The following is a 72,089-nucleotide window of genomic DNA, read 5'->3' as shown; positions in this document are numbered from 1 at the left end:
GGTTCCCCCCAAATAAGTAGCATGTTAAAGGGTTCCTGTGTGTGTGTGTGTGTGTGTGTGTGTACCAAACAGATAACAACATTGAAGACTGACTAACACATGAATTACACAGTGTCAAAGACAAATACTGTCTTTGAGTAGCTCATTTGCTATTTTATAAGGAAAAGCACACATATTTTATTAGAATATTATAATAAGAATTTTCTAATAGCTGGCTATGGTCAAGTTGTAAAAAAGTAAAGGTTCCAGAAATTAGCTATTTGAATTTTCAAAAATAGCATATAAGCATGAAAACACAGATATCTAAAACAGGGAAAAACCTCTAGTCCTTGTTTTCTCTTGAGAAAACTGTGGCCAGTAAAGTTACTTGTTCAAAAAAATAAAAACCAAATATATTCTGAAACCTGAAGAAAACGTCTTCTTCCGCCTCACTCTCCTTTGGGCGTCAGTATAGTCTCTGTTTCTGCTTTATGAGACTAAATTTAAATCAGTAAATAAAAACAACATAAGGCTGTTAAAGCACTTTATCAATTCAGTGTATTTAATGAGATGTTCTGGGGGTATTATATCACACTGTAGAGGCTGACAGAATCCTGCTCTCCATATTTAACAATCTCATTTATATTGTAACAACAGTTTTATTTTCCAGGTAGCTATGATGAGATTATCAAATTTCAACATTAATTATCGCATTCCCTAACTTTAAATTTAGTGTTATTTGTTTCCGTTTCTATAATAATTACTCTATTGAATCAGTGGTAGCTAGGAATAGTTTATATCCTACACCATAAATACCATGTAATTGTTTCTTTATCTCTGCTGTTCTCATCACCTACACAGTATCCATCTTTCTAATGGCTAAAAATTAAGTGTGGCATTGTGTTTTGTGTGTGTAAGAGGTTTTGCTTCAATTAGAAGGCAAAACTAGAAAATGCTCCCTTGGAAAAAAAACACTAACAAAGCATTATTTGCCTTTTCAGTGTGGAAAATAAATGTTGCGGTTTCCTCTTCTCCATCCTCACCTTTAGAATTGCGTCCTTGTGCAGCAGCAGCACCGAGGTTTATGCAAGGTCATCTCTCAAGTGCCTTGGCTGCATTTCTTTGTCCATCTTTCCTCGGTGTGTCTCAATTGTGCCACAGGTGTCCTCATCGTGGAAAGAAGCTCCCAGTTAATTACTCAGTAGGTAGATGAAAAGAGTGCACAAAAGTTTATGATTGCCATCAGTGTGTCCATTGTTGCCATTTTCATCATCCATGCCATCTGAAAGCTCAGTACCTCCTATTGGTAAATGTTGTTCTTTGACAGTTTCATAGATCTGCATATACCTTCTGACCACTCTACCTCCACCCTCGCTTACCTCACCGCTATCCTTATCCAGCTCTCTCCTCCCTAGCAATCTTTCTTTCAGATTCATGACTTTTGGTTTGTTTCATAACTCATTTAGTCTACCCAGACCCATATGAGTGACCCTAAAATTGAGCTAGCCCCATGAGTCTAGTAGAGACACTTGTCAGCAGTCAACTGGAAGCCATTGCCCTTCTCTGTCTTAATCTATCACTAAAAATACTTCGCCAGTGAGGACCGCAATCCACAGAGTCTTTCCTCCACAGACACCTGGCAGTTATTTGCTCATCCTGGTGATGGTTCTGTGCTGGTGTCCTGCTTGGTTTTTATTTTTTATTTTTTGTCAACTTGACACAAACTATAGTCATTTGGGAATAGGGGCTCTAAATTGAGAAAATACCTCTATCTTGTTGACCTACAGGTAAATCTTTCAAGCATATTCTTGATTAATGTTTGATATGGCCCATTGTTGGTAGTACCAATCAGACCAAATGGTTCTGGGGTCTCTAAGAAGGCAGGCTGAGCAAATTATGAGGAACAAGTCAGCAAGCACCTCTCCTCTGTGGTTTCTGCTTCAGTTTCTACCTCTAGATTCCTGACTTGTGTTCTCATGACTTTCTTTGTTGATGGACTGTGATGTGGAAATATAATCCAATGAATCCTTTTTTCCCTAAGTAGTTTTTGATTATGATGATTGATTACACCTATAGAAACTCTAAGATAGCAGCTACAGATGCTGTTACTTAGTGGTTGCTACTGCTTTATCATCTTGAGGTGATAGAGTGTTTATTGAGCTTCTTTTTATTTTTCTGCTTTTACAGTATTTCTGTGCCCTCTTCCTCAACACTCCCTGAGTCTTAAAGAGGATAAAAAACATCTTGTTTGGGACTAATACTCAGTTGTCACTGATTCTCAGCACCCTGTGCAACTGTAATTCTCTGCATTCACCATCAGGTATTTATTAAAGCTGGCATTTCCAAGTCAGAAGCAAAATAAAAAAAAAAAAAAAAGAAAAGAAAGAAAAGTTCACTGCAACAAGAAGCTGGAGAATCTTTTCTACCTACCATCACAGTAGAGAGTACACTGAAGAATTATAGTTTGACACTCTGCAGTTTCCTTTCCTGGCTTTAGAAGTATGCTAAAAGATCTTATCCTTTATGTGGAACACAGGCTCAGAATTCCATTTGCTACCATAAGTAGCTATTTGGTAGGTCTAGGTAAATGCTCAATTAATTAATGCATTTGTAAAATCAAAATATATCCTTTCAGTTACATTTTAATTATGAGGCAGAAAATGTCAAGCTTTAATTGGCTCAAGAGAACTATGAACAACAGAGCCTCATGCTAAAGGGCACAGAGGCCCTTTCAGGGACCAGATGGCTCACTGTTAAAATTAGGGCTATCATAAAAGGAAAAGGTTTAACCCCTGTAAAGACTCTCTAATATCTCAAAATCAATACAGTGAAGGTTCATAGATGCTTGTGTCTTACAAAGAATGTCACAGATGATTTTCTAGAGTGTTCTTTTTAATACATAGACATTACTATCTATGGTCTCTGCAGTTACTGTTTCTAACAACCTATAAGTAGCTAATGTTGGCAAGATAAACCCACAATGAGCATTATAAATCCTTTTTGAATGCTGTTGATGGAAATGTCCTTAAACTATCCAGATCCATATGATTCCAAAATACACCAAATTTTTGGAAGTAATGTTACATAAACAATATTTTAAGCTCAACAAACATTCTGAAGTTCTTGTATTTTAGATGTAAATGCTCAAGTCACATTTTTTTCCGTTATTCTCAGTTTTCTTTCCAGTTTGTTTGCTTTTTAAATTCATTATCATTAAAAACCAGTAGTCTTTTTGAAACCTACTGGAGTGAATCGTCTTTTCACTGGACTCTGACAGAAAAGGAGATGTAAAAAATGCGAAGTCTGTCCGATAAGACATCTGAGGAGGAAAATAGACTGTAAAATTTTTTTCTAAATGCCTTATCCTTGATGAAGAGCCTGAGTAAAACATTTTGAGTCCATACTGGGAACTCATATATTCAGCAGAAGACAGCTGCCCCCACAAGCATTTCACTGCAGCCTTCTTAAATTGGAAGACATGATGACGTCCTGTCACAAAAGCACGATTTTAGCTTTTGATTCAGAATTTAGCTTGCACGCTGCCACTATTAACCATCTGAAATATTTGCTTGATGTCAAATCAGGAAGGATCATTTATTTTTAATGATCTTTAGAAATATGGCCATTTATATTTAATGCTATACCTTACTTTGGAAGACTAGATTCAGTAAGTGCTACTTCCCTTAATCTAATTCCTTTTTCCACTGTATGTTGCTTTTATGTCATAAGCACTCACTAATTTCAAAAGAAAATGCTTATGCTGCAGTGATAGGCAATGAAATGAGAAGGAACATTATGGCTATCTGGGTTTTCTCAAACAGGAAGTCAGGCTTGTCTCTCCACATTCCTGACATTAGTCTAGCTCTATAGCTGCGTTTGTTAAGAGTGCAATTCATCTCACATCCTCATGGTGACTCTTGACATAAAATATTTGTTTTGGGAGTTATAGTATAAAAATTTCTGAAATATAGATGACATTAGGTTGTTCTTTCGAAATCAACAGACAGCATATCTCATCAATACTGAAATTCCAATCTTTCAAATAACTTAAAATAACAAGGCAAATTATAAATTAAATACACATACTTGATTAACAATGTGAACTTAACAAGACCACCAGGGGGAGCAAGTTATTGGTTAGTGGAAGTGACTTTCAAGTGTTTAATAGGAAACCTGGTTTTAAAGAACCAAATTAATTGTAGAGGGGCAATCTGCTCTCAGTGCGGGCTGTGTGGCGGTTTCTCAGGAAAGTCGGGATCAACCTACCTCTCGACCCAGCAATACCACTATTGGGAATATACCCAAGAGATGCCCAAACATACAACAAAAGTATATGCTCAACTATGTTCATAGCAGCATTGTTTGTAATAGCCAGAACTTGGAAACAACCTAGATGTCCTTCAATGGAAGAATGGATGAAGAAAGTATGGAATATATACATATTAGAGTACTACTCAGCAGTAAAAAACAATGACTTCTTGAATTTTGCATACAAATGGACGGAAATAGAAAACACTATCCTGAGTGAGGTAAGCCAGACCCAAAAAGAGGAACATGGGATGTACTCACTCATATTTGGTTTCTAGCCATAAATAAAGGACATTGAGACTATAATTCGTGATTCTAGAGAAGCTAAATAAGAAGGTGAACCCAAAGAAAAACATATAAGCATCCTCCTGAATATTAACCTTCATCAGGCGATGAAAGAAGACAGAGACAGAGACCAACATTGGAGCACTGGACTGAAGTCTTACGATCCAAAGGAGGAGCAGAAGGAGAGTGAGCACGTGTAAGGAACTCAGGACCGCGAGGGGTGCACCCACACACTGAGGCAAAGGGGATGTTCTATCGGGAACTCACCAAGGCCAGCTGTCCGGGGTCTGAAAAAGCATGGGACAAAACCGGTCTCGCTGAACATAATGGACAATGAGGACTACTGAGAACTGAAGAACAATGGCAATGGGTTCTTGATCCTGTTGCACGTAATGGCTTTGTGGGAGCCCAGATAGTTTGGATGCTCACCTTAATAGACCTGGATGGAGGTGGGTGGTCCTTGGACCTCCCACAGGGCAGAGAAAACTGCTTCCTCTTTGGGCTGAGGAGGGAGGAAGACTTGATTGGGGGAGGGGGAGGGAATGGGAGGTGGTGGCAGGGAAGAGGCAGAAATCTTTAATAATTAAATAAATTAATTAAAAAAAATAAAAAAAGAACCAAATTAATTCATGACTAGCAATGCAGCAATTGCACAAACTTTTAACTCAAATAATGCCTTAATAAAATTTAGTTGCTTCGCTTTAGAAGTGTGGTTGTGACATTCACACAAAATTATTTTGGGGGTGAGCTATTCCGTTGTCTTTATGACCTAGCTGTTGACAATACTTTGAAAATCTAAGTAACTCCACAAATGTAACAAAATAACATATGTCAGATATCTATCCCTATGACAAGAAAAAATATCTGACAATAAAGTAGTCCTTTCTGTTTGAACATGTGATGCATTTTAAATCGGGGAAAAATATTTCTGAAAAGCAGTTATATAAATAATATGGAAAGCTGAAAATCAGAAATCATAATTCTCAATATTTATTGTACTTCATTAAGTCAGATACATTGATTTAATTGTTTTTCTCCAATTTAATGTATACTTTTTCAGTGAACATTTTAGTTAAAATTTCTAGTATAAATCTAAATTTTGCTATATTATGGGAATATTGTACTTTTTCTTCTAGTTTCAATGTAAGATAATTAAAACCATTCATTCAAATCTGAGAGAGTGCAACACGAACAGTAATTTTATGCTGGTCTTTACCATAGGACTTTCTGATAGCTCAGGAATCCTTTGTCCTGATAAGGTATCACTGAAAATAACTTCACCACATAGATGTTTGTGTGTGTGTGTGTGTGTGTGTGTGTGCCTGCGTGTGTTGTATACATATATGCATCTCTGTGTATGTGTGTGATGTGGGAGAGTGAAGGTGATTGGGAATGGAGGAAAGAGGAAGAAAAAAATAAGAAAAGGGAAGGTAGAGAAGGAGTGGGAAGAGAAGAAAATTTTAAGGTGTTTGGTCACACAACTCTGAGTGAAATGTCTACAGTATACAGAATAGGTCCACAGGCCAGAGCCCTGAGGGACAGCTTGCAATTCAGGTCTGAGGCAGTCTGGAGCAGAGTCCCAGCTCTCCTTGGGTTGGTCAGTTCTTGTTCCTTTGGATAGAGTATACTCATAATGAAAAGTAGACCACTATAGTCAAAGTCCACTGATTTAAATCTCAATCTCAAAAAGAAGAGATTCACTGAAACAAGTAGAAGAGTGTGCCACCAAATGTCTGGGTCTTGTGACTTAGCCATATCTATGCAAGGAATTTAGCACCACGAATTGTCTTCACAGCTTTGAAGACATGAGAATTTTAAGCAGAAAATGCATCTTTACATTGAATCCACTGTCATGCTCCTTTCAGCTGTCATTCTCCTGTGACTAGGAAGCTTAGGCATATTCTAAAAAAGGTTGAAATTTTTCTTAAGAGGAACATTTTTCACTATGTAGAAACTTCATTTGGATTAGAATTAATTTAGTCAGCTGGAGAGCCAACCTTTAAATATTTTTACTTAAGAAATAACAGTTAATATCACTTGGGGAGGTTTTCCATAGGCTAACCCAGCTGTCTGTTCATTCTGCTACTGACATTACAAGAGGGAATCTGAACAACACATGGAGATGTGTTGTGAGAAATGCCTTGGGTGTAGATTTAATTTACTGATACCTTCTAAGTGATTTGTAATGCAGTGCATTCACAAAGCCTGCGAGCACGCTGGCCTGGTTATCATAGGTATTGAAGTGGAAAATAACCAGAGTGGACATGTTCTGCTTTGTATAAAGAGAAAGGAAAACTAGAGATGATGCAATCTCTTAAAAACCTATATAAAGTCCTAGAGAGCATATTTAATAATTTTCATAAGCAATAGTTTAAAGCTTTACATAATTCTTGGATGTTTGAAAGTCATAAAGAAAACAAAAATGTGTTGAAAATTGAAGTTTGGCATTACTTTCTCACAGTTACTAATTTTATTGCTAATCAGCTTTTACTTGCAATTTTTAGTGTATGACTTTTGTAACTAGTTTTATACTCATTATTCGACATTCAAGTTGTTTCTAATATTTTGTTATGTAAATAGCATGATGATTTATGAAATGTGCAGAATTTCTTTTTTGAGATTATCTTTCCAGACATATTGGTCAATGAATACAGTTTCTTAGGAAAGTATTAAATTTATGTGTAAAATTCATGAAAGAAATGACAAAACTCCAAGTCTTTCCCTGCAAAGATGATTTAGTGTTGTGCATCTGGTGGGTGGTATGAATAAAGACACAGTCTCTAGGTCAATAAGGAATAAGAAGTACACATATATATTTTTCTTTGGATATTTCTCTTAAACTTTTTAGAGTCCACTGATAATTCTTTGTGAAAACTATCTGTGACTTAAATTATATTTAATATTTTTAGAAATGAGGATTTTATGAAATACCCCAAAACTAAATGTTTTACTCTTGATTGCCATTTTGGGTTAAAATTCATAATATTTCATTTTTTCAAAGTACATTAACTCACAGTTTCACTTTTCTGGAAAAAGAATACAGTTGAGCCAAGCACCATGACAAGTTCATATTTAATAAACTGAGTGGCTTAGATTCAAACTGCTCAAAATTAAGGCAATAGTATGCTGGACATCGATATCCTAATTTCTTAATTCATATTGAGCAGCAGGTATTGCTTGTTAAGAAACTAAATAGTTTTTTTTCTTTCAGTTTATTTATATAGTGGGATAAATTAATGCATTTTTACATATTGAATCATCCCTGCATCTCTGGGATGAAGCTGACTTGATCATGGTAGATGATTTTTTGGTTTTCCAGTATTCTATTGAGTGATTTTGCATCTAGGTTCATGAGTGAGATTGGTCTGAAATTCTCTTTCTTTGTTGAGTCTTTGTTTGGTTTTGGTATCAGGGTAACTATAGCCTGATAAAAGTTTGGCAATGTTTCTTCTGTTTCTATTATGTAGAACACTTTGAGGAGTATAGGTATTAGCTCTTCTTTGATGTTCTGGTAGAATTCTGAACTGAAACCTTCTTGCACTGGGCTTCTTTTGGTTGAGAGGCTTTTGATGACAACTTTATTTCCTTGTGGGTTATAGGTCTATTTAAATTGTTCACTTGGTCTTGACTCAATTTTGGTATGTTGTACCTATCCAGAAAATTGTCCATTTGTCTTACATTTTCCAATTTTGTGGTGTACAGGTTTTTGAAGTATGGCCTATCAATTCTCTGGATTTCCTTAGTTTCTGTTGTTATGTTCCCCTTTTCATTTCTGAGTTGGTTAATTTGGAAGTTCCCTCTGCCTTTTGATTAGTTTGGGTATGGGTTTGTCTATCTAAGAACCATATTTTTGTTTCATTGATTTTTGGTATTGTTTTCTTGATTTCTATTTTATTGATTTCAACCCTCAATTTGATTATTTCCTGTCTTCTATTCCTCCTGGTTGAGTCTGCTTCATTTTTTTCTAGAACTTTCAGGTGTGCTGTTAAGTCACTAGTGTGAGATTTCTCCACTTTCTTTATGTAGGCATTTAGTGCTGCTTTCTTCTTAGTAATGCTTTCAGTGTCCCATAGATTGGATATATTGTGCTTTCATTTTTGTTGAATTCTAGGAGGTCTTCATTTTTTTTTTCTTTATTTCTTCCTTGACTCAGGATTGGTTCAATAGAACACTGTTTAATTTCTATGTGTTTGTGGGCTTTCTGAAATTAGTGTTGCTCTTGAATTCTAAGTTTAAAACATGGTGATCCAATAAGATACAGGGGTTACTTCATTTTTTTTTGTATCTGTTGAGGTTTGCTTTGTTATCAAGTATGTGGTCAGTTTTAGAGAAGGTTCCATGAGGTGCTGAGAAAAAGGTAATAATCTTTTGTGTTTGGGTGGAATGTTCTGTAGATATCTGTTAATTCCACTTTAGTCAAGATGTCTGTTCGTTATCTTATTTTTCTGTTAGGTTTCTGTCTGGTTGAGCTGTTCATTGGTAAGAGTGGACTGTTAAAGTTTCTTACTATAACTGTATGGGGTTTGATGAGCAATTTAAGCTTTAGCAATGTTTCTTTTACATATGTGGATGCTCATGTTTTAGGGGCATAGATGTTCAAGACTGATACTTCATATTTGATGCATTGTTCCTGTTATTAGTATAAAGTGTCCTTATCGATCTCTTTTGATTGATTTTATTTTGAGGTCTATTTTGTTTTATATTAGGATCGCTATACCTGCTTGTTTTCATTTGATTGGAAAATCTTTTCCCAACCCTTTACTCTGAGGTAATGTCTGTCTTTTGCGTTGAGGCATGTTTCTTATATACAGCAAAAGGGTGGATCCTGCTTTCGTATCTCTTAGCCTGTGTCTTCTGTAGGTGAATTGAGTCCATTGATAGTAAGAGATAGTAATGACCAGTGGTTGTTAATTCTTGTTATTTTTCAGTGGTAGTGTGTGTTTCCCTTCTTTGGATTTTGTTGGTGTGAGGTTATTTGTTGCCTGTGTTTTGTGGGTACAGTTAGCTTCTGTGGGTTGGGATTTTCCCTCAAGTACTTTCTGTAGAGCTGAACTTGTGGGTAGGTATTGTTTAAATATGATTTTCTTATAGAATATTTGTTTTCTCCATCAATGGTGATTGAAAGCTTTGCTGGGTCTAGTAGTCTGGGCTTGCAAATGTAGTCCCTTAGTGTCTGCAGCATATCTGCCTAGGATCTTCTGGCTTTCATGGTTTCCACTGAGAAGTTGATTGTAATTCTGATAAGTCTACCTTTATATGTTACTTGACCTTTGTCCTTTGCAGATCATAATGTTTTTATTATTCCGTATGTTATGCATTTTGATTATTATATTGTGAAGGAACATTTTTTGTTTTTGTTTTTGTTTTGTTTTGTTTTTATCCAGTCTACTTGGTGTTCTGTAAACTTCTTGTACCTCCACAGGATTAGTGTTTTTTCAGTTGGAAAAATTTTCTTCTATGATTTTGTTGAATATATAATCTTTGACTTTGAGCAGGAGTTCTTCTTCTACGCCTGTTATTCTTAGGTTTAGTCTTTTCATATTGTACCAGATTTCCTGGATATTTTGTGTTAAGAATTTGTTTAATTTAACTTTTATTTTGACCAAAAATAAATCTATTTCTTCTATAGTGTCTTCAACCTGTGAGATTCTATCTTCCATCTCTTGTATTCTGTTGATTATGCTTACTTCTTTAGTTCTTGCATGTTTACCCAGATTTTCTATATGTATAATTTCTTGTTTATGTTTTCTGTGTTGCCTTTATTTCAGACTTCAAGTCTTAAACTATTTGGTTCACCTGTTTGATTGGGTTTGTTTGAGGGGGACTTCTTCGATTTCTTTGAGAGATTTATTACTTTCTTCCATTTTTTTGTTTGTCTTTTCCTCCACTCATTTAATGGAGTTTTTATTTCCTCCTTAAAGGTCTCCATCATCTCCATAAAGTTACATTTAAAATCTTTTTTTTTTTGCTTCTTTTGAAATAGGATGATCAAGTCTTCCTTTTGTATGACCGCTGGGTTCTGGTGTTATCATGCTGCTTTTTAGGTTGTTGGATAAATTCTTGCATTGCTGTCTACCCATCTCTTCCTTCAATTGATTCCAGCAGTGTTATTACATCTTGACTCAATCCTTGCAGTGGCTGTCTGTGACTTGGGAACTGTTTTTGTTCTGCTCTGTTCTGTCACTGTCTGTATCTCAAGGGTTTTGGAGTATCTACCTGCAGGAAACTTACCTGCTGTTTAGCTATAGAAGCTCAGACAGGTGAGAGAGAGGCCCAGGGTTATATCCTAGTATGGAGGGTCTAGAGAGTGGGGCATTCTGCTAGGTGGCAGGACACTCACCTCTTGGTCCTCTCTGGATAGTATCAGGCTGTGTTTCAGAGTTCCACTGAGGTTACAAGGTGATAGGCAAGTTTGGAGGCAGGTGGATTTATAGCTTGTAGGGTCAGATGGATGGAATGGGGGCATTGGAGCAGCCTAACTGCAGGAAACTCTCCTGCTGGCTAGCTAGGGAAGCCGAAGAAGGTGGGGAAGGTGCCTGGGATATTGATCATCTCATTAGATGCTGAAAAAGCCTTCAACAAAATCTAACAGGCCTTCATGAATAAGGTCTTGGAGAGATCAGACATACAAGGAACATATCTAAATATAAAGAAAGCAATATACAGCAAGCTGAAGGCCAACATCAAATTGAATGGAGAGAAACTCAAAGTGAGCCCACTAAAATCAGGAACAAGACAAGGATGTACACTCTCTTCATATCAATTCAACAAAATTCTGGAAGTTTTGGCTAGAGCAGTAAGACAACAAAAGGAGATCAAAAGGATTCAATTTTGAAAGGAAGAAGTCAAACTTTTGTTATTTGCAATGATGTGATAGTATAATAAATGACTTCAAAAACTCTACCAGGGAACATCTACTCCTGATAAATACCTTCAATAATGTAGCAGGATACAATGTCAACCCCCAAAAATCAGTATCTCTCCTATACACAAATGATAAAGAAACTGAGAAGAAAATCAGACAAACATCACCCTTTATAATAGCCACAAATAACAAAATACCTTGGGCTAACAATAAACAAAGAAGTGAAAGCCTGTTCAACAAGAACTTTAAGTCTTTTTTTTTTTTTTTTTTTTCGAGACAGGGTCTCTCCGTAGCTTTTGGTTTCTGTCCTGGAACTAGCTCTTGTAGACCAGGATGGCCTCGAACTCATATAGATCCGCCTGCCTCTGCCTCCCAAGTACTGGGATTAAAGGTGTGCGCCACCACCGCCCAGCTAGAACTTTAAGTCTTTGAAGAAAGAAATTGAGGAAGATACCAGAAAATGGAATGATCTCCCATGCTGTTGTACTGTTGGATAAATAGGATCAACATAATAAAAATGTCATTCTTACCAAGAACAATTTATAGATTTTTGATGCAATCCCCATCAAAATCTCAACACAATTTTTCACAGAACTTGAAAGAACAGGACTCAAGTTCATGTGGAAAAACAAAAAAATACCCAGAATAGCCAAAACAATCCTGTACAATAAAGGAACTTCCGGAGGCATCACCGTCTTTGATATCAAGCTCTGTTATAGAGCTACAGTAATGAAAACAGCTTGATACTGGCATAAACACAGAAAGATTGACCGATGGAATCTAATCAAAGACCTGGATATTAATCCATACATCTATGAACACCTGATTTTTGTCAAAGAAGCTAAAAATATACAATGAAAAAAGAAAGCATCTTCAACAAATGATGCTGAAATAACTGGATGACAATATGTAAAAGAATGAAAATAGATCCATATATATTTCCATGCACAAAACTCAAGCCCAAATAAATTAAAGACCTCAATATAAATCAGACCACACTGAACCTGATAGAAGAGAAAGTGGAAAATAGCCTTCAACTCATGGACACAAGAAACCTCTTCCTAAATATAACTCCAGTAGCACAAACACTGAGAGCAACAATAAATAAATGGAATCTCTTGAAAAAGAGAAGCTTCTATGAAGCAAAGGACACAGTCAATAAGAATAAAGGCAATCTACTGAATGAGAAATGATCTTTACCAACCCCATATCAGACAGAGTACTGATCTCTAAAATATTTAAAGAACTCAAGAAATTATACATCAAAATTTCAGATAACCCAATAAAGAATTGGATACAGAACTAAACCCAGAATTCTCAACAGAAGAATCTCAAATGGGCAAAAGAGACTTAAGAAAATATTCAACATCTTTAGCCATGAGGGAAATGTAAATCAAAACAACTGTGAGATACCATCTTACACTACTCATAATGGCGAAGCTCAAAAACATCAATGATAGCTTATGCTGGAAAGGATGTGGAGTAAGGGGAACACTCCTCCACTGCTGGTGGGGATGCAAACTTGTAAAGCCTCTCTGAAAAAGGTATATGGTGGTTTCTTTGAAAATTGGAAATCAACTTATCTCAGGCCCCAGCAACACCACTCTTGGGTATATACCCAAAAGATACTCAATTATACTACCAGGACATTTGTTCAATTATGATCATAGCAGAATTATTTGTAATAGCCAGGACCTGAAAACAACCTATATGGCCTTCACATGAAGAATGGATAAAGAAAACATGGTGCATTTACACATTAGAGTACTATTCAGTGGTAATAAATCTATGACATCTTGAAATTTGGATGCAAATGAATGGAGCTAGAAAAACATCCTGTGTGAGGTACCTCAGACCCAGAGAGATGAACATGGTATATACTTAATCATAAGTAGATCCTAGCTGTAAAGCAAAGGATATTGAACCTATAGTTTATGATTCTAGAGAAGCTAAGCAACAAGTTGAACCCTAAAAAAATAAACATATATCCACGTAAAAAGAGGAAATAGACAAAATTGGGAGAATGGAGGTGGGGGTAGTAGGAAAGGTGGAAGGGGAAGACAAGGTGAGAAGTGAAAGGTGGAGGAGAACTTGAGGGGATGGAATAGCCAAGATGGAGAAAGGACAGACATAAGAGCAAGGAAAGAAACATTTTGATTGAGGGAGCCATTATGTGGTTAGCAAGAAACCTGGCACTAGAGAAATTCCCAGGAATCCACAAAGATGACACCAACTAAGATTCTAAGGAATATAGGAAAGGGTACCAGAATTGCCCTTATCTTGTAGTTAAACTGATGAATACCTTTTTTATTCTTTTTAAAAATTATTGACTACATTTTTCTCTGCTCCCCTCCCTGCCTCTCCTCTCGTCTTCAACCCTCTCCCAAGGTCCCCATGATCCCAATTTAGTCAGTAGATACTGTCTTTTTCTACTTCCCATGTAGATTAGATCTATGTGGGGAGGTTTTCTTTGCTTTATGTTTAAAAACAACTTATGAGTCAATAAATATAATTGTCTTTCTGGGTCTTAGTTACCTCACTCAAAATGATGGTTTCTACCTCCATCCATTTTCTTGCAAAATTCAAGATATTGTTATTTTTTTCTACTGTGTAGTAGTTCATTGTGTAAATGTATCACATTTTCCTTATCCATTCTTTGGTGAAAGGACATTTAGGTTGTTTTCGGGTTCTGGCTATGACAAACAATGCTGCTATGAACATAGTTGAGCACATGCCCTTGTGGCACGACTGATGAATATCTTAAATATCATCATAGAACCTTCATCCAGCAATTGATGTAAACAGAGGCAGAGACCTGCATTGGAGTAGTAGACTGAACTCCCAAAGTCCAGTTGAAGACTGGGAGGAGTGAGAATATGAACAAAGATGTCAAGACCATGATGGGTATACTCACTGAAACAGTGTACCTGAGCTAATTTGAGCTCACCAGCTCCAGCCAGACAGTAAATAAAACAGCATAGGTCCAACCAACCTAGTCCCTCTTAATTTGGCTGGCAGTCATATGGCTGGAGTAGGTTGTGGGACCACTGGCAGAGGCACTAGGATTTGTCCCTACTGCTTGTACTGATTTTTTTGGAACCTATTCTCTTTGGATTGATACCTTGCTCAACCTAGATATAGTTGGGAGGGCCTTGGACCCTTCCCAAAGCAATGTGCATTACCCTCTGTGGAGTGATGGGGGATGGGGTAGGAAGAGAAAGATGGAGGGAGTGGGAGGAGGAGAGGGAGTGAGAACTGGGATTGGTATGTAAAATGGAAAAAGATAGCTTGTTTTCTTTTGAAAAAAAAAAAGAACTAATGGTTGCATTTGATAGCTTGGATACATTCTTCCATCCCTAAATATATGTTTACAATAATGGAATATGGCTGGCTTAGAAGTTTATCATACAAAATCAATGGAGATATTTATCAGAACATGTAAGTATTTTGCTCTAACTGTTAATAGATTTGAGGGAAAATTTGATGAAAAACAGTTCACAGAAAGCTTGTCAGAGTAGAGTGAAAATAAGTGAAATACTTTGCATTATTTTGTAGGTCCAAATTAGGAACAGCTTGGTCTCTGATAGTAAACTCTTTTCCAAGGTTCTTAAGAATTTATTAGGCCTTATTTTCCCTTTAAGTCATTTTCTTCTGTTTTTCCCAAAACTTATCACCACGAAATTGGCTCTCAATTTTTCTAGTTTTCCCCAATTTATGCCTTACCCAGTCTGGAAATTAAAAGATAAACAAGACAAATATAACAAACTAAAGGAAGTTATGAAGCTATAGGGAACAACAATGACAACAAAGCTTCGTCTGTCATTATTCATAGAAACTGTATTGCTATTGAATAGGGCTGCCTTTTATCTGTTATCTAGCTTTTAAATAAATAGGAAGTTTATAGAGGAACATAAATGTCCCTTTTAAAGATGGAACTGATGCAGAAAGGCATGATGCACTGGTTCTTAAAGTTTGCTTCAGGTAGGTATTAGAAGCACACTAGGGCTCTTCTAGAGTGGGGCACATGATTCTAATCACCCTGTGGTAGCTTGAGGGAAAGATTCTTTGGAGATCATGTTATAACATGGTATCACTCCAGGCCTGACACATCTATATTCAACAAGCTGCCTAGGTGATTACACAGTATGACTGCATTGATATAGAATATGGAGAAAGGACAAATTGTTACAGGTAGTAGATTAATGAATGTATGGCTTAAGGTGATGGCAGAAAGATTAATAGAGATGAAAATGCATTAATTCAATTTTTATAGTGGTGATAGCACTCATGGGTAAAATATCTAAAATATATTAGCACATTTGAAAGTAGTTGTTGTAAGATAGGCACAACATGCTTTAAAAACAAAAGGAAAAATATACTTACTAATTAAGTTCCCAAGTCATACATCTGAGTCCAGGAATGTCATTGTAGGTTGCATTTGTCCAAATAAGAAATACTGATATGACATTTAATGTTGATGTAAAAATTAACAGGTTAACCTACAAGCCCATAACAGTCATCATTTCAACATCCTCCCTTCTTCATGAATCCTGGAGAAGTTGAACACAGTGTTCAGCTCTGCAATTTCATATTTCAATAGTAGAGAATATCATTTTGTACCCAGGTTTCCTTTATTATTTTCTATATTTTCTTGTTTTTTATTGAACTATATATTTTTCTCTAAGTCCCTCCCTTCCTCTCCCTTTCCCTTCTACCCTCTCTCATGGTTTCCATGCTCCCAATTTACCCAGGAGATTTTGTCTTTCTCTACTTCATATGTAGATTAGATCCATGTATGTCTCTCTTAGTGTCCTCTTTGTTGTCTAGGTTCTCTGGGGTTGCCTTTTTTTTTTTTTTTTTTTTTTTTTTTTTGTTGCTTTATGTCTAAAAGCCACTTATGAAAAAGTACATGCATTTTTCTTTCTGGGTCTGGGTTACCTCACTCAATATGATGCTTTCTAGATCCATCTATTTGCCTGCAAGTTTCAAGATGCCTTTTTTTCTGTGTGTAGTACTCTATTGTGTAAAAATACCACATTTCATTTATGCATTCTTTCATCAAGGGGCATTTAGGTTGCTTCCAGGTTCTGGCTATGACAAACAATGCTATGAACATAGTTATGGTATGATTGAGCATCCTTTGGATATATACGCCAAAGTGGTATTGCTGGGTCTTGAGGTAGGTTGTTTTCTAATTTTCTGAGAAATCATCGCACTGATTTCCAAAGCTGCTAAACCAGTTTACTACCACCAGCAATGAAGGAGTGTTCCCTTTCCCCAGATCCTCTCCAGCATAAGCTTTCCTCACTGTTGTTGATCTTGGCCATTCTGATGGTTGTAAGATGGAATCTCAGAGTTATTCTGATTTGCATTTCTCTGATGGAAGGATGTTGAGTATTTCCTTAAGTGTCTTTTACAGACCTCCTTTCTGTATATCCTTGCTAATGGAGTTACTGATCAGCCCTGCAGGGAAAATAAGCTTACCTCCATTCCCATGTGTAAAAACTGAAATGAGTACACAGTAGTGGAAATTGGATGTAACACCATGAGCAGTAAAACTATAACATTGTTGAAATTATCTCCAAACACAGAAAGCCAATTTTCCTCCACCAATTAACCACAGGTATATCTTGAAGATATTTGGACTATAGACCTTAATTCCTATAAATGAATTGTCTGCGTAAAGTGAATCACACACAGTTTGGGATAATCTACTGTGTGTGTTAGAAAATTCTATTACACTCTTCCGTGGACGGTGCTTAGAGGCACTCAGAATGGTACAGCGTTTGACATACCGTCGTAGGCTCTCCTACAACACAGCCTCCAACAAAACTAGGCTGTCTCGAACTCCTGGCAACAGGATTGTTTACCTTTACACCAAGAAGGTTGGAAAAGCACCTAAATCAGCATGCGGTGTGTGCCCGGGCCGACTCCGAGGGGTTCGTGCAGTGAGGCCAAAAGTCCTCATGAGATTGTCTAAGACAAAGAAACATGTCAGCAGGGTCTATGGTGGCTCCATGTGTGTGCCAAGTGTGTCCGTGACAGAATCAAGCGGGCTTTTTTTATTGAGGAGCAGAAAATTGTTGTGAAACTGTTGAAGGCACAAGCGCAGAGTCAGAAAGAAATAAATGTGCGGCTTTTTTAATAAAAAAAAAAAGAAAAAGAAAAAGAAAATCCATTACACACGTAATGACTAAAATATAGTATAAAGCTAGCATATATGTGCTTTATATATGTTTTCTAGTCTTGCCATTTCTATTTCACGTCATAAAACACTGCTTCTCCCACACTGATATCCTTCCCAAGTGTATCTTGACCAGAAAAAGAACAACCAAAATTTATTTTCTGGAATAAAGAAATGAATACCACTTACTTTTTGGCTTTCATTATCTTTGTTTCTCCTCCATTTTTCAAAAAATAAAAATAAATGTTAGTGTGCTAGAGGGTGGCATAACACACATTTGCATTACTGATTCAGTACAGAAAAGTATGCTCTATGAAGAAATAAATAAGCAGGGCTTTAGAAATGTCTGTAGTTAAGGTGTCTTAATTATAGATAGTCTCCAAACCAAAAGCAGGAGCCACTGCAAAACAAATGAAGAAATATTGCTAAGAAATCTTGATATGCCAGCTAATTTTATCCTGTGATCTCACCAAATATCTAATCCTTTAGTGAAAATGTGCCATAGATTGCCCATACCAACAGAGTGATGGTATTTTTCTATGAGTGTATTTCTACATGCTTATAAATCTATCATATATTAGTCAATCATGTATGTATTAATCTAAAAACTAAGGAACTGAAATTGTGGAGAGTTATCTATTTTTTTCTATTGTTATTCTATGAATCCTCTTTCTTCAATATTAATAATTTCCTTTTGTCTAGTACACTTGTATTGTTTTTTCAGAGTTTCATTTTTATATCCTTTCTAAGTTCAAGTAAGTTTTAGGGGCCATGCATGAAATACAAAAGAATGGAGTGAGAAGTATTCAACAGGAAGTGTGTTGCCCTAACTCATTGCTTGTGAAATATCTTCTACTGCAGGCTAGTTTCTCCTATTGCTGTCCATCTAGTTTAAATACTGCAAGTACTCCTGGATCAGCTCAGTGTATTTATTCCAGAAGACACATATTTTCCTTTGTTTTAATATATATCATTGATATTTTTATTTTCTTATTATTTGTCTCACTTTCCCCACTCAGATTATCTTAATAGTAATACAACTTGATGATTTCCATATTTATGTTATTATTTACTATCTATGCTATAGCTATCAAACCCATCTTTGTTTAATGCTGATGAACAAGGGAATAAATGATTGGGTAGAAACTGTAGTAACCAAGAAACTGAGAATCAAGTAGATCTAGGAGGAAGAAAGAACAACATTGGCATACACAGTTTTATTAACTTTTTCAATACAAAATTAAAAGACAAGTACAATACAAATAACCAGGGAGTAGATGCTACTCCCAAGTAAAGGAAAGCAAATATGAAGTTTAATGCATATAGATAAACTACATAAATATGTAGCCGAAAATATATACTTTAGAACTATTCTTTTGATTTTTTTTACCTAATATTATAAAATTAAATAATATCTTAATTTACTTACGAAAACCTTTGAATATGTTCTGGAACATACTTTCTCACTATTAGCTGTACCCAAAAATAGGCTACAAAGCTAGACATTATTTTTGATATAAAAATTTGTCAATATTTCTTCAGAACGATGTTAAAAGTGCCATTGAACATTTTAATTTTCTGGAATGTTGCATTTATTTCTCTTTTGGGTTTATCATTTTATATCAAAAATATTTTTAAATTTTTTTCTATTAATTATTTTTATGGAATAATCTAACAAATCACCATTAATCGTTTTATGACATGACCTTTGCTTATTCCGTTTAATGTGGCTTTTCATTTGCTCTAGATTTTCACATTAACAAAATCCCAATCAAAATGCCAATATATTTGAAGAAAAATCTTTGCACCAATCTGAGGAGGAAACATAGCAGTCAGGTAATCCTTTAATCCACTACCTGAAAATTATACAATGGAGGTGGAATGAAAAGACTCACCCCAAACCTAGAGATTCAACACAAAAACCGAGGAAATTCTGAAACCAGAAGAGATTTCTAACAATCACTCAGGCACCATATTTGAATATTATCAAAGTAGGATACAGTAGTAATTTAAGAATTAATATGTGGAACAAAATTCTAAATTTAGTGGATAAGCTAAGAATTGAAAAAGGTTTAGAAGTCTGGCAAAGTAAAATGATGTTTTGAAAAGAGGAAACTTCTGCTGGAAATCCATTTGAAACTCAGGGTGGGTCAAAGGATATAGTGCTACTGTGCTAAGCCCATGAGTTTATTGCTAGGCTATTCGATAGTATAATTTACCCCATTCTAATAAGATTGAGTAAAGCCTCAAGGCAGCTATAATCACAGGGCTACCAAGGGGAACAAAACACCAGAGAATGCCTGCACCTGCAATTTTACCTACAATCCTAATGCTTGGGCACAAAATATCCCAAGAGCAATCAGAGAATAGAATTCAGGTAATTCTCTCTGCTTGAAGTTTAATAAGGACCAGAAAGGCTGACTGGCAGGTACATCTGGCTGCCTTTGACACCAAGTACCATGCAATTACCACTTTCATTTCAAATACCAAGGAACTAGAGAGAAAATAGCATGGTTCTAGGTTTAGAAAGCTACAAAATCTAAACAAGAAGCTTTGTAGTTTTTAAGTTTTTCTGCATTCCTTAGATAATGAGCATACTGAAATATTTGCAGTTTTCAAGCCACATAGTTTTACAAAGGTCACTGTCACAACATGAATGTATCAGTAGCTCAAATCTTTTTTGTTAGGCTATGTGTGATATAATGATAAAATACACAAATGTTTAATTATGATGTTATTTAAATGATTATTGAGTCTATAAAATAATTTCTCTATTTTCTTCCCATACATACAGTATTCCATAGTAATCATTTCTAGGCAGCACAGAAACAACTGTATGTCTCACTAAAATAATCATATATTCAGCTCTTAGATGAATACAATGTGAAAATGTGGTCAAAGACTAGGAAGAAGCAGGGCAGTGGTGGCACATGACTTTAATCCCAGAACTCATGAGGTTGATCTCTGTGAGATTGAGGCCAAACTGGTCTACAGAATGTGTTTTAGGACAACTAGGGCTGTTGCACAGAGAAATCTTCTCTTGACAAACCAAAAAAAAAAAAAAAAAGGAACAACAGTATAAGAGAGATTGTAGGAATGATAATGATAGTGTGTAAGGAATATTCTATAGATTTCTCCAAATAACCAATAATAAAAGGCAACTTAAAAATATCAGCTAGACATGATTGAATTACTAACATAATCAAATATACCTAAAATAATGTAGAAACTAAAAAGCATAGAATTAAATACTTAAATCTTCAAATAAATGTTTATAAAAAGTATTAAAAGGATTATATCTTATTCATATAAATGTAAGCATTATTTTTTTCTCTAAATATTGTTTAAGGGTAAAATTATCTATGGGAAGTCTTTATGACTACTTTGAGCTTTAAAACTTGAAATTTTCATTAAATTCCTATGGAACTTATACACAGTTGAACATATTAACCTCTGTGACAGGATGGATGAATAACACAAAATCAAATTTCCTTAAATTATTCTGTGAGAAAGTTTCCTGCTCTGTATTTTTACCTTAACGTAAAGGGACAGACAAAATAATCACAGTGTTTGGGAGACCTGCACTTCACCTATCTCTTGTATTTCAGTATGGTGCTAAAGTGGGCATATTATAGAGAAAACAGGTTAGCAACTTCTTTCAGGCTTGTTTAATCGATGCCTGTTTTCTTAGGCAGCACATTTTCAGGTTTGCAACAAGTCCTCTACTCATTCATGCCATCTAGACTATGGCAGAACAAGTGACTTTCTCATAGCTCTCTGGATTGTCAGCTACAAAGAATAAATTGCTTTGTTCAGAATCTTCACTAAAACATTTAACAAGGGTGGGTATATGGTCATCTTGTTATTTGTTATTTTGGGGGGGCGACAGTGTATTTGCATTTAAACTCCCATCTGTGTCTCTGTGTCCCTCTTACTCTTTCTCAAGGTTGTGGCCTTCTCATCTTTAATTCTATTTGTGTCTCTCTCACACACACATCTACATGTTTACAAATACAACATGGTGAGATTTTTTTTAGTCTTACTCATTTTGTAAAAGGTTCCCAGTCCTTAGCATAACTGAATGTGGTGGAAGTCCACATAGAGCATAAGACTCAGCACATAGACATCATTACTTTAAAAGAAAAGAAACGACATAATCCACCAAATTCCACTGTAGGCATAAGTTGCTGTCCTGACAGCTACCTCCCGAATGTAGGAAGAGGTATGGACTGCTTGTTATCCCGGCCACCTGGCTAGCTTGTACCCGAAATAATCACACAGAAACTGTATTCATTTAAACACTGCCTGGTTCATTAGTTCTAGCCTCATATTGACTAAGACTCACATCTTGATTTAACCCGTTTCTAATAATCTGTATGTCACCATGAGGTCGTGGCTTACCAGGAAAGATTCAGCATGTCTGACCTGGCAACTCCATCGTGGCTCTCTCCCCGTCTCACTTACTCTCTTCCTCCCAGAATTCAGTTCTATCTTTCCACCTACCTAAGTGCTGCCCTATCAAAAAGCCAAGGAAGTTTTTTTATTCAACCAAAGAAAGCAACCCATATAAAGCTCCTATACCACCCAAGTAACCATACACAGAAACTTATTATTATAGATGTTTGACCGATAGCTTAGAGTGGGTCATGTCTTGAATCCTCATTTTCTACATGTCCTGTTTCTCTGCCTCTTGTTGGTGATTCCAAACTTCTTCTTCCATGCACTCTCTCAGTCTGCCTTTCCAGCTTAACTTCTTCCTGCTTAACTATGGGCTATTTAGCTGTATATTATACCAATTAAAACAACACATCTTCACAGTGTACTTAAAGATTGTTCCACAGCAGTCCACAGCTCTGGGAAAGTTTCTAATTGTAATAATTTGCCCTTCTGGCTTCTGTAGATCTTCTTTTATGGGTAAAGTTTACCCCTTTAGTTAGCTTGTTTAAATGTATGGCAGTCCAGTTGACCTCATATGTCCCTTGCCCTAAAGTTATAAGTCTGTTCTAAAGCAGCAGCATTGTTTTGGAATATTCATGTACATTATGTGAAGATATGTCACTGTGATTGGTTTAATAAAAAACTGAAAGACCAATAGCTAGACAGAATTTCCAGGCACAGATGACACTGGGAAGAATAAGAGCAGATATTGGTTAAGCTTTCATAATTAATAAAAAGTCATCATATAGTTATTTGGGAACTGACTGGCAAGGTAGTAGAAGTCCAATTACTCGGTTGGTTGATTTTTTTTCTCATCTCTCTGAGTAAATACCTGAAAAGTAGTTCTTTAAGAGAGGAGGGGCCATGTTGCCTCATTAATTCAAGAAATATAGTCCATTATGCATGAAAAGCTCAAGAAGAGGGCTTGCACACATTCGAGTGAACCATAAAGTCAAGGAAGATAAAAAAGAGAGAGGATATTAGCCTCAAGGTCTGAGCCCAATGACTCATGCCCTCCAAGGAAACCCTACAACTCAAAAGTCCTACAACCTACCATAATAACACCACCAGCTATAGATGAAGTGCTAAAACACAGACTGTGGTGGGTCATGTCACATTCAAACCCTCGCAGATGGACATGCTAATGAAGGGACACAGTGTATCTTCTGAATTTCCTTGTGTGTAGTCACTTCTGCCATTAACAGGTTTATTCGACACACAACAAAAACAAACACACATGGTAAATATGCAGCTAGATAAGAGGAAGTGAAATAATGTGTAGGAGTATGCTGAACATACGCATGCTTTGCTCAAATATTGTTGTGTTATCTCCTGTCAACTCTTGTCTGTGAGATCTATATCTATATCAAATGCTGCTTCTTGTCCTCTTATTACAGGCTATGCTACCTCTGCTATTTTTAGTTAAACTAATGTCGGTAACCCCATATATGCCAAATATAAATTTAAACCTTTCCCAGTAACACATTTATATTTTCTAAAGCTTTATTATATTCAAAATGTGCTACTTCCTGCTAAATCAGAGCTGGTTACAATATCAAGAATAAAATAACGTTTAAAATTATTGCATAGTATGGTGTGCCCTCAATGTTCAGAGAATAAAAATTGTTATAAACTGTAGAAGAAACTTGAGAAAATGACAGTGCTTCTTTTAGAGAAAATTACTTTACTTATTGCACTTGATAAAATTATTGCCATTACTTCCCACTGTTCATGTGCGATAATATCTGTAGGGTCTATTATTGTCACAAAAGTACAAAAAGAATATGAATTAGTAAACTACTGCTCTCTCCAAATATAGTCGAGGAGTTTGTTTGGTCTTGGAGAAGCAGAATTCATTTGCATGAAAATTTTCACCAATGCCAATTCTTGAGTGAAACTCTAAGTAACACAAAATGTATATAAAAACCCATTGTAAATGGTATTGTTCATAAAAATATATTCCCTTTCAAGCATATAGATAGAATGGATGTGGTGTTAGTTATTCTTACCACAAAAGGATGCCATATAAAAATTAGCATGTTAACCGGGTTTAATCATTCCATAGTGTTGATCATCTTTCCACTTCATATGGTGCACAGCAGATGCAATCAATTTCATCTGCCAATTTTTAAAAGATGGAAGAATAAAAATAAAATATCAAAAATTTTAAATAGTTACAGCAAATCTATCCATATTCTGAGATACTTATCATAAATCTTTGTTCCTGTTTATATACAGCCTAGAGGTATTGACAGTTCCAACTAACACATAAACATTTCAACCCATTTTCCTTTTTTTGCAGGATGCTTTTACTTAATATTTGGAAATTGAGTAATCTCTTTTGAGGTATACTAGTAAAGCATTAAAAAATAATTCTACTCTCACATAAATGTGAAATGAAAAGATTAAAACTATAAAAGCCAACTTTTGTCCAACTCCACCACTAATTACAGGCTTTTAGTTTAGTGTAATCAGTGAACAGTAGCGGACAATCAGCAGAGACTATGTTTTAATTTATTATGCTCCCATTTTTTTCTTAATCTTTGCTTCAAAACCTTGGAAACCAATGGTCTCATGATAAGTTCCTTTGCAAACCAGTGCGATGGCAGGTAGTTGAGAACATACAGTAGGCTTGATTCTCCTTCAAGGCACCAATTTCACATATCTGTCAATACTTGACCTGGTTCTTTGTTGAAAAGCTTTGTCTTAATTTATTTTCATTTGACTCAATTTACTACTTGTTATATGCAAATGGTTCTGTATCAAGGTGTCTGTCAAAAATCAGTAGTAGTTGTTTAACGTCACACCTATCCATCATCCTATTACCTGTGGAGACTAATAGGAAAGTAAACAGAACTCCATGGACAAAACTGACTTCTAGGATGTTTGTAGAGATTATGGAAGTGGTGTAAACATGAAGGTCTATATGAATGTCCAGCAGAGACTTGGGACCACCTTTATAGCTCATCTGTAGATAGCTGGCCTTGAGGCGATGTGCACTCAGGACAACTGAGAAAGAATTACAAACCGCATACCTGAGTGCTGAAAGCATAAGACAGCCTGCACTGACCTTCAGCAAGCCTGGATAGTTTAATACTATACATTATTTTGGTAAATGTTTGTCAAATTACACACCACAACAAAAATATTTTAGCAGTCACAAATTGAAAAACACAGATTTCACAGAATTATGCTGAGAGAAATCATTGAAAAAGCATACTGCCAATAATTGTAATAATGATGTAATACTACCAAATACAAACTCTAAGCAGAGGACTTGTGTTAACATTTTATTAAATATCAACTGGCAAAAGCCTTCCCCTTTGGAGGTACAGACATTTGATTTGGGAGATTTTGGATCAACTTAAAAGAACGTGCCAAGAACCAGAGGAAAAAACGCCTAAACTCTTACAGAAAAGTAACAGAATGCTATGAAAATGGACACTAAAAAGAAGTCAATCCCACTTCTATTTAGGAGTAGACTCACAGATCACAGTCCTCTGCTCGAACGGGGAACAGGAAGTGAATCCAGCAGCCGGAAAAGAGAGGGAACATGCGCTTTACATTGGCGTTTATAGTATAAGAGGCCATTACCAAGCTGGCGGGTAACTTAAGGGCTACTTGCTGTAGGATTTCAGACAGCAATGCGCATTGAGTGACTCTCTATAAAACAAAGTTGAACAATAACAGTATGCTATTTTTAATGACAATTTTTAGACTTTTAAAGAAAATTAATGGGGATGAAATTTTTCTTAGAGGAATAATAGTAGATTTGACGTTGTAGAAAGCAAAGTGACAGGAATTGTAAATATGATAAACAGAGATAATGAACTCAGAAGCAAACAGGCGGAAAGCACTGGAAAATAACTAATGGAGCATAGCAAGTATTAAATGAAAGTTCTGGAGTCACTAACAGAAAGTGAACAAGCAGAAAGGTTATTTGAAGAAATAATGGCTGGACTCTCAAAATGTAAGTGGAGTTCTCCTCTGCATACCCAAGAAATCTACGTAGGATATGACTGAAGAGATCTATACCAGGATGCGAATGTTGATGACAAAGGCAGAATCTTAAAAGCCGCAAGGAAAAAGTGAAACATCAAATACAACTTTTTGGCATTAAGCAGTTCTCAACAGAGCTTAGAGGCCGAAATTCAAATTGCTAAATGGAAAATATCATCAGCCAAAAATTTTGTGTACAGCAAAAGTGCTTCAAAAAAGACTAAAATTCAAAATACATCCTCTGTTGAAGAAGTTTGATAGTGTGTTGTTAGCAGCAGCTTTAAAGGACCAACTAAAGGGAACCCTTCACTCTGAAGAAAAAGGATCGTTACTAGCAAGAAACCCGGGAGACAAAGGGCACCAATGAGTGCAATTCCATACGTAAATACAAAAGTAATATGCGTCTGTTTTCATTATCTTATTTTTAAAGGAAACTTCATGAAATAATGATTATAAAATTGTATTGTTTACCTCATAGTGCACAAAATCACAATTTTAAGACAATAATATCACGTAAATTAGGAAAATGTGTTGTACTAAACAAAGTTTTAGTTTGATTTTCAAATTAAGCTAATATTAACCCAAAAAGTATTAAGGTAAATGGTCAATTATAATGTCAAGGTGACATGATAAAAATATAGTAAGCTAAATAGTTAAAATGATTTAGTAGAAAAATCCAACTTATATGTTAAACTGATGGAGGATCAAAGAAAAAAATGAAAAACATAAATGAAAATAGTAAAAGAATGCATATCTTAATTTATTAGCAAATAAACTAATGGCATATAACACCCCATTATGAAGTTAAGAACTAAGAAATTTCATCAAATATAATTTTATTATATGCTTGCTATATTTAAACTACAAATTTTAGATTAGAAGATAGAACTAGATACATGTAAAAGAAATATCTTACCTTAACTATCTTCATAAAACACCTGTTGAGACTTCATTAATATCATCATAGCTTTTAAGAAATTATCAGAAAATACAAAAAATGGCACATTATTAAAATAAAAGAATAAACCATCAGAAATAATAATTACGACTATATGCACACATAACAAAAGAGCTTCAAAATGTAAAAACAAAAACTGATAGACTGGAAATTGAAAGTTCCAGTGCCTCATTTTTTAACACATATAGGAATAGTAAACAGATTCAATAGCTAATAGGAGACTTTCATGACCCTATACTCCAACTATCTTGGGAGAAATAAATAGTAAATTGTACCAAATTAGCAATCTATAATCACCTACACTGAGACATAGTTATGGAAAAAGACAAGGAAGAATAAATGTAGTTTTAACCTCATTATTATGGGTGTATATGTGCATCCTGGTATTGGGTTAGCTGTACTCTGCAGAAAGTTATCAGTATTTTCTAGAAGAGATTCCAGTACACTACATGTTGTTCTGGTGCCACAAATATTTGCTAGAGTATTCATTGACAACTCATTATGCTTACAGTTTCATGAACCTTCAACTAAATCACCGTCCTGAATCCTTAATTGATCCATATTTGAGCAAAACATGACCCTATTTTCTGGGAAAAAATATTCTAATTTCCAGAATAGCTCACAGCTGTACACATAGCATTAGTGTTAAGACTTCTCTGAAACCTTTAAACAAACCTTGTCTTCCATCAGAAGACTGGAGTACTTACTGTTCATATATTGCCTCCCCTCCCTCGGTTGCAAACGTTTTCTTCATCTTAAGAAATTTATTTCTTTTTAAATTCCCTCTGTGTCATCTATTATTTCTTTCCCTGAAGAAAGTCTTTAGAACCACTAAAGTCAAGGATAATTACACAGGAAACATTGTTAATTCAGGAGAGTCATTCTAGACTGTTAACTGCATCTTATGCTGTAAGTACAAAACAACCAACAGAAAAAATTTGAAAAGTCATCCAGGCAGTGGTGGCATAGGCTTTTAAGCCCAGCACTTGTGAGGTAGAGAGAAGTTGATATCTGAATTCGAGGCCAGCATGGTCTATAGATGATCGACAGACTCCAAAGCTACAGAGAAACTCTGTCTCTCAAAAAAAAAAAAATTGAAGAATTATTGTTATTAGCACTTGTGGGCTCAGTTTGTCATTGTGGTTACACAGGGAGTCGTACAGACCACTAAGAGAGGAGTGGTGTAGGAAGCAGCCATGAATAAAACTTCTTCAAAGACCTGTAACATACATTTTCAGCCAGGTTCAACTTCTACAAGTAGTTCTACAAGATGGGGACCAAGTATTCTAAATAAGACATAACAACAAAATGCTGATGCAAGACTGTAACAAAAATATTTTTAAAAGCTTTCCTTTTTAGGTAGAAATAAAATAAATACCATTTTCTTTTTTATTTTTTATATTGATTTTTATTGAATTCTACATTTTTCTCTGCTCTTCTCTTGCTTCTCCACTCCCCTTCAACCCTCTCCCAAGGTCCCTATGCTCCCAATTTACTCAGAAGATCTTCTCTTTTTCTGCTTCCCATGTAGATTAGATCTATCTATGTCTATCTTAGTGTTTTCATTGTTGTCTAGATTCTCTGGGACTGTGATTTGTGGGCTAGTTTTCTTTGCTTTATCTTTAAAAACCACTTATGAGTACACGTGATAATTGTCTTTCTATGTCTAGTTTACCTCACTCAAAATTATGTTTTCTAGCTCCATCCATTTGCCTGCAAAATTCAAGATGTTGTTATGTTTTCTCTGCTGTGTAGTACTCCATTGTGTAAATGTACCACATTTTCCTGATCTATTCTTCAGTCGAGGGGCATTTAGGTTGTTTCTACGTTCTGGCTATGACAAACAATGCTGCTATGAACATAGGTGAGCACATGTCTTTGGGCACGATTGAGCCTCCTTTAGATATATACCCCAAAAGTGATATTACTGGGTCTTGAAGAAAGTTTTTTCCTAATTTTCTGAGAAATCGCCACACTGACATCCAAAGGGGCTGTATCAGCTTCAGTTCCTACCAGCAATTCAGGAGTATTCCCTTTACCCCACAACTTCTCCAGCATAAGTTATCATCATTGTTTTTGATCTTGGCCATTCTTCACGATGTAATATGGAATCTCAGAGTTGTTTTGATTCACATTTCTCTGATGACTAAGGATGTTGCAGATTTCCTTAACTGTCTTTCAGCCATTTAAGATTCCTCTGTTGAGAGTTCTCTATTTAGGTCTGTACTCTATTTTTTATTGGGTTATTTTTTTTAACCAATTTCTTGAGCTCTTTATTTCTTTGTATATTTTGGAGATCAGACCTCTGTCTGATGTGGGGTTAAAGAAGATATTTTACCATTCTGTAGGCTGTCATTTTGTCTTGTTGACGATGTCCTTTGCTTTACAGAAGATTTTCTGTTTCAGGAGGACTTATTTATTAATTGTTTCTCTCAGTGTCTGTGCTGCCAAGGATATATTTAGAAAGTAGTCTCCTGTGCCAATGCGTTCAAGTGTACTTCCCACTTTCTCTGCTATGAGGTTCAGTGTGGTTGGCTTTATGTTGAGGTTTTTGATTCATCTGTACTTGAGTTGTTGTACATGGAGATAGATATGGATCTATTTTTATTCTTCTACATGCTGCTATCCAGTTATGTGAGCACCATTTGTTGAAGATGCTTTCGTTTTTCCATTTGCTATTTTTTGCTTCTTTGTGAAAAATCAGGTGTTTGAAGGTTGTGGATCAATATCTGGGTCTTCGATTCAGTTCCATTTGTCCTCCTGTTGGCTTTTATGCCAATACCAGGATGTTTTCATTACTGTAGTTCTGTAGTAGAGTTTGAAGTCAGAGATTGTGATGCCTCCAGGAGTTCTTTTATTGTACAGACTGTTTTAGCTATTCTGGGTTTTTTGTTTTTCCATATGAAGTTGAGTACTATTCTTTTGAGGTCTGTGAAGAATTTTGCTGGGAATTGCATTGAATCTGTAGATTGTTTTTGGTAAGATTGCCATATTTATTATAATAATTCTACCTACCCTAGAGCATGGGAGATCTTTCTACTTTCTGGTGTCTTCTTCAATTTTTTTCTCAAATATTTAAAGTTTTTGTCATACAAGTCTTCCACTTGATGGTTAGAATTACTCCAAGATATTTTATGCTATTTGTGGCTAGTGTGAAGGGTCATGTTTCTCCCTTTCTTTCTCAGCCCATTTATCATCTGTGTACAGGAGGGCTATTGATTTTTTTGAGTTAATCTTGTAGCCTGCTACATTACTGAAATTGTTTATGACTTGTAGAAGTTCCTTTGTAGAATTTTGGGGGTTCACTTATGTAAACTATCATATCATCAGCAAATAGTGAATGTTTGACTTCTTTTCCAAGTTGTATCCCCTTGATCTCCTTTTGGTGTCTTATTGCTTTAGACAGGACGTCAAGAACTATATTGACCAGCCTGGTCTACAAGAGCTAGTTCCAGGACAGGCTCCAAAGCCATAGAGAAACTCTGTCTCGAAAAACCAAAAAAAAAAAAAAAAAAAAGAACTATATTGAATAGATATGGAGAGAGTGGATAATCTTTTGTTGTTCCTGATTTCATTGGGATCACTTGTAGCTTCTCTCCTTTAGTTTGATGTTGGCTGTTGACTTGCTTTATATTGCCTTTATTATGTTTAGGTATGTTCCTTATATCCCTGGTCTCTTCAAGACCTTTATATTGAAGGGATGCTGTGTTTTGCCGAAAGCTTTTTCAGCATCTAATAAGATGATCATGCAGTTTTTAATTTTTAGTTTGTTTATATAGTGTGTTATGTTGACAGATTTTCATATGTTAAACCATCCCTCCATCTCTGGGATGAAGCTGACTTGACCATGGTGGATGATGGTTCTGATGTATTCTTAGATTTGTTTTGCCAATATTTTATTTAGCATTTTTGCATCAATGTTCATGAGTGACATTGGTCTGTAATTCTTTTTCTTAGTAATGTCTTTCTGGTTTTGGATATCAGGGTAATTTATGTAGCCTCATAAAACAATTTGGCAATGTTCATACTGTTTTTATTGTATGGAATAATTTGAGGAGTATTGGTACTCTTCTTTGAAAATCTTGTAGAATTCTGAGCTGAAACTATCTGGTCTGGCTTTTTTATAATTGGGAGACTTTTGGTAACTGCTTCTATTTCTTCCCCAGTTATAGGTATGTTTAATTTGCTTATCTCATCTTGATTCCATTTTTTTGTTGTTGTTGAGGCTTGTTTTGTTACCGAGTATGTGGTCAATTTTTGAGAAGGATTTTTGAGAGGGTGCTGAGAAGAAGGTATATTCTTTTATGTTTGGATGAAATATTCTATAGATGTCTGTTAAGTCCATTTGAGTCACAACATCTGTTAGTTCCCTTATTTCTCTGCTCATTTTTTGTCTGACTGACCGGTCCAGTGGTGAGAGTGGAGTGTTGAAGTCTCTCCCACTCTTAGTGTGTGGAATACCATTTTCTTATTCATAGATAGCATTATATTATACAAAGAAAGAATGCAATCAATAACAAGATACAAGGTTTATACATAAATGACAATTGTATTTCCATTGTAGGCATGATGGGAATAAAAACTAAAATTAAATTTAGAAAATACCTTTCTTTTACAAACTTTACTGGACTTAGAAATAGCTTTTAGGAAATGATTAAGCTGTTTTATATTAAAGTCACAAAATATCATGGAAAGACATTGGAGAGGAGCTAAAGAGATGAGAAAAAAGTGTATCCATTTCACATGACTGATGTAACAATAAATTATATTAAAACACAGGAAATTGAATATTTTCCCTCTCTAGAAGCCAGTACTGAAATCGATTTTCAGTCCACATTTTCTAGGAGACTATGAGAAAAAAAAATCAATTTTTTGCTTCCCGTCCTCCTCCTTCATTTTTCATCTCTCTCCATTGCTCTCCTCTTTCCCTTACAGGTCTACAGCCTAATGGTTGTAGTGGATTTGCCTGCATAACACAGAAGTCTCTCTATTCAATCATTCTGTCTATCACCATCACCACAGTTCTGTTTTCATGAGTAATGGCATATTCACAGCCTCCAGGACTTTGATGTTCAGTATTGTGCAAGTCACATTTTATCCTTACAGCAGGTTCTAAGATTAGAGAAACTACTGAGACTGCTAGAATAGAATAAGCCTCAGACATGCGTACAGATGAATTCTGATCCCTGAGTACACCCCATTTCTGTTAAGATACCAGATGCTAGTCTGTAGACATTGGCAAGCTATTCCTCAAATTTGGATTTAAATAGAAAAAATTAAAAACAGCCGAAATCCAATCATGTAAAAGAAAATTGAAACCCAAGGAAAAGGCATTCTACATCAAAATTTGCAAGGATACTATGTGAAAAAGACAGCTCCCAGAATAAGGATAGACATTTACATCAATGGAATGGAAATGGGATGTCAGAAACAAACTCATATCTATGATCATTTGATCATATTCAGAAGAAAAGAAGAGAAAAGTGTCCTAGGTAACAACACCCAAAATGGTTGCTGAAATGAAACTTAAGTATTCTTACCTTCCTGTACTGTATTTGGACACTTTAATTATAGATGGATAACAAGTAAATGAAAATTATCAAAATCTGAGTTTTGGTTGGTAAGACGTGTCAAATACCAAATATTGCCCAACTAATATTTTTCTTTTTCTATTTTTTTTTTTGAGTTAAGGTTTCTCTGTAGCTTTGGAGCCTGTCCTGGAACTAGCTCTTTCAGACCAGGCTGGCCTCGAACTCATAGAGACTCACATCTTTTGTCTCCTGAATGCTGGGATTAAAGGCAAGTTCAACCACTGCCCAGCTGCCCTATCATTACTTTTAAAAGCCTCTACTAGCATGGCTTATGATGCTTCTAAAATAATTCAACTTTATAGAAAAAAAGAAACTTGATGCTCTAAATTTTCAAATGTCTTTACCACCTCAATCTAAATTTATAAGATAGAGTAGAGTAAAATTTTTTTGTTGCTTCTTTTGTTTTACTTTTTAAGACAAGGTTTCACTAAGTACCTGAAGATGGCCAAGAATATTTCCTGTTTTAGCTCCCAATAGTGTAGATGTTATAGAAGTATGTTATGTTATCCAACCTTAGAGCAAAAAGCTTAAGGATACCCATTCTTCATCATATTTGGTCTTTCAAAAAAATGTGGCTTCCACCTTCAGTTCTTCCAGAAGTTTTAAATATTGGCCCAAATTTCTTTTGAAGAGAAAGATATAATTTGTACACACAACAAAATAAAAACTGAGGCACAACCCTCTGTTTCACACATCACCAGAGCCCAGTGAATCATAAATATCATCCCAAAACCCTTTGCTTTTTTTTGTAGATTCAAGTGTCTAGTCTTTCCTTTCGTTCATTACAGTCAATTGTATTGTTTAGTGATCACTTAATTTATTTACAATGGATGATATAAAAAAATGCCCATTTTCTTGTATATTGGGAATATTGAAAATGATTGTTACCTAAAATGATTAATAAGAAATTTACTAACTTTCTAACATCCTCTTTTGTTGAACTATTTTTAAAAAAATCACAAAATAAGTGACATGTGTTGTTCTAGGCACCATGGGGATTTTTTAAACATTACTGGATTAATAATTTTAAAAATCCTTTCAGGCAGGTGGTAATGGCACACACCTTTATTCCCATTTCTTGGAAGGCAGAGGGAGGTGGATCTCTATGAGTTCAAGGCCAGCCCAATCTACAAAGTGAGTTCTGACAGCCAGGTGGCTGTTACACAGAGAAAAACCTGTTTCAAAAAAAAACATTTTAATGATTTCAATTTGGTGTTTGGTTTTATTAAAAGAGTGTGATTAAAGAAATGGTTTATTTTCAAAGAATTTTAATTTTTGCACACTTAGGTAAGCAGAGGAAAGATAAATTGTGTGTTCTTAGAGCTCCAGTGCATCATTTGAACTCACTGAAGATTCACAAATGAACTTTGTTACTCAATCTACACGGTTGAAATTAAGCATTTTAGCATGGTTTGGAAACAATGAAAATCAATTCAGTGACCACAAATTCCAATATACATGCAACCATGTTTGTCGGTATGCTGAACCTCACATATTTTGATCATAGCGTTTACCAAAAACTGTCTATTTCACATATTGTTGACACAAATTTAAATATTTATTTAAATATTTATTAATGTAAATGTTCAATAATAAATATTAAATATTTAAAGGATATTTGGAAATATCCTTTGGGAAATATGAATCTCACTCTTTTCTTTTTTACAATTAACATTAGCTGTAATATCAGTTCCTACAATTCTGTTAGTAAATGGCAATTTCAACTTTCCCTTAGTGGAATCATTATCTTATTGTACTTATCTACCTAGGTAGAAAATTAGACATGCAGTGGTGGCATATACCTTTAAACCTATGGGAGGCAGAGACCGGTGGATCCCTATGAGTTCAAGGCTAGCCTACTCTTTCAGCTAGTTCCAGGACAGTCAGAAAATCAAAGAGAGCCTTGTCTCAAAACAAACAAACAAACAAACAAACAAACAAACAAACAGAAAAGTAATCAAACTCAAGTTCAGCAAATGAACTTCCCCATTTCTATGGAGTCCATTTGGAAGAATGCACAAAAATTCATATACCCTCTTCCTTCCATGAGAATGAAATATGTATGAAGTGATATTGTAATGTTTTTCATATCAGCTTCTTTTTCTATGATTTTTGTTCTTAAAAGTATTTAAGTGTTGCATTACATTTTATAAAATTGAGTATATGTCTTTACATCCTTGGAACAAAGCTATTTTCATCATGGTGTTTGATATTATTAATATTGTTTTTGAAGTAAGCTCAAACAAATTTTATTTTAAGAAAACAAGACATCATTTTATGAGGAAAATCTACTTACATTTATTTATACTTTTTCATATATTTCAGTTATTTCTTTATCCAGTAGAATGAATTTGTTAGTTTTCTCTTTCATTGAAATAAATAGGTAGAAAAGCTCAGGTTTAGCCATTTTTGATAAGGTAGCATTTGTCAGTGAATCTTACAAATACTGGACTTTTTAATTATTGGGAAACTGCATCACTAACTTGATCATCTTGCTTGCTATGAATATTTTTAAATGTTGGCCTCCATATTTAATTTTTGAAGTTTACATGTATTAAGAATATATCCACTTCTTTTTTATTTTCTAGATTTGTGGAATAAAGTTTTTCAAAATAAATATTCCTGAATGACCATATGGAAGTTATTGAAATCCATAGTAGCTTTTGTCTTCATCTCTAGTTTGTTTTAATATGAACTTCTACCAATTTATAATCTTAGAAAATTGTTAAATATTTTCAATCGTGTTTATTTGTCAAAAACTGATGTTTTCTTTGATAGATTTTATGTATAGCTTTCTTAGTATCTATTTCATTAATTTCTACTATGATATTTTTGATATCCTGTTGTCTACTTTGATTTAGCTAGGTTGTGTTTTTCAATTCTTAAATGTACAACACTCATAGGAGTAAATTTCTGTCTTAAAACTGCAGTACCACTATTGGTTGTATACACAAAGAATACTCAATTAAATTCCCAAGGACATGTGACCAATTATGTTCATAGCAACATTGTTTGTAATAGCCAGTACCTGGAAACAACTTAAAAGTCCTTGACCAAATAATGGATAGAGAAAATATGGTACATTTACATGATAGAGTGCTACAAAGCAGAAAAAAAATAATGACATTTTAAAATTTGCAGGCAAATGAATGGATCTAGAATATATCATATTGAGCGAAAAACCCATACCCAGAAAGAAAATATAATATATACTCCCTCAAAAGTGGCTTTTAATCATAAAGCAAAGAAAAAAAACAGCCTAAAATTCACAACCCCAAAGAACCTAGACAACAAAGAGACATATATGGATTTAATTTACATGGAAATAGAAGACAAGATCTCTTAAATACGTTGGGGGCATAGGGATCATGGGAGAGGGTTGAAGGAATCGAGAGGAAGGAAGGGGCATGGAGAAAAATATATAGCTCAATAAAAATAATTAAGAAAACAAGAATGTTGTATTACAAAATCCCTCCTATAGACATACTACCTCCCTCTTAAAAAAAGATAATTGTTATTATTTTTTAAGTTTTACAGGCAATATTTTTCTTAAATTTAGTTTTATCAGCTTATATGTCTTAATAATATTAAGTAAGATAATGTTTCACATTTGATCCTAATTTCACTTCTATTCTTCAAAACTAAGAGTAATACCATTTCATTATCCAGTGCCAAATGGTCAAAACAAGGGCACAGGTAACATTATATGTATTTAACAGGTTATATTTAGAAATATATACGTATGTACATAATATGTACACACAAAACAATAATTTCTTTTAAAAAGGCCCATGGACTTGAAGGAGTGTAGGAAGGGGTATATTGTAGTGTCTGGAGAGAGACAGAAAAGGGGAGAAATGTTGTAATTTTATCATTATATCTAAAAAGAAAAATATACCTCACTGAAGCGTCAGCATTCAAACAAGCAGTATCATACCTCCACACTAACAACCAAAGTTCTTTTGTACCATTCGGGCATCCATCTTCAGCCTTCAGGCCCATAGTATCCAGCAGACATTTTTATGAAGCAGGAAATTCCAAAGACAGTTCAGTCACTTTCAGCTGTGTCCTGCAGAATGTCTCACAGACTCTTTCATGAATCAGGAACCCCGATAGATCATCATACCATATTGGAATAGAAACAATCGACGGGGTCTCATCCTCTGTGAAAACAAAAGAAGAATCTCTTTTCCAAAGTATCATATCCTTAGATCCAAATTCTGAATTCAAGGTATTTTCAAAATATCTATGTTGGATTAGTTCAGTAGCATTTATAAACAAATATCTTTTAGCATCTGTTGCTCCTTCCTCAGCATTCAAACAGTTCAAACAGAGCATAATAGCATATAGTATCAAGATTCTCATTGTATTTTCCCTCTTTGTGCGGCTTTATTTTAACCTCTATTTCATTTATTTTTACTTTTATTTTTTGCTTTCTGAGACAGGTTCTCTGTATATCTCTGACCTGGAATAACTCTGTTGACCAGGCTGTCCTTGAACTCTCAGAGATCCCTCTGTCTCTGCCTCCCAGGCATTGGGATTAAAGGTGTGTGCTACCACACCTTGAAGTCACAGAGTTCAACTCTGAGGTCAATCTTCCTCTGCCTCTCAAGTGCTGGGATTGAAGGTGTGTACTACCACACCCAACTACTCTCTTTCTTCCTTTTTTACTTTTAAGAACTTTAACTTTTAGCCTGCATATATTTTTAACATACTGTAAATCATTTAAACGTTTTCTTCAACTTTGAATCTTCCTTTTACTGAATATCTCTCTTTTTGTGACCACATGAGTCTTTAATTTACCAAGCAATATTGGTAGGACTAAAGCCGTGGCTTTGGGGGCTGGATCCAGCCCATTCCTTAGCTTTCCAGCCTCATGGCTGAGGTACTACTGGAGCCATTTTTATTGCCACAGCTCTGTGACGTTTCAAAGTCCCTGCCAGCAAGTAAGCTGCAGCATTCTGCTCACAGACCACACTCATTCAGACTGCCTGCCTGAGTCAGCGTTTGCCCTGGCAGGACAACCAGAAAGCCAGCATTTTAAAACAGCACAACTTTTTCCTGCTATGGCTGAAAACCAAAAAGCATGCCTTCAGCTTTTCACCAACACCATTTTAAGTGTTTCGTGGCAGGACCTCTTAAGAGAGCTGCAAGTTTTTGCAGCTAAAGCTGAGTCAGGAAGCCTCTCTTAGATGAGAGCGCTTGCTTGCCTCTAGCAAGCAGAGCAGATCCAAGAAATTGCTGCTACCACATTGGGCGCCATTCTGTAATGGCAGCTGCGGGCTGTGTTCCTGCCGCCCCAGCTCCTGGTTGCCTGGCTGGCTTATGCCCCAAAATAACAACACACAAACTGTATTCTTTTAAACACTGCTTGGCCCATTATATCTAGCCTCTTCTCAGCTAACTCTCACACCTGGACTAGCCCATTTCTAATAATGTGTGTGGCACCCCAAGGTGCACTTACCGGGAAGATTCTAGTCTATGTCCATCCTGTGTCGGAGCTTCATTGCATCGTCCCCAGAGAGGAGAGCTATCGAGTCTGAGCTCACTTCCTCTTCCTCCCAGCATTCTGTTCTGTTTACTCCACCCACCTATGTTCTAACCTATGAGGGCCAAGCAGTTTCTTTATTTTTTAACCAATGACCTTCCTCCATCAGGGAACAGTGCCAGGGGCCATGTCAGAAGAGCAGGAGGTGCCAATTGAATTCAGGAGTGTATTCACCAGAATACAAGGCACTGATAGGTGAAGCTCAGGCCTTCAGCTCCAGAATGTATCTTGATATTCCTGTGGCTTTAAATTTTGCTGCTGCCACTTTTCTCTGGAATCTGGAATGATGTGGATGGATGCAGGGGGAATCCCCATTTTCTTTACTGTTGCGTGATTATCTCATGAAAATATCCTATTTTACCAGGTATTTTTACATGTGGATTGTTGTGAAAATGATTTCCCCTTTAACTGTACTGTTCAACTGAAGCAAGGATTTTATACAATAACAGAATTAGTTTTAATATAATTTGGAGATTGGGGTTTTTAATAATTATAGTAAGTGATTATGATGGAGATTAGTTTAGTGTGAAAATTAGTATAGGAAAAACTGAATATGGTGTTGCCCCCACCCTTGATAAAGTGGGGACTATATAGAAAAGTAAAACAAGGAAGTGTCATGGAGTGAAGACTCATAAAACACTTGGGTTAGGTTAATGATTAAAAAAAAAAAACCTCTGTCCCAGAAGCTATGCCAGCTCAAGTTCTTTTAATCTTAATGTTGAGAGAAGTGTTCATGGGTTTTAGAGTACATTACAATAAAAACAACTTTAAATGTTACTTAAGGTTAGGTTATGCTTTTATTGTTATTGACTTTGAAGTGGAAAACCTTGAGGAGTAATTTAAAGTTTACAAAGACACACTTTTAATAGTTGAATAAGGGACCCATTGAAGTCAGGGGACAGGAACAATGACACCCTGGCTATTGTTGGCTGTCATATTTTCCTTACTAGGATGATCAAAATGATAATCAAATGGTGATCAAAAATGATAATTAATTTTTTGTACCTGTTTCTGTCTTCAGTTTCCTGATATAGAAAACTTTTGATGAATGATATGTATCCTGAGGATTTAAAATAGAGATAACTGATTGGTTTTTTTGGATTATAAAAACTAAAATTTGTGGTTATTTTACGATTTCTTAGAAGATTGCTTTCTGAGATAAATAAATGATTGATGTTTGTTTTGTAACCACAAAATACAGTCTGCCAGTGAAAGAACTGGCTGAGAAAAACATCTTGATTGCTTACACTCTGTTAATCTATAACAAATTGTTTAGACATGAATGTATGTGTGTTTTCAGAGATACTTTTCATCTGTAATACATAAAATATTTAATCATGAAACAGACATGATAAACATGTCAGTTTTCACCTGAATTTTTGTGATCATTTACTTAAAAATGGAATGCAACTATAATGTAATTTTTATACTGCCTAAAAGATTTTTGTTTAAGTACATAAAATAAAGTTAGAAGAAAGACCTCAAGAGAGACAGAAGGGATACATCTGGATAGAGGTAAGAAAAAAATTAGATGAGAAAAGATGATAGTGAGTGCCTAAAGGGGTGTGAGTGTGTGTATGTGTTTTCCTTTTTCTGCTCGCCCCAGAGAATTTTTACTACCTTCAATAGAAAAGTCAATTTGAGTTATTAGTTCACTAACTGTGTGGAATCCCGTCAGTCTGTGAGCTGATGAAGGCTGGTCCTCACAGCACCAATAGAACAAGGAGTTTAGTGTGAGATCATGTCTCCTAAAAATATTTAAAATAACACCTGCAAAGCTCAACAATATGACTGTCCAAACATGTACTAAACTAGGACAACAGCTATGCAGAAGGGAGATATCTCATTGGGAATTTCATCATCCCTCAGCCCTAGACAAGGAATTACATGCTGTTAGTGAAAGCTTGACATCGAGAAACTTCTTTCCTTCCCAGGAAAGAACAGACCAATTTGTTATCCAATACCAAAAGGTTCACCCTAGAAATAGATATAAAAGTAGTATTGTACAGGCTGAGCAGGCTATATTTATGTATTTAGACACACACACACCCTTATAAACAATTAAAGAAAATAAAGGCATGGGTTTGAAAGAGAGCGAGGAAGGTATATGGGAATGACTGAGAGGAAAAAAGGGAAATGGGAAATAATGTGATTATATTATAATCTTAAAATAAAATAATAATAATAATTTTAAATAGATACCTATATTCACTGGTTTGAAATCTATATATCATATATCTGTGCCATCTGGGGTAGTTTCTGTTGCCTAGTATTTTTTCCTGTGTCTCATATTTTCTTTAATTTTTTTCTTATAATCTATTCTTATACTCTTACTTTCCATGGTTTAGCGATTGTATTTGTGTTTATCTTCCCAAACATCTTGATGATGGATTTTCTCAGCTTAGATTATTTCATGGCCTACTCTTCGGCTTATGCTGTTGTCTGTTTAAATGAAGCTGTGCTCTTGGGATAACGCTTCTCTAAATCAAGTTAGATTGTAGTCAAGGACAAGACTGTTCTCCATGGGCTCAAAAAAAACTGCTTGTAGTCTTAGCCTTGCTGTCCACCAGGTATACAATATTTAGTAATTTTTTGAAGTCCTTGATTCTTCTGTGATGAAAGAATAAGAATTATATCTGGAACAGTTCAATAAAAGTTGTACTTGTCATAATGTCTATGTTGTGATGGAATACCCAAGAAATTGACTTAAACCAAGACAGATTTGTTTGCACAGTTTCAGAGTTCAGTCCATTGCAAAAGTTCTGAGACTGTGGTAAAGCAGAACTGCATGGCATAAAGTACAGGAGATTAGAGCTGCTCTCTTATTGGCAGCAATGAGACCACTTGCATTTATCCTGAAGCCTTTTCCACAAAACCCATTATGTCATGGATCCATCAGTGGATTAATTCATTTCTGGGTACGTAAAAATCCAACTGTTTATCAAAGGCCCCAACTCTATATACTGCTTCACTGAGGACCAAATTCTTGTCATGATCTTTGTGGAATATTTCAAATACAAACCATACTGATGGTTGCATAAGAAAGCACCAGCATACATATCACTATGCACTCTAGCAGCTGAATTTAGAACGTTATACTTGGAAAATTATATATGGTCTTGGGATTTTGCTTTCTGAATGTGTTCTTGCCTCTCTCCATCTGATTTGGTTTCTCAATAGTGGCAATTGTGAGTTGTATGAACACATTTTATGCCCTTTCACTTTATGGAAACTAGTATACTGAATTTATTTTAAAAATAAGTAGAAAATAATAATAATAATAATAATAATAATAATAATAATAAGTCTGGTTGAGGAGAGTAAAGTTGGGGGCATATATTTCCCTGAAGTTTAAGAATGATATAATTCTCTCTCTCTCTCTCTCTGTCTCTCTTTCTCTTTTTTTCTGTCTCTTTTCCTATATACACTCAATATCTCTATTCTTTTTCCAGTTTCCTTTATATGGACATATACACATATATGTATATGCTGCAATATAAAATTTTAAAAAAGTAAATATATCTAATTGATTTTTAATTGTTTTGTTTGTTTTAAGGCATCCTCCCATGATTTTTGGACTAGCTCATCCACCTAATCTGGAGAACCAGGAAGAGATGATACTCCAGTCTTCAGTCATGAGTCTGAGGATCATCTGACGCAGAATTCCTTAAGATATCTCAATATCTTGTTAAAACAATTGCTCATTCATTAATGAGGTCCAAACATTGGGAAGGGAAATGTGTCATCTTTGCTTTAAAGGATTTAATGATTGATAGCAAAATGGTAAACCAAGCCCAGGGCATGTCATCTCCTGGATCTTTGCATCTGGAAGATCAGATGCCCATTAGACCACCTTTTACTTTACTGATACCTGCCCATTATGGAACCATGTTTCATTAAGCATTTTTCATGGGGCCTATATAAATGTGTCAAGTATTTACTGCTAGGATAGATAATCAAATCAGATAGATAAACTCTTCAGATAGACAACCAAATTAAATCAAATGCTATATTTGGTTTTCAAGACTTAATGACCCTGGAATAGTCACTGAATACTAACACTGACTATTTTGAGATGAATACTATCTTAAGAACAGTTTTATATATAACATTTTTTAGCTACTACTTCATGTAGCTTGGAAACAGCTGCTTATAAAATGGAAGATTTTTTTTCTGTTGATACCTAGGGTCATATGCACAAACACCCACTTATTTTAATGTTTATTTTGTGTGATATCCAATCATGTTGTAATCTGCCAAGTATCTATACATGAATTTAGTATAGCTATAATTTTTCAAACAAATTATCCATAGAAATGAATCATTTCTGATAGTATCACTTCTGGTGAGTGTGTTACTTGTGGCTATATTACAATTATTTAGAATGAGATTCTAACAATGTTGGAGTCTTCTCTGTTGTTTCAGCTGATGATGTGATTAAAGTATGTGAAAAAGGGTTACATGTTCCCCCCTCCCAGAAATTGTATAGCTTAGAATTGAGGCTAAGATTTTTGGACCCTATTAGACTAAGAGTGGCTTAGTGATTAGAAAGGGGGGGGGGGACTACTAGGGTACCTAATAAGTGGCACAGATGAAAGAGATTGTCCTTTCATGGAGGAGATAGCCAATAAAAAACCATTAAGAGAACATATTAGTTTATTAGGTGTTTAAGAAACAGTTTCCTTCGTAGAGAATGACTTCTGGAAATCCAAAGCAAGGCAGAACTGATCTTATTTCTTACAATGATGTAAAGGGCAATTTGATTTTCTTTTGTCTTTTTGGAGGCAGTAAGTAGTAATACATTTCTTTTTCTCTGAAGAAAAATATAGTTTAACTGTACAAATAAACAATTTACTATATAGGTATAATTTAGCTTTAATCTAAAATAATTTTAAGACAATAATACAGTAATCGTGCTCATTATAGATGGTGATATGCCAAGATTTAAGAAAGTAAAACTGCAAAGTCCCCTGTGCTGTGAGGGACACAAAAGCACTTAGTAAGTAGCAAGAATAATATTTTCAAATTAATATGTCGTTTGTGAAAACTACTAATTAATCTGACTACATCAGGGACAGTTGTTTTTGGGTTTTATGTATTTGTGTGTTCTGGAAAGTGTCCAACTCTTGCAGGAAAAGGAGACTAGAAAGGACACCAAGAGGGAATTTACTATCAGTTATATTTGCTACTCTCCTACAGTTTGCCAATATGTCAGGAGCTGGGACAGACTGAGTGAGCTAGTGCCATTTCATTAGTCACAGTTGGGTGCAGTTTGGTCCTCATGGAATTACGTCAGACTGAAGAGGATAAAACTCAAACTGCATAATGTTCTGTACATCTTGCACTGACTTCATGATGTGCTTCTGAGATATAATAAAATCTAAAGTGGAAAAACAATTTTGTAGAGTTACTTGAATATGACCTCGTGTTCTCATTATGTACACGAGTAATTTTTGTCTCGGTAATGTCTATTGTGGTATTACTAAAGTTAGAACTGAAAGCACAGTAACAGGAAGGTAGATTCAAATGGGGAGGGTCCTGTCAAAAACAAATATCCCAGCTCTCCTGGATCCGACTTAAGCTATCATAATGACACAGCAGCTTTACAGGAACGTAACTGTGCAGAGTCATTTTCAAGCCAGATTGGTTTGTGCTCATTAAATTATAAACTTTATCAGGCATCTTTAAACAGAGTGTCCTTATTAGATATGGCAAAGACGACAAGAGGGAGAAAATATATTTCATTTTGCAGATGGGCTTTTATTCTTGGTTCCTTTTGGTTGCCTTGAGCTTTACCAATCCTAATGCACTTGCTGATGAGTTTTGGACAATTCTTCTTCTCTCTCATTGCATAGTCCCCTATTAAAACTGGTAATAGCTTATTTATACTCCATCATGTTGCATAATTTTAAGCACACCCAAGTGAGTCATTGATTGAAATGAGCTAATGGTATTTTCTACCTGCTTAATGTCTTTGGTTCAGAAATATATACATTGAAAATCCAGAGCTCACATGAAAGGGCTCCTTTTGCCCCTGGTGACACCTATATAGATGGACATTTGCTAGTATATGCTCCTAATGGACTGTATTACTACCATTCTTTCCCAAGACTATACTGCTGTATTTTAGACACATGAGTGTTGTGAAATGTTAGTTGAAGATGTGTTGGATTTGTTTATGGTGTAGAACATTTGTTTAATGATGCAAAGCTGTGCTGCATTTTTCTATGTTCCAATTCTGTGATGGTGTGTTATTTTGCCTGTCTAAAACACCTGATTGGTCTAATAAAGAGCTCAATGGTTAATAGCTAGGCAGGAAAGGAAAAGGTGGGGCTGGCAGGCAGAGAGAATAAATAGGAGGATAAAAAGAGAAGACAGAGATGATGAGTCAAAGGGGGCAGCCTTCTGGCTACACAATCAGCAATGGAGTAAGAAGTAAAGAAGGGTATATAGGATAAAGATAAAAGACCATAGGCAAAAGATAGATGGAATGATTTACATTAAGAAAAGTTGACTAGAAACAAGCAAAGCTAAGACTGGGCATTCTTAAATAAGAGTAAGTATCCATGTTTCTCTGTGGGAGATGGGTGCCATGCGCGCAAAGAGAAAAAGAAGAAAAAATAACATGAGAAGTCTTGTTTTTTTTTCCTGTTTAATTTCCTTTTTCCTTAAATTTTCTTAAGTTTAATAAGTAGAAGTACTTAATTAAATGTTTATAATTTGTATCGGAAAAACATATCCAAAATTGATTTCTTCTTTTCAAAGAAAGACTATCTAGGACAACAAAACCGTCAGTTTTGGTCGTTTGAGAGCCGTTAAACATTTTAGTGATATAAAACATTTTATTTGAACATTTATTGAGAATACAATTTTAGTTTCTAAAAACTATTATATTATTCTAACATGAATCCTTATAACAATAAGACAAAGCAGAAAAAAGTAATCACACCATATAGTTTATATATCACAATGATTTTTTTTTCACTGATAAAAGGTAGGTCCACAAGTGCTTCCGGAATCAAAATCTATCGTAACTAAACTATCTCATATGCATGCTATATCTTTCTTTTCCTTCCTGCCGAATTTGGCCATATCTGTTAAATGATTCCTTTTGGGCTTACATTATTATTTGATTTGCAGAGATTACATGTATTCCAGAAAATGAGTTCTAATTAGTACCACAGTTAGCTCGTGTTCTCACTATTTTACTTGTATTTACATATGGTTGTTAATCATGGCCATCTGTTCGATACAACAAATGCTGTTCTATCTTCTTCCTAAAAAGAAAACTGGTTTCATTAGGGCATGAGTAAAGCTCTATTCATTCATACTTTTTGAAATTATGCAAAGGTCACATTACAGATTTCTGCTATTGAGTTAGAATTCTATGAATTTACTATGTAAAGCCTTTACAGGAGAAACTTGTGTGGAAATTTTGCTCTTTAGCCTTTAATCTCTGAGTTTGCTAGGAACTCAGACACATATGCGTGGGCTCTTCCTCTTCTTGTTGTTCTAATGGCTGTTAGACTATAAAGACAAAGGGAGTAGGAGCAGTAAGCAGGGTCCTTGTAGAGCTGTATGATGGAAATAGCCTCACAGGAGCCGGCTTCAGCAAGACAGCTCAATTTTATTCCAGAGCGAGGAACTGTATAGTCTTCTATTTTGTTCAGAATTCAGAGAGCTGTCCAGAGATGGTGGACTGACGGGAGGCAGAGGCAGGCAGATCTCTGTGAGTTCGAGAACAGCCTGGTCTACAAGAGCTAGTTCCAGGACAGGCTCCAAAACCACAAAGAAACCCTGTCTCGAAAAACCAAAAAAAAAAAAAAAAAAAAAGAAAAAGAAAAAGAAAGAAACAGGGCCTTTCAATACAAATGCACATATGCATACATACTCAAATGTCCATTGAAACATTCATATACATATATAAACATTTATACAAACACACCAGAGCATGCATATATGTGCAAAGGCATAGTTATTTCACACCCTTTATGCCTGATTAAATGTAGAATGAATCTTAGAGACACAAGACTTGTGAAATGAAGATTCAAAAAAGAATTCTCAATGTGAAATTAATACATCTCTTTATATTTTCTTGCCTGTGCTAAAGATAAGATATATTTAAAAAAAAATGTGAGTGAAACCAGTTCATGGACTCTTACCTATAACAGATGAAATCAAATATAATCAAAAGCCCATATTTTAAACTGTGGAAATGTAGTAGTAGGCCAATACCTTACTTGAGGTAAAATACTGAGCACAGTCATGGGCTGTATTCCATAATAAATATTGCAATGTCTCCATTAATGGTTAAAGTATTTATGTACATGCAATGGATAATTACTGAAAGGCTAGAGCAAGGACTTGCCAGGTCAAAACGCCTTCTGCCTAACCTGACCACTTGAGTTCTATTCCTGAAACGTATTGATGGAAAGAGAGAACATCCCCACCCTCACCTCCCACAACTTGTCCTCTGACTTCCACTCCTCCCACAAAGAAAAAGAAATAAATTTGAAAGAAATTAAAATTAAAAAAATTGACTGTTTATTCAGGTCATATTTTGCCTCAAAATTATTTTCAGTGAAAGAAACAATCTTTTGATATTTGATGACTTATTTTAAAATGGAAAAATTAGGGGCGCTTAATTGTGAAGGTAAGAGAACAGTAAATAGGGAAGGAGTGGGAGGAGGAAAAATAACCCTAACTTTCAAAAAGACATAAAAATTGTCATACTTTTATTTAGAAATGTATATAATGGAGGATAACACCTGGAATGCATTAATATGGACTAGATTCTGTTGGATGCAGATTATATCTCTGTGCTTCAAAGAGCAAAAAAAACAAAAAGAATTGTATATAATGTATGTAAGTGTATATGTACACATGTATGGATAGTTTTAAAGAAATTATGTCATGTGGGGTATTAATGCTCCTCCCAAGAGTATTAAGCTTCCCTTATGTGATGCTTGAAACTTGTATTAAAAAGGAGGAGAACATAGTATTGACATATTACCAATCCAGCATAATTCTTTGTACTCACAGATGAGTGAAGCATAAGTGTAGCCCTCACATGTAATCAAAGAAACTTTCCTTTGCCATAGATAGGGATGATTGCAGAAAACCACAAAGGAGAAGAATGCAGAAAACAAGAGATGATAGAGAGCCCAGGTTCAAATGACTGACCTACAGCATTACTCTTGCATTCAAGTCTTAGGGACTATCATGAAAGAGGAATCAGGAAAATGATAACAGCCAAAGGACCAGAAAACCTTCTTTGAGATTGTGTCTCCAATTAATTTCAGAGAAGGTACATTCATAATATTTCAACAATATAGCTGGCTAAAATGGACCTGGACACATACAAGATCAGTAGATCATGCTAATGTTAATATGAATGGAGAAATCTCATGGGTCCCCACTCATAATAAAAAGCTACAGGTAACTAAGGACTGCTGAGAGAGGGCAAATGAGTCTTTTCCAGGGCTGAAGCTCCTATCTGATTTTCCAAGACCTAATGGTCACAACTGAAATCATATTCACATAATAAACATAATTAGACTCAGAAGTTTATATTTGTATATTTATGCATGTATTATATGCAAATGTAACAATGTAAGAAAATGAGATCATGAATTTGACAGGGAGAAAAGAGGGAACATGGGACGGACTGGGGGCTAGATGGAAAAAATTGCTAAATACAGTTTTACTTATAATCCATTTCAAAAAGACCTTCTTTCTCAAATTGAATCCCATTTTTCAATATTTAAGGAAAGAGAATGACTTCTGATTTATTAGGGGTATCTTGGAGGTACCTCATTTCTTGTATCTTAAATTTCTGTCAAAGAGGACTGTCTTCTTGGGGGAGAGAAGAAATTCTTTTGCTCTACTTGCTATGTGTCAGATCCATGTCTTCTCTCTACCCCTTAGACAGCATTTGAATTTAGGAAAGCACAAGTGAGTTCTGTGATTTTTGGGCATTCTTGTGAGGATGCTCATTAATTATATTACTTCATGAAGATGGGGGTTATATCTTTCTACATTCTAGTTAAGAGTCAAACAATGAATATAGAATCTGAGGCGGATGACAATTCATAGTCTACAGACTTCATTGGGCTACTCCAGACTTCATTGGGATACCCTGAAGCTCCAGTTAGATTTTTCCATGGTCTTGAAATTTCTCTCAGCTTGGGGGATTATGATAAAATACACTTTTATCTGGAAGTTGAAAACAGAGATATAAATGAGTCACATTCTTACATTAAAAATCAGAATCAAATCTGATATTTCATATTCCTTAACCAAAAGTCCCTGGAGGAATAAATAGTTTATACAGATAAACTATGTGAGTAAAGAAGAGGGCAAAAAAATTGGGAGCTCACCAAGGCCAGCTGGACTGTGACTGAAAAAGCATAGGATAAAACCGGACTCTCTGAACATGGCGGACAAAGAGAGCTGACGGGAGGCCAAGGACAATGGCACGGGTTTTGATCCTACTTCATGTTCTGACTTTGTGGGAGCCTAGACAGTTTGGGTGTTCACCTTCCTAGACCTGGATGGAGAGGGGAGGACCTTGGACTTTCCACAGGGCAGGGAACCCTGACTACTCTTGGGACTGGAGAGGGAGGAGAAGAGGCATGGGAGGAGGGGGAGAGGAGCGGGAGGAGGGTGAGGGAAATGGGAGGCGGGGAGGAAGCGGAAATTTTTTTTTTCAATAAAAAAAATGTCTATTTCCAAAGTTAAAGTGAACACATAAACAAACATACAGGAACACACACACATTTGCCTTGTCTAAGAGATAGAATTAGGTGAATCGGTAGTCACTCATTTTCATTTTCTCTCTTCCAAATTTCATTTGTTGATGTTTACATGGAAAAGGAAAAGAAAATCACATGGAGATATAAATCCAACTGAACCTGAAACACGGTTCTCACCTTTTTGCTACCACCTGTGTTCTCTGTGATTTGTCTCTTTAAAAATTGTTTGAGAGATGGCTCAGTGGTTAAGAGCACTGGTTGCTCTTCCAAAGGTCCTGAGTTCAATTCCCAGCAACCACATGGTGGCTCACAACCATCTGTAATGAGATTTGGTGCCCTCCTCTGGCATGTGGGCATACATGGAGGCAGAATGTTGTATACATAATAAATAAATCTTTAAAAAAATAAATAAAATAAAATAAAAATGGTTTTTAGTTTATTTTTCTTAATTTGTTGAGAACAATCAAGCACGTGAATTATGGAATGTTAAACACTGAACAATGCCTTAATCATCTTTATGAGCTACCTTACCATAGTAATGTCGGTGATGTGTGGGGTAATAGCAATTCTGGTACTTAGTCAGTTCTGGGAAGACACTAAAAAACCCCTTTACATGAAAGTCCTAGTGTTTGTGACTCTTTACTTGAGGAAAATCCTGGGACAGAGATACAGTTAGTGATAGATCCCTTACCTACTGAGCTCAAGGTCCTAGGTTCAATCACTAACACCATAGACAAAGAAAGACTGAATGAAGAGAGGGAGAAATGAGAAAGAAGGAAACCGGTACTATTACACCTATGACATGACTTTCCTTACTTGTTCCATTTGCATGCTATTTTCCATCTTAGAGCAAAGCATAATTATTGAAGAGAACTTAAAAAAATATGAAGAGTTTTATAAAAACTAAAACCCTTAAGATGCCCTTCTAAATCAGAGATAGTCCTCTTACATATTTGGACTGTTTCCTGATTCCTCCCTGTTCATCCTGCATCAGTCCCTGCTGTGTTCATTTTTTGAATATTTTTTTTGTTATTAGCATGGCATCATGAATTTTCCTTTTCTCTGGATATATTAATACTAAAGACTTGTGCTATTATCTTAGAGTAACTATCCTATTAGACAAATATTTTTAATACCTGTTCATGCACTTCTGATTGATTGAATACCTAGAAAAATGGTTCTTAGTTTGATCTTGGCTAGACATGATTTTCCACTGTTTCTCAATTTTTATATAAGAATATGAGATAGCACTCCTTTTGTTATGATAATAATCATAATCACCATGCCTGCAGTGCATTATCTGTACTATAAAACACAAAGAAATAGCTCCTGGTGGGAAGATTACTCAACCAACGTAACATAATCCAAAACTGACAGATAGTCAATATTTTGGCAGGAGGCAGTGAGAAAAACATAAATGTTTTCAATTTCTTCTTTGACTAGGGGAAATACCAACAACTATTGAGAAGAACTGAATTTAGAGACTGATAATGATAATGTCAATAAAGAAGAACTGGTAATGACTAAAAACAAGAGAGAAATGGAAGAAGATAGAGTGGAAGTAATGCATTAACTTTTTCATTCTTGCTTTGGCCCTGAAGAAATGCTTCCAGGATTGTGACATAGTTGGGAAGAATGAGAGTGGTAGGTGTAACATGCAACATTGTTTTAAAAATGTGATGTCATTATTGTTTGCACAGATGGTTGACATGGAGCTACAGAATTCAAGATGTGCTGGACAAATGATGGATGCTCTTGACATTGAGGGAATCTTTTATGCTAGAACAGAAGAACTAGAAAGGTTCAGAGAGGAATCTTCATCTGATCTGCACATGCAAGAACAGATATTCCCTAGGTGGAGAGGGACGTAGCTTGCAGGAACACTTGTGAAAGTGGTTGACTATGGACATCTCTCTGGACTCAGCAGAGAAACAGGGGTGTAAGACTGGAACCATGAATTAACAGACTTCAGTGTTTTGCTCCCTCCCTATTTTAGACCCCTTGTCCTTTTTTATTGGAAACTAAGACTGTAGAGTGTGGCAGTGAGGAGAGCAGACTAACGGGAAGTCATTCAAAAGGAATCTTGGAAGATGTTAGAGAAAATCAGAGTTGACTTGCTGCTTTAAATTGCAAAGCTACAACTGGAATAAATGTGCTGAACATTCTGCTATGTAGATACAGAACAGGGATGCTTTGGGGAACATTCTTCTTTCATTGTTAAAAATTCTGGAAGCTAATTAAATAAGATTTGATCTTTGTTAGAAAATAAGTAATTACTTGAGGTTTCTAAAAATGAATTACGATTTAACAATTCAAGCAATGAGAAGTAAAATTTTCTTCCTCAATGCTACAAGGAGGATTGACACTTAGTTTTTATGAGAACCTTTCATTTAGGAAAGATTTTAATTCTTCAGTAAGTGAAAAGGGTTGAACTGGGAATTGCCTCACTATATTTTTCTAACCAAATGCAGTAGTCATAAAATGAATAATTGGAGCTTATTCTTCAGGGGATGAATATTCCATGACAGCAATCTTTGGACTCCAAAAAGGTTGTTAAAATTTGTGTGCTATGTGTCTACATTATAACTATTTTAATGTCTCACAACCATGTATGCTTTTCATTAAACAAACTTTCCCATGTAGAGTAGAATGTTGGGATGTAAGTTAGGGATAGTAAAATCTACTTTAAAGCTTAAGCTCATGAGGTTTTTGGGAATCTCATTATCATCTGTGGTGTGCTGTACTTTATATCATTAGCCGGCAAAGTTAAATTGAAGCTGCTGTGTAAGTGCCTCTCCCCTCCAGCCTATGAAAGTGGTTTTTTTGTTGTTGTTCCTAACTGAAGATTCAAGTTCAGTTGTAGAATTGCTTAAATTTTCCAGGAAACAAAAATCTTGAAGAGCTCTAGCTTGTTAATGAAATAGAAATTAGCAAATATCAAACTTCTATCCCAAATGGGTTCATTCAACTATAATTACCCATTCTGCATTATGAGTGTTAATTCATTGAGAGGAAACAAGAGTCATTGTTCCTAAAAGAAAAGGTTTTAAAGACATTGAACTTTTGAGGTAACAGTCCAGTACCATGACCTGGAAATCCAAAGTGTGGACAGCACTCCTGGTTCTTGGTATAACCTGAAGAGTGTGACCTCAACAGATGTAGAAATTTAGATATTTGGTCAGAGTATCTGCCTACAGATAAACTACACCATCCATGTTTCTTTTAAAGCTGTTTTTCATAGTGGGACTGCTTGCCTGGTTAGGAAGATGGATGGGTCACCCGCAGTCACACATTGATTAGGTGACAGCTCGTTCTGAAGAAAAGCTTAGGCTGTGGCCTGCAGAACTTTCCACTCTTGGTGATGCTTGCTTTGTACAACGGACAATGTAATGCTTTTCTACAAATTAAACATCTCCATCTTCAGTTGTCTCAGGCAGGTGGGTTTGGTTGACCCAGGGCACTGTTGGAAAACCAGGGTCTACGCAAGAGAAATTCTCAAGCATTTTTCTTCATTGGAGTGAAAATTAGCTAGTGTGTTTATGATCAGTACAATGAATCCTGAGACAAAAAGAAGATATCATTAATTCTTAATGGAAAGGATAAAAAATATGAATTTGCTTATTTTGCCAAGATAAATATTTGAAAAATGTTTTCCCCAATGAAAGAAGAATGAGAGGAGAATTTTTAAGCTGGTGTTTTTGTCAGGTTTTAATGTCTGGTAAAGAAGTTAGGAAAGCTTGGAAGAAGGTATGATCATAAACTCAGTGGGCACGCGGACTTCGCAGGGCAAATTTCTAACCCTGATGATAAGGAAAAAAATAAAGTTCTGGAGAACTAAGTAAACTTTGAATTTTAAGACATGTATCATTGCAATTTTTTCATTTATTTATTTATTTTTCTTTTTCTCTTTTTTTATTCTTTTTTTTATTCTTTTTTAATTAAAATTTCCAACTGCTCCCCGTTTCCCATTTCCCTCCCCCTCCTCCCACATATTGCCCCCTCCCCCCGCTCCCCTCCCCCTATCCCCACTCCTCTTCTCCTCCAACCAGTCCATTCCCCCTCTCTCTCGATACTGAAGAGCAGTCCAAATTCCCTGCCCTACAGGAAGACCAAGGTCCTCCCACTTCTATCTATCAGTTCCACTGTCACAGTGGATGGGTGCACGCCTCGTGGTCCTGATTTCCTTGCTCATGTTCTCCCTCCTTCTGCTCCTCATTTGGACCTTAAGAGCTCAGACCGTTGCTCCAAATTGGGTCTCTGTCTCTCTCTCGATCCATCGCCAGATGTAGGTTCCCGTGCCATTCTCCTTGGCCTCTCGTCAGCTCTCATTGTCTGCCACATTCAGAGAGTCCGGTTTTATCCCATGTTTTTTCAGTGGCAGTCCAGCTGGCCTTGGTGAGCTCCCAATAGATCGGCCCCACTGTCTCAGTGGTTGGGTGCACCCCTCATGGTCCTGACTTCCTTGTTCATGTTCTCTCTCCTTCTGCTCCTCATTATAACCTTGGGAGCTCAGTCTGGTGCTCCAGTGTGGGTCTCTGTCTCTATCTCCATCCATCGCTAGACGAAGGTTCTATGGCGATATGCAAGATATTCATCAATATGATTATAGGATAGGTTCAGGTTCCCTATCCTCAGGTGCCCCAATGAACTAACTGGGGACATTGCCCTGGGCATCTGGTAGCCACTCCAAGTTCAAGTCTCTTGCCAACCCTTAGGTGGCTCCCTTAACTAAGGTATGAGTTTCCCTGCTCCCCTATCCAACCTTCCTTTATCCCCAATCACCCCGATTCCCCCAGTTCCCCTCATCCTCTCCATCACACTTTTCTCTCCCTATCACCCCTCATCCCCATCCCACCCCACCCCCAAGATTCCAATTTTTTGCCCATCAATCTTGTCTATTTCCCATAGCTGGGAGGATATCTATATGTTTTTCCTTGGGTTTACCCTCTTGTTTAGCTTCTTTAGGATCACAAATTATAGACTCAGTGGCCCCTATCCATGGCTAGAAACCAATTATGAGTGAGTACATCCCATGATCTTCTTTTTGGGTCTCGGTTACCTCACTCAGGATCGTATTTTCTATTTCCATCCATTTGCATGCAAAATTCGAGAAGTCATTGTTTTTTACAGCAGAGTAGTACTCTAATGTGTATATATTCCACACTTTCTTCATCCATTCTTCCATTGAAGGGCATCTAGGTTGCTTCCAGGTTCTGGCTATTACAAATAATGCTGCTATGAACATAGTTGGACAAATGCTTTTGTCATATGATAGGGCATCTCTTGGGTATATTCCCAAGAGTGCTATTGCTGGGTCCAGGGGTAGGTTGATCCCAATTTTTCTGAGAAACCGCCACACTGATTTCCAAAGTGGTTGCACAAGTTTGCATTCCCACCAGCAATGGATGAGAGTACCCCTTTCTCCACAACCTCTCCAGCAAAGGCTATCATTGGTGTTTTTGATTTTAGCCATTCTGACAGGTGTAATATGATATCTCAAAGTTGTTTTGATTTGCATTTCTCTGATCGCTAAGGAGGTTGAGCATGACCTTAAGTATCTTTTGGCCATTTGAACTTCTTCTGTTGAGAACTCTCTGTTCAGTTCAGTGCCCCATTTTTTAATTGGGTTAATTATCCTTTTAAAGTCTAGTTTCTTGAGTTCTTTATATATTTTGGAGATCAGACCTTTGTCTGTTGTGGGGTTGGTGAAGATCTTCTCCCAGTCAGTAGGCTGCCTTTTTGTCTTAATGACAGTGTCCTTTGCTTTACAGAAGCTTCTCAGTTTCAGGAGGTCCCATTTATTCAATGTTGCCCTTAATGTCTGTGCTGCTGGGGTTATACATAGGAAGCGATCTCCTGTGCCCATATGTTGTAGGGTACTTCCCATTTTCTCTTCTATCAGGTTCAGTGTGTTCAGATTGATATTGAGGTCTTTGATCCATTTGGACTTGAGTTTTGTGCATGGTGATAGATATGGGTCTATTTTCATTCTTCTACAGGTTGACATCCAATTGTGCCAGCACCATTTGTTGAAGATGCTTTCTTTCTTCCATTGTATACTTTTAGCTCCTTTATCGAAAATCAGTTGTTCATAGGTTTGTGTGTTAAAATCCGGGTCTTCTATACGATTCCATTGCAATTTTTATCCACTTATTTGATCGGTGAAATCTTAGCAATGATTGGTGTGGGAAGTCTTTTGTATATGTGTTGTTTTTATTGGTTAATGAATAAAGAAGCTGCTTTTGGTCAATGACTTAATAGAATGTAGCCAGGGTGGAAGAGATAAATATATAGAGAGTATGTCAAAGAGATGCCATGGAACCACCAGAGGTGACAAACATGAGCTTCAAGGTGGAACCTTGCTGATAGGTCACGAACCTCATGGTAAAATATAATAGAAATGGGCTAACCAAAGATATAAGAGCTAGCCAGCAATACTCTTAAGTGATTGGTCAAGCAGTATTTAAAAAATATAGTTTCTGAGTGGTTATTTTGTGGTCAGGGAAGCCAGGAACAAATAAGCAGCCTCCTACAACAAATGAGGTCTACATAATGTCATCCTGGAATGTAAGTTCCCCTCATCTTCCAAATCTTTGGCTAGTTTCCTTGCCATTTATTTCCATATTTTCAAATTATTTATTCCACTGGAAACACCAGATTTTTCCACTTATTAAACTTATACTTTAGATTGTGAATATCTAGGAAATTTTAAACAAAATTTCCAACAATACTTTACACAATAACTATTTGTAAGGTTGTGGTTATTAATGTACATCTGTTGTAATAAGATTTCAGTTCCATCTATTAACCTACCATTGCTTAAGTCGTTTTTGACAGGAAAAGTTTTTTTATGCGTAAAATATTGTTTATCAGGATTTATTGTGACTCTTTTACAGGTCTTATAACATCTAAAAGATCTCTATGTCTAAAAATAATTGATTTAAATTTTCATTTAAAATTCAATCTAACATTAGTATATGAAAGCTTTGTCAAACCCAATAATTATTGTGAATATATCATTGTGTCTGAAGAAATGATAGTCAATCATATTTAAATCTTTTCATAAGATATAATGATGTATACTAACTTTTGTATAATATCTGCCTTTCATTTTGGAATAGATTAATATTTCAGTTAAGTTTCATAGACTGAATACTGAGGGCCTCTCCAAATCAGTTCAGGAGTCTGAATATTGATAATATTTAGCATTTATTTATTTCTTCCTCCCACATGGAGGCTCAGGCAAGCGAACACAGATGACAAGACTTGTTAGCAAACATCATTCTTTGTCTTCATCAGCTGAATCACACACTGGCCACTGAATTTTTAAGGTCTTTGAATTGAGGATAGTGCTGGCAAATAAATCAGGAGCCATCTCTCCATTATCAATAATAGGAGTAATTACATTCAATTTTTTTTCTTAAATACTTGTGTAAAACTAACACTAAAGTCAACAGAGAATGACTTTTGTGTTAAAGATTTGGTGAAAAATGATATGGTGAAAAATGATTTGGTTTTTACACTTCTGCCTTCCATAAAACCATTTCCCGTATACTATAAAATTAATTTCATAAAAATGGACTTGACCCTCATTACTTTAAAATAATTTTAGGATTAGAAATTGTACCCTCTTGCTCATGATATTTGTATTTGTCACTTGTTCTTTGCTAGTCAGAGAATCAGTGTTTTTCATCCCTGTTCTTGATAATTGGTCTTTTTATTCAATTCTCTATCACTTATCATTTTTTATGTTTAACAATGAATGTTACAAAATTGACTTAGCAAGCTGTTTGTTTGGTCATTTATTATTTTACATAAAATATTTTTGTTAATTCTTTGAGAATTTAATAGGAGGTATTTTGCTCGTACTTGGCATTTTTATTTAACTACCTTTGACTTCTGGGGGGAACATTATCACCTGTGTGAAGTAACTACTATTAAACTCTTTTATATAAAATCATATGTTTAAGACACTTATAAATTTACATACAGGATTTTCAAACATTCTTAGTTTAGTTATCCCTACCAAAACCTCTTCTCTGACAAATGTTCAGTCTTTCTTCTTTCATTTTTTTTAATTATTTCTTTTTACTCCTTTTATGGAGTTGAGATTTAAAACAGCATTTTTGCAATTTGAACTTACCTCTTTTGTGTATTTGTTTAAATATTTTCTTAAAAATTATATAAGATGGTTGAAGGGGAGGGGAGAGGTAGAGAGGGAAGCAAAGAAAAATGTAGAGATCTATAAAAATAATAAAAAATAAAAATAAAAGAAGACAAAAATTATATAAGCATTAAGGCTTTAATTAAAGTAATATATTTGGTATGTCTGTTAATTCTTTTATTTAATAGCCTGTAGCTTATATGGTATCTTCCTTCTCTCTCTCTCTCTCTCTCTCTCTCTCTCTCTCTCTCTTTCTCCATGTCTGTGTGTGTGTGTCTGTATTCTAGTTCAATATGGAAGTTTTGAGTCCCAACACCAAAACCTTAGGATTTTGGGTTAAGTGTTTAAATGAAATTCTGAGTCATTAACATAAATTTTTCATTGCATTGTTATTTGAGTTTATGTGTATTTCATTCAGTAAAATTTGTCTAATATATCTTTAAGAAAAATAAATATAGCCGGCGTTAGTGGTGCATGCCTTCAATCCCAGCTCTTGGGAGGCAGAGACAGGTGGATCTCTGTGAGTTCGAAGTCAGCCTGATCTACAATAGCTAGTTCCAGGATAGGCTCCAAAACTACAGAGAAACTCTGTCTTGAAAAAACAAACAAACAAACAAATAAATAAATAACATAGAGCTAGAAGAATTGATGCTTATTTTATTTTTTCTTCTGACACACCAAAACTTAATGGAAATAAAATAGAGGACAATAAAATAAAAGTACAGGGCATCTGTTTAAAGATAAGTAAAATGTTCCTGTGGTTTTTATGAAGAATTTTAGATCCCCTTTCCTTGTCAGTCCCTCTAATATTTGTAGGATATCTCCACCAACTTCCCAGAGCAGCTAAGTCACTTTATCAAGGAGGTTTTAACTTCTTGTAAAAAGCCTTTAAAATACCAGTACTTTGGTATTGACCACCAACTCTACTTTTAGTGTATATCCTCAGGAACTAGCAAATATTTGCTTTGGTTTATAGCTGAGGATTCTGTAAGGGTTAATCTTCATAAACAACCTGAATGGATTTTAAATTACTTACACACCCACACACCCACACATGGGTGTACTTTAGAAAGCAGTACACACTCTGTGTTAAAATTACTATTCAATTGGAAGATCAATGACTACTGAAAATGCAAATCTTCCTGTATGTATAATTTATTGAATTTTCAAACTTCAAGGTTTAGAAAATTTAAACCGTTGCTTGGGAAGGGACATATTGATCACCTCCACTGCAAACCAAAATTGATTTTAAATGCTATCTTTATCTTTCTTATTAAATTAAAATATTTAATATATATTTGAGTAATGTTTTGTCTATTATTTGTTAATCTCATATAATATGCTATGACAATATTCACTCTCCCAACTCCTTCCATTTACTTTTCTACCCATACGAATTTGTGCTTTCTTTCTTAAACATGCAAAACGGAAATCATTTAGCCTTGTCCAAGTACTCCTGGGATTGGGGCCTATCCTGGAGTGTCATTCATATACCAGTGTGGTTCATATACAAGTATAATTCTTTTGTAGAAGACTGACATTCCTTTACCCAGAAATAATCAAATTCATAGAGCTCCATTGTATCCATATCTCTCTTCCATGCTGGGATTTTGAATAGCTTTATTATATGCATCTGTCTAGTTGTGTCTGAAAAACACTATTTTCTTGAAATCAACTGCCTCCTTTGGCTCTTACAATCTTTGCCATCACTTTTTATTTACCTCAGAATTTTTTGGGAAGGGAGTGATATAGACATTCTATTTAAGGCTGAGTCTTCTAATATCTCTTATTATTTGTACACTAATTATTATATATTTGTTCTATTTGCCAGGTACCCCTAGATCTCTGATGAGAATTAAATAATGCACTGATCTCTGGGTTTCTAAATAAAGCATTAGAAGTCAGTTTATTGCTATGGAGCTTCAGCAGAAATTAGAGTAGGCTTATGATGTACTTAATCTCATGGTATTGCTTTCTTTGATAATGTCAGATATTGGTTCCATCAAATGAAATAAACGTTTACGCAAGTAAAAGGAAAATGTTTGGTTGCTCCCATAACTTTCATAAACCTATTGAACCAGCTGGATATGTGGCTAAATTGTTTGTTTTATATTTCAGGATTCATAGCTGGATGAGATGGATAATAAATTTGCTCCATGGTAGAATATGCAATACCTTCCAACATTATGAAAGAGAGCTGGGAGGGGTGAAGGTTCCAGTTGAAAACCAGCTAGAATTTTCCCAGATAAATGACAGTGACATACTATAGATATACTATAGAGACCTGAGACTCACTAATAGAGAGAAGTTTGAGAAAGTCACAGTCGATAGGTGCTCATTTGTACATTATGATATTTTTGAAAAAAATTGTGTGTGTGTGTGTGTTGTGGCTCAGAAACTTGGAGTCCAACCACAGCGATGCACCATATCTGTTTTTTTTAATGGTTAAAGAGCTCTCTATTCTTTAAGGCAGAAGATGCTGAGATCTTCCTAGATGGTACCATGAAGAAACAATTCTACTTCCTGCTCTCTTTACAGTCTCCAAACTATGAAGCAGAGCAAGCACAAATGACTTTCATCAGCTTCTTTTCAGCTGTTTCGGGAGTAAAGAGGTGAAGTGCAAATAAAAAATTGAACATCCTTTGCCCAGGTGAGAGCAAGAGAGGAGGAGATTCCCGAAGTCTCTGATGATGTGGCACTTCTTTCTCTCTACGATGCCCTGGTATGGTATAAAAGAACAGATTACATGACCCCATTTTACTCAGCATTCCGCAGAGGCATAACTAGGATTTCATTACTTTACCTTGCTGCTGCTGCTGTTCAGTGCTAGTGACAGCGACCGAGGGGGAGGCAAGAGACCTAGAAGTTGAGGTAATCAGAATAGTCTTGCTCAAAATAGCATTTCCCATAATCCCGTGTGTGGATTTTGCTTCAGCTCTTTATCCTTGAACTTAAAAGACCCAATTGTGGCGTTGGGCCCACTGAAAACATTTTCATGGCAAAACAAGAAATTTTTTTCACATCCAAAATAGAAAATCAGTACAGTGCCCAGAGAAATGGAAATGAGGCTTTTGCAACATGGAAGTTAGATGATTTCTGGAGATGAAAAACAACAGGAAAATTTTTTAAACAAATACATAAAAATTTATTCAGCTGCTTATTTGTAATTAATTGGTAAAAAGATATTTACTGGGTTCCTAACATTTGTTGAAAATATTATTATAAGCACATTTATAATCTACATTCAAACAGTATTCTTTTTCTTTTTTATTATTGAAACCAATTCTTCTCTAAAACAATGCATCCCGATCACAACTTCCTCTTGCTTCATGCTTCACTTCTCCCAGCTCCCCCACCATCTCCATTCTCCTGTATCCACTTCTTCTTCATCTCTGTCTGAAAAGAGCAGGCATCCAAGAGACAAACAGCCAAACAGGACAAAAAAATTGCAGTACCACAGGACAAAAGCCCTCACACAGAAACTGAACACAGTAACCCAAGAGGAGAAAAAGACTTCCCAAGTTCAAGCAAGAGTCAAAGATATATCTGCTCCAGTAGTTAGAAGTTCTACAAAAGCATCAAGCTAACATCACAACATATACTCAGTGGACCTGGTGCAGACCCGTGCAGGACCCGTGTTTGCTGTTTCAGTCTCATGAACCCGTGTGAGCCCTGATTATTTGATTCAATGGGCCATGTTTTCCTGGTCTCCACTACTCCCTCTGATTCCTACAATCTTTTCTCAGTGTTCTCCAAGCTCCAAGGAGACCTTCAATTTAGACTCTCCCTCAGCATAATATCTGGCTGCGGATCTCTGCATCTGTTCCCATCTGCTGCCTGAGAAAGGCTCACTAATGACGACTGGACAAGGCCCTGATCTGTGAGTATAACAGAATATCATTAGGAATTATATCATTGATTTGAGGGGGGGCATCCGGAAGTTATTGTAGAAACCCAATGCACTGGAAATTTCCTAAAATCAATGAGGGTGCACCTAGTGAGAACTCCTAGGAATGTCTCAAGTGGCCTTCACTTTTAGCCTGTCACGGCTTCCAGTATGGGACTGGGTTGCATTTGGTTTAGATGATGGTTGAGAGGGTCCCATGGAGAAGCCCAAACAACAGTGGCTAATACTAAGACAAAGGGTTACACTCCACAAACTGACAGTAGAGCACAATTTCCAAGGACAACATCCACACCGCTCATTGGACAGTTTGAGCTGGTGCCTGTTAGAGCCTTCATTCCTATGTTCTAGTCTCTGGCAAGGGAAAGTTCTCTGCAGGCTACTGAAGACTTTTCACATGACACATAAAGATGATGAAAATATTTTTTTAAAAAAATGAATAAAGGTTTGGTGTTGATGATATTGTTGTAGAGTGGGTATGCTTAAAAATCATTGGCTTTATGTGAATTAATATCTTATATATACTGACAACACTTAAATTAATATACTAAGTTTTTTCTCATAATATCTATCAGTTTTGTAAGTATATGCCAGGCATCCAGCAGCAGCAAAGAGCCAACTTGGTTTTCTGCACAGTTTTATGAATTAGTGGGAAAAAGATACAAGAACATAAGCAAATAAAATAAATTATTACAAACAAGTTTTTAAACTGACATACTTTCATGTGTAAGTGAAACAGTGATGAGAGACTGACAAAGGACCTAGGGCAAGTTTTATGACCAAAAAGAGTAGTGATAACCTGTGAATGTTCAAAATAATAAAATCCAAATAAAGTGTGTGTGTGTGTGTGTGTGTGTATTATAAAGAAAACGGACAAGAGATCCAGGAATGTTGAGAGAACTTGAAAGTTGCAAAACTCTTGTTCCTATGACTTAGTGTATATTAAAAAATGAAGAAAGAAGATAAGTCACAAACCAAATATTAACCACTCATTTATGTGTTGGGAAAAATTAGAGGTTTTTCTCATATATTAAAAATTACAAGAAAATTCAAATGTAGGAACAAGACAATTTCATGTAAAGTTTTAAAATTATTTTGGAAACAGATTGGCAGTATCACATGTGACTAGTTAAGGGTAGGGAAACAAAGACAGAATAACATAATTCTTTTAAGTATGATTTACATTTTCAATTAGAATCCCTTTGGGACTTGCATTTTTATATAATAAGAACTGGTTCTCTATTACCTGGTTTTTGTTTTGACAAGGGTAGGTGATTGTCTAATGATAGATACAGAGGTTAATACTAACATTGGAATAACAACAGTGAGAATGGACATCCACAAATAAAGCTGAGTTTTTATTTGAAAAACACATTGACAGAATCTAATGCAGTGGTTCTCAACCTGCCTAATACTGTGACATTTTAATATATTTCCTCAGAATGTGGTGACCCCCCCCAACGACAAAATTATTTCAATGCTACTTCATAACTGTAAATTTGCTACTGCTATGGTTTGTAATACAAATATCTGATGCGAGGGATACCTGATATGAGACTCCCAAAGGAGTTACAACCCACAGGTTGAGAAAGCTGTTCTGGTATACTAGCTATGTGTTTACATAAACAGTGGCTATTTAATTCTTCCTGTTAATATTAAGGACTGTGATGCAACTCTGAGAGAGTGGGAAGTCAGAAGAAACCTGGTTGTTATGAATCAGGGAATAAACTTTATATACATAAAGTCTAAAAATGAAATATTTAAAGACTAAATAAAGAAGCATATGCATGCATTTGTAAGTCTAAAATCATGAGGGGTCAGGCCTGGTATACCCACTCAAAACTTCCAGAAGAATGGAACTCTCTACCTGCTAATATGGTTTATTCTAATCACTATGATATCGAATGATAACCCTTTATTGATCAAATTTTGCCACATCATGGACTATATATACTACTGAAAAGGATAGAGTAGTAAGGGTTTGACCATTATCAGAGGTATGTAGGAATATAGAGGAAGAGCTGGAGTTGATTTGTGATAAACATAGATATTGAAGTCTACCTCAAAGACTCCTCAAGGGTCGAAGTGACAAACTCAGTGGTAGAGAACTTTTGAGTAAGTTGGAAACCCTTACTCAAAAGGGTTTGATCCCCTGTATTAAAAAATGATAAAATTATGATTAATTAGATGAAACCAAGATGATAGAAAATAAAAAAGCTGACTAACTTTGATAAATATGACTAAGTAGCTGAGTAATGGAAAAAAGAAGGATTCCTTCAGCTTGGCTTTTTGAAGCTGTGAGTGCTCTAGATAATGCTTATGACTAAAGAGATGGCTGACCAGGTAGAGCAGGACACGGAGTGAAGCTGAGGTAATGGGAAGAAGCAATCAGTGTGGACATCAAGGCTTTTATTTTGTTTGGGTTTTAAAGTACAGGGCTGTTGGGAACAAGATCTGCAATTTTCAGGCTAAATGCTCACTCACCCTGCCTTTAAACTTCACTTAGAAGTTCTAAATCTACTTTCACAGAAAGAAAGGACAGAAAGGAAGGGAGGAGATCCTCCTTTTAAAGACAACCCATTAAGCATTTATCTTTATCTTTATGGCATTTTGGAGACTTTCCAGATAAAGACAGGACTGGCTCACATTCCATTATGTAGTGATTATGGTATCGTAAAAGCTATGGTCAATCAATTATGTATTGAAATTGTTGAAATTTCAACATGCTATTGTAACAGTCTCTAATTATTGAAGGTACTTATTTGTACATATTCAACATTAAACAACATTGTGCCCATGTATAGAATTATTTTATTTTTTCTATAGCATTTTTACAACAGAAAACTTGAGACTGGATGTTTTTGATCTATTAAAGGCTGTCTCTGTTTAACGTCAATGCACTGTGTTAGATTATTAAGTAGGAGTTAAGTGCACTGCCCAATCCATATTTGTGCTTCTTGATATCGGCATTCTCTTGAGTGGGCTCTGTTTGCTGGTGATAAACAGAGGTGTGATTCCTTTAAGAGAAGTCATCCAGACTCAGTGTCAGTGGCAAAAAATTGAATGGCTTCTTTAAGATCCAGCTTCCTGATTCATGCTTGTAGAAAGAACCCTGGCTCTTTCAGGATTGTAGAAGGAGCTGAGGGCTGCATCCCTGCCACCCAGCTCCCAGCCGCCTGGCTAGATTATACCCCAAAATAACAGCACACAAACTATATTGATATAAACACTGCTTGGCCCATTTCTATTAATGTGTGTAGCACCACAAGGTAGTGACTGATCAGGAAGATTCTAGCCTACATCCATCTTGGGTCGGAGTTTCATCACATTGCTCCAGAGAGGAGAGGCATGGTGTCTGCCTCACTTCTTCCTCCCAGCATTCTGTTCTTTTACTCCACCCACCTATGTTCTAACCTATCAGGCCAAGCAGTTTCTTTATTAATTAACCAATGAAAGCAACAGAATGATATATGACACTCCTGCATCACAGGATAGCCTGCACTTAAATAGATATTGTGAGCAGAGTGTTGCAAATTGCTTAATGGCAATATAGACCTGCTGCATCCCTGGAGCTGGGGCAGTCAACAAGGCTCACAGAGCTGGTCGTGAATGTATCTCCATTTTGAACAGGGCAGGCCCAAAAGGCAAAGCAGGCTTAGTCCTAGCCAGGATGCATAACATTTTAAGAAAATGATTATAGATATGCAATAAGGACAATTTCAGATGAAAACGATCTCTGAATGGGTCACAGTGTTAGATAAATGTATGTAGGCTTGGAATAGGAAAGAAAAAGAGTATAGACAGATCTAAAAAGAAATAGACTTAAAAATAAAAAAAAAGTCTTTAAAGAGAAAGTAAAAGTAATATAAAAGGTTACAGTCACATGATGTGGAATTCACCTTTGCATGCTGTGAATACCATTGGTTAATTAATATAGAACTGCTTTAAGCACATAGTAGAGCAGGGCTGAAAGAGCTAGGCAGGGAAGACTAAAGTGAATGCTGCGAAAAAGAAAAGTGGAGTCAGAGAGAAATCATGTAGCCCCACCACACCTGGATGGAATTTTACCTGGTAAGCCAATGACATGTGGTGATACACAGATTAATGGAAATGGGTTAAATTAAGGTGTAAGAGTTAGCCAAGAAAAATCTAGAGCTAATGGGCCAAGCAGTGATTTAATTAATATAGTTTCTGTATGATGGGCTAAACATGTGGGAAGCAACAAGCAGCCTCCTTACAACAAATTGGTGCTCCAGCACAGTGGACTAAAATCCACATAAAACCTTAAAAGCTTGAAAACAAATCCTACACACAAAATAACAGAGTTAATCATTTCTTCTTGGTAGCAAGCATTTTTCTGGCAGCATACTTTGGCTCCTTTAAGAGAGGTTTTTCTGATTCAGTGGTAGCAGGAAAAAAAGTGGCAGTTTTGAAATGTAGGCTTTCTGGACCATGCTGCAAGCCTGAACTCTGACTTTTTCTGGAGGTCTGGCTACAGAGCATTTGAGTGGGGTCTGTGAGCAGACTTCTACAACTGTCTTAATAACAACATGGGATGGCAGTGTGCCTGGAAGTGGGGCAGTGTGCACGGCTCTCAGAAGTGGCAAGCAGCTCTGCCATGGTGGAATGGGCAAGGCAAGTAGAAAGTACCATATATACACTAGCAATATCTCAGCTTATATTCTTAAGTGCTTAGCATTTTAAGAAGCACTTCTGGTCAGAAAATATTACAGATATGCAGTAAACACAAATAATACAGATAAAAAGAACCTATAAATGTGTCACACTGTTGGGTAAATGTACACAGGCTTGGGAGAGAAAAGAAAAACTATTAAATAGTTATAAGAAGAAGTAAATGGTTTTTTAAAAAAATGGTAAAGTCTTTAAAGAGACAGAGTAAAGAAAGAAAAATAAGCCATGTAAAAATGGTAAACTCAGAGAGTCTGGATTATGTATATTATAGTGTTTTCTTTGAATTTTTTGACTAAGTACAGAGAGATATTTCATTGTATGGGCTGCTAAGCTAAAACAACATATATAACTTAAAGGTATCTTGATTTCAAAATATGTATCTAAGGATATGTTGCTTTGAAAAAGAGATTCTTCTTTTCTTTCCACAGAAGATGAGACTAGTGTGGCTTGAAAGATCAAAACCCCCTCAAAGGTTGCCTTGAACAGCCCAATAAATAGCAAGAAGAATTTTGGACAGAACTATGCTCATTTTCCCAAATATTTTCTATAAATACTTGTTTACATTTAAAAGGGGATATTCTATAGAGATTTGCATTGGTATGGATCTTGGTTTATTGATAGAAATTTAAGGTCAGTTTTGTTATACTGTATGTATATATATATATATATATATATATATATATATATATTTCTGCTTTTGATTAAAGTATTGTGTTTGTATAGCTCATGTAAAAATGTAAGGTATAATTAAGAAATACAGGTTAATAGAGAGTTATCTATTAAGAGTCAAGCTTGTAGTCATGTTAGTTAGATTTTATAGATGTACAGATATATATTTCAGTTAGGTATCTTTCAAATACTACAAAATATGGCATTTAAAATGTTTAAGAACTTAGGACTTTTAATGACAATAAAACACATCTGCTTCTGGCAGCACCAATTACTTCAATAAGAAGATGGACATCAAAGAGGCTTCTTATGGTGTTGGTTAGCCATTTGGGCAAGAAACTTCACTTGCCTGGACTGCTTGATGAACGGGAAATGCAGGACCTACAGAAAAATGACTGCTGAACTTAACTACAGGTGAGACATTGTTTGAGGTTTCCTGCTTCATGAAAGAGTCTGTGAGACATTCTGCAGGACACAAAAGAAAGTAACTGGCAAAGTGCCAATATAGGCAGAGCTGTCTTTGACATTTCCACCTCATGGAAAAGTCTCCCGGATACTATGGGCCTATAGGCTGAAGATGGGTACCTGTAATGTTACAGAGGAACTTTGGTTGACTGTCCAGGTAACGAGATGTCTCTGTCATTTCTAGAGTTTTGGGAGTTTTGGGAGTTGCTTACAATGCACTTCCTGTTAACTTAGGTAACATTATATCCTTCTGGAGTCTTTGATGGAGTTGAAGAATAGATAAAAATTAGATATTAATATTGTAAATGTAATTTTTGATTGATACCTGCTTTATTATATGTAGTTTTACTATGTTAAAGTTAAAACCTTCCTGTTTAATTTAAACAGAATGTGGGAGGTGATTTGTGATCCTCTCTGTATGCTGTGAATACCACTGGTTAATAGTAATGTTAATAGTTAATAGTGATAATTGACAAGTGGCCTCCTTACAACAGTCACAGATTAAAAGAGTAAAGAAAAATAAGCCATATAAAGATGGATTATACACAGAAAGTCTGGATTATGTTTATTATTGCTTTTTCTTGGAATTTTTTGAGCACAAGAGAGATATTTGACCCTTGAGGCTGTTATGCTAAACCAACATATATATTTTAAAGATATCTTGACTTCAAAATTTGAGTCTAAGGATATGTTACTTTGGAAAACATTTCGGGTTTTGTCTTCAAAGAGGATGGGAACCTATGGATTCTTCCAGGCTATTGTGGTTTGATTAAGCAAGACCCACTAAAAGTTTCTATAAATCCCTAAAAGTAATTTACCAATCAAATAGCAAGGAGCAGTTTGGAGAGAACAATGCCCAAATTCCCAAAACAACTGCTATAAATGTTTGTTTTTATTTAAAGGGGGTTGATTATATGATTAATGGTCACAGTCACTTTCTAAAAAATAAGGAAGATATGACATAGAGATGAATACTTTGCATTGTTATGGATCTTGGTCTATTGATACCTATTTAAGGTTTATTTAGTTACACTGTGTATATGTTTTTCTCTTCTTGTTTTAGGTATTATGCTTGGGGAGCTCATTTAAAAATGTAATGTATAATTAAAAAATACAAATTAATAGATAGTTATCTTTAGTAGTCAAACTGTAATCATGTTAGTTAGGTTTTCTATATATATAGAAATATATTCAATTAGATAATCTTTTTTTTCCTTTTCTCTGTACAAGCTTTACTTTGTTTATTTTTATTTTTATTTTTTTATTATTTATTTTTATTCTTTTTTAATTAAAATTTCCACCTGCTCCCCGTTTCCCATTTTCCTCCCCCTCCTCCCACATATTGTCCCATCCCCCCACTCCCCTACCCCTAGCCCCACTCCTCTTCTCCTCCCCCCCACTCCATTCCCCCTCCCTCTCGATACTGAAGAACAGTCCAGATTCCCTGCCCTGTGGGAAGACCAAGGTTCTCCCCCTTCTATTTAGGTCCAGGAAGGTGAGCATCCAAACAGGCTAAGCTCCCACAAAGCCAGTTCATGTATTAGGATGGAAACCTAGTGCCATTGTCCTTGGCTTCTCATCAGCCTTCATTGTCTGCCATGTTCAGAGAGTCCAGTTTCAACCCATGCTTATTCAGTCCCAGTCCAGCTGGCCTTGGTGGGCTCCCAATAGATCAGTTCCACTGTCACAGTGGGTGGGTGCACCCCTCGTGGTCCTGACTTCCTTGCTCATGTTCTCCCTCCTTCTGCTCCTCATTTGGACCTTAATAGCTCAGACCTTTGCTCCAAATTGAGTCTCTGTCTCTATCTCGATCCATCACCAGATGAAGGTTCTAAGGTGATATGTAAGATATTCATCAGTATAGGATAGGGTCATTTCAGGTTCCCTCTCCTCAGTTGCCCAAGGTACCAGCTGGGGACATCTTCCTGGACACCTGCGAGATAATCTTAAATACTTCAAAGTCATGTAACTAAGGATTTCGTCTTCATTGTGACAAGGATTGCCATTTGGGAAAGAAACTGTTCTTGCCTAGACTGTTTGATAGTATGCTGTATGTACTGGACATGCAGGATCCACAGAAAAGTGAATACAGAACATTCCAAAAAATAGGATGTTCCTTCAAGGTTCCAGCTTCACAGAAGTAACTGCTGGAAATTATGCAGGATACAGAAGAAATTGACTGATGAACTGCAAAGACAAGTGAAACAGTCTTTCAAATTTTCTGCTTCATGGAAAAATCTGCCAGATACTATGGGCCTACAGGCTGAAGATGGGTTCCCCAACATTACAGAAGAAAATTTAGTTACTTTCCAGGCAGCCAGATGTCTTTGTCAATCCTAGAACTTTGGAAGTTGCTTACAATGTACTTCCTGTTTACCTAGGTAATATTATAGCCTTCTGGGGTCTTTTGGGAATTGAAGACAGATAGTTATAGTTTTTGTTAGTTATGATAAAAGATAAATTAAATATAAAACTTTAGACTCAAAAAGATAGGATAGGTGATATCTTCCTTATTTTACCAAATGTAAATGGACTAAATATTGTAATTATAATTCTTGTTTGATAACTGTTTTGTTATATGTAATTTTTCTATGTTAAAGTTTAAATCTTCATTTTTATTTAGACAGAAAAGGGATGATTATATTTGATGTCCTTCTGTATATGTGTTGCTTTTATTGGTTAAGGAATAAAGGTGTTTTGGCCAGTGGTTTAGCAGAACACAGCCACTTAGGAAATCTGAACAGAGATATATAGAGAGAGTAGGCAAAGTAAGAGAGATGCCATCTAGTTGCTGAAAGAGAAAGACACCAGCCAGAGTCTTCTCCTTAAGCTATCCTCATGGTGATAAACAGATTAATAGCAATGGGTTAGTTCAAGATATAATTGCTAGCGAGAAATATGACGGAGTCATTGGCTGAAAATTGTGGTAATTAGTGTAATTTCTATGTGATTATTTGGGTCTAAGCAGCCAGAAAAATGAGCAAGCTGTCTCTGTTTACAGTAAGGCAGCCATAGAGAATCCCTCCTATTAGAAGATACTTTCACCTCATCTTTGTGATACAAAATTTTATAGGGGAAGGAGGACATTTATTTATTCTTATTAAATTAACTTACAAAGGAACAATTTTCTTTACTACATTTAGTAAGATTTTATTTATATTTAGTAAGTATTTTCATTTATGTGTATGTGCCACATCTTTATGCCATAGTTTTGTCAGTGTCCCAGGAATCAGAAGAGCGAATCTTAAATGCTGCTAACAGATGCTGGGAACTGAAATCTGGCCCTCTGGAGGAGCAACAAGAGTTCTTCACCAATGAGCTGTCTCTCCAAACCCCTTTTATGGAAATTTGATACATGCTTACCTTTGTTTATTTCTTTATACCCTATTATTCTTCAGTATATTCTTCCCTTGCACTCAACCTTGTGGTATCCCACTGCCCCACATGATCGCTTATAATTTCATATATGAAATTATATTTTGTCCCACCAGATTTTCTTGAAGTATGTTTCTGCCTATTCTAATGAGGTCTTTCCTAATTACCCACCTTCTATCACCATCCATCCCTGATACACACACACACATACACACACGCACGCATGCATGCACACACCAATTATAAGCTAGGACACATATATAATAGAAAATGTGTTGGGCCTGATGGTGGTGGCACATGCCTTTAATCCCAGTACTCGGGAGGCACCGCGTGGATCTCTGTGAATTTTAGGTCAGCCTCATCTACAAGAGCTAGGTCCAGGACAGGCACCAAAGCTACAGAGAAATCTTGTCTTGAAAAAGAAAAAATAATAAAAAAATAAAGAAAACATTTTGTATTTGTCTTTCTGAACCCAGATTTCCTCACTTAATGCTCTACTTTACAGTGCCATTTTCCCTTCAAACTTGATAACTGCATTGTCTTCATAACCTGATAAAATTTTCTTGTGCATATGTGTTTAATTTTCTACCCATCCTCCAATGGGAGTTTAAGCTCTTTCCATTTCTTTTTTATTCTGTGAAATGATTTTCAATAAACATGGGTGTACAAGTATCTCTGAAGTGTGGTCTGGAATCCTTTGGGTAGGTGCTCAGGAGTGGGATAGGTAGATCATTTGGCAGTTCTGTTTTTAATAATTTGAGAATCTTGTCAGCTGATTTCCATAGTTGCTACATCACTCTATGCTGTCAGTAATAGTGAATGAGAGTATCTTTTGTAACTGTAAATCATAGTTTTGATGGGGAAAAAAGACATTTTAAAGGAAAAGTATTTTGAAAAACTGTACTGGGAACCATAATATAAACCATGCTGCTTGTGTTGGGGCACCCGCTTATTTCTAGGGAACTGCTTATTACAACTAAATGTGATGGGTTCAATCTGGACATGTGTATGTGTGTGTGTAAGATGAATTTGATGTTTATCTGCTCTAAAAAATTTGCTTTGAAATCTGCATTTTTCCTGTTCATTATCTCTTCTGTCTGTCTGCCTCTCTGCCTTTCTCTGTCTGTCTGTACCTCCCTCCCTCACTCCCTCTTTACTTCCCTTCCTCTTTCTTTCATATTAAAACTAAATATGAGTGGATTCAAGTTGTGTTTGTGTGTGTATGAGTGAGTGTGTGCATGTGTGTGTGTGAGTGAATGTGTGCATGTGTGTGTGTGTATTTGAGTGTGTGTGTGTGAGTGTGTGTGTGCCTATACAATGCTGCATGGCTTCTTTTAATTTGAAGGCTCATTCCACAATTTCTTTGCAAATTCTTATAGATAAGAAGAAAGCCTTTACACCAAGCTCTTCCTATGCAAGGCTGAGAACGTGAATTTGATCCCTGGATTCCATAATGAGAAAATCTAATTCCAAATGTTGTGTTCTGACCTTCACAAACATCCTGTGGCATACAAGTATTCACATATCTGCACACATACACAAACACACACTAAAGATTGTCTTAATGAAAAAAAAACATCTTTGAGAAGACACTCCAAATTTTATGTTTTCAGTTAAACCAAGCGACTTTGGTTTTAACTGAAATCTTAATTTCCCTACTGTTGCAGTTCCAAAAACCATGGTGAAGGCATGAAAAACACACAGAGAAAATATTCATTTAACTAAGTGTGTTTTCTTTTAGTATACATTTAATTTTGAATAGGTCTTTTTATATCAAATATTATAATTTAAATCTTTGATTTATTAATTAATAATTTAATAGCATTTTAGAAGAAGAACTGTATGTGTTCTTTAGGAAAGTAAAATATTTCTTTCCAATATTAAATGTACAGAATACAATTATTTTGACAAA

The 72,089-nt window shown here is 35.7% G+C and overlaps 1 pseudogene; it reads left to right on the top strand.

Annotated features, from left to right (window-relative positions):
* The first annotated feature begins 17,211 nt into the window (after positions 1 to 17,211).
* Positions 17,212 to 59,688, top strand: LOC130867668 (60S ribosomal protein L34-like; annotated as a pseudogene).
* Positions 59,689 to 72,089: the final 12,401 nt, after the last annotated feature.

The sequence above is a fragment of the Chionomys nivalis genome, chromosome 2 (assembly GCF_950005125.1).
Source record: "Chionomys nivalis chromosome 2, mChiNiv1.1, whole genome shotgun sequence".
Lineage (NCBI taxonomy): Eukaryota > Metazoa > Chordata > Mammalia > Rodentia > Cricetidae > Chionomys > Chionomys nivalis.
This window is presented reverse-complemented; position numbering and strand designations above follow the sequence as displayed.